The 72,089-nt window shown below is 44.2% G+C and overlaps 1 protein-coding gene across 5 annotated transcripts; it reads left to right on the top strand.

The window, feature by feature from the left end:
- Positions 1-17,194: 17,194 nt before the first annotated feature.
- On the top strand, positions 17,195-39,554 carry LOC100275064 (uncharacterized). Of its 5 annotated transcripts, none has more exons than XM_020546750.2 (20): positions 17,195-17,461; positions 17,564-17,666; positions 17,805-17,862; positions 18,277-18,372; positions 19,391-19,492; positions 28,346-28,429; positions 28,644-28,724; positions 28,895-29,038; positions 29,187-29,278; positions 31,552-31,633; positions 32,058-32,240; positions 32,438-32,553; positions 32,636-32,694; positions 33,265-33,365; positions 33,562-33,612; positions 33,761-33,910; positions 37,575-37,709; positions 37,832-37,906; positions 38,816-38,873; positions 38,963-39,554. In XM_020546750.2, the coding sequence occupies exons 2-20, from the start codon at positions 17,593-17,595 to the stop codon at positions 39,262-39,264; spliced, it is 2,043 nt and encodes a 680-aa protein (XP_020402339.1). In that variant the 5' UTR covers positions 17,195-17,461; positions 17,564-17,592; the 3' UTR covers positions 39,265-39,554. The 5 variants fall into 5 exon arrangements, with proteins under 5 accessions (XP_020402339.1, XP_020402338.1, XP_008664840.1 ...); XM_020546749.2 differs by having other exon boundaries at positions 33,731-33,910; NM_001367952.1 differs by lacking the exon at positions 19,391-19,492 and having other exon boundaries at positions 17,263-17,461; positions 33,731-33,910; positions 38,963-39,461.
- Positions 39,555-72,089: the final 32,535 nt, after the last annotated feature.

Genomic DNA, 72,089 nt, shown 5'->3' with positions numbered 1-72,089 from the left:
ATTAGGTTATGATTCTACAAAGGCGTATAGGGTCTTCAACAAATCATCGGGTTTGGTTGAAGTCTCTAGCGACGTTGTATTTGATGAGACTAATGGCTCTCCAAGAGAGCAAGTTGTTGATCTTGATGATGTAGATGAAGAAGATGTTCCAACGGCCGCGATACGCACCATGGCGATTGGAGATGTACGGCTTTAGGAACAATTGGAGCAAGATCAACCGTCTTCCTCAACTATGGTGCTTCCCCCAACCCAAGATGACGAACAGGTACCTCAAGTGGAGGCGCATGATCAAGGGGGAGCACAAGATGTTCAAGTTGAAGAGGAAGAAGCACCTCAGGCACCTCCAACCCAAGTTCGAGCGACGATTCAAAGGGATCATCCCGTCGACCAAATATTGAGTGATATTAGCAAGGGAGTAACTACTCATTCAAGATTAGTTAATTTTTGTGAGCATTACTCCTTTGTCTCTTCTATTGAGCCTTTCAGGGTAGAAGAGGCCTTGCTAGATCCGGACTGGGTGTTGGCCATGCAGGAGGAACTCAACAACTTCAAGCGCAATGAAGTTTGGACGCTGGTGCCTCGTCCCAAGCAAAATGTTGTGGGAACCAAGTGGGTATTCCGCAACAAACAGGACGAGCACGGGGTGGTGACAAGGAACAAGGCTCGACTTGTGGCAAAAGGTTATGCCCAAGTCGCAGGTTTGGACTTTGAGGAGACGTTCGCTCCTGTGGCTAGGCTAGAATCAATTCGCATTTTGCTAGCATATGTCGCTCACCATTCTTTCAGGTTGTATCAAATGGATGTGAAGAGCGCTTTCCTCAACGAGCCGATCAAAGAGGAGGTGTACGTGGAGCAACCCCCTGGTTTCGAGGATGAACGGTACCCCGACCACGTGTGTAAGCTCTCTAAGGCGCTCTATGGACTTAAGCAAGCCCCAAGAGCATGGTATGAATGCCTTAGAGACTTTTTAATTGCTAATGCTTTCAAGGTCGGGAAAGCCGATCCAACTCTTTTTACTAAGACTTGCGATGGTGATCTTTTTGTGTGCCAAATTTATGTCGATGACATAATATTTGGTTCTACTAATCAAAAGTCTTGTGAAGAGTTTAGCAGGGTAATGACGCAGAAATTCGAGATGTCGATGATGGGCGAGTTGAACTACTTCCTTGGGTTCCAAGTGAAGCAACTCAAGGACGGCACTTTCATCTCCCAAACGAAGTACACGCAAGACTTGCTAAAGCGGTTTGGGATGAAGGACGCCAAGCCCGCAAAGACGCCGATGGGAACTGACGGACACACCGACCTCAACAAAGGAGGTAAGTCCGTTGATCAAAAAGCATACCGGTCTATGATAGGGTCTTTACTTTATTTGTGTGCTAGTAGACCGGATATTATGCTTAGCGTATGCATGTGTGCTAGATTTCAATCCGATCCTAAGGAGTGTCACTTAGTGGCTGTGAAGCGAATTCTTCGATATTTAGTCGCTACGCCTTGCTTCGGGATCTGGTATCGAAAGGGGTCTAACTTTGACTTGATTGGATATTCAGATTCCGACTATGCTGGATGTAAGGTCGATAGGAAGAGTACATCGGGGACGTGCCAATTCTTAGGAAGGTCCCTGGTGTCGTGGAACTCTAAGAAACAAACCTCCGTTGCCCTATCCACCGCTGAGGCCGAGTACGTTGCCGCAGGACAGTGTTGCACGCAACTACTTTGGATGAGGCAAACCCTCCGGGACTTTGGCTACAATCTGAGCAAAGTCCCACTCCTATGTGACAATGAGAGTGCTATCCGAATAACGGAAAATCCTGTTGAGCACAGCCGCACAAAGCACATTGACATCCGGCATCACTTTTTGAGAGACCACCAGCAAAAGGGAGATATCGAAGTGTTTCATGTTAGCACCGAGAACCAGCTAGCCGATATCTTCACTAAGCCTTTAGATGAAAAGACCTTTTGCAGGCTGCGTAGTGAGCTAAATATCCTAGATTCGCGGAACTTGGATTGATTTATAGCATACATGTGTTTATGCCTTTGATCATGTTCCTTATGCATGTTGTTGCTCACTATGGTGCTCAAGTTGTACAATCACTTCCCGGACCTCACAAGTCCTTGTGCAAGTGATGCACATATATAGGGGGAGTTGTGCTACATCTTGACCCTTTGAGACTAACCGTTTGCTTGAGTTTGCTTGATTTAGTCTCAAAGGAGTTTTGAAAGGGAAAAGGTGGACTTGGACCATGAAAGACTTCCACTGCACTCCGATGAGAGGGTAACTAATTCCAAGTTCATCTCACGTCCTCTTATTGCCTTTGTGTTCTCATTTGAAGATTTTGGTGAGGCAATGGGGTTAATGGGCCAAGATTGATCCCGTTTTGGTGCTTGATGCCAAAGGGGGAGAAAATAAAGGCCAAAGCAATAAATGGATCAGCTACCACTTGAGAAATTTTGAAAATAGTAGATTAGAGCTTTTGGTTTGTCAAAACTCTTTTGTTGTCTCTTATGTCAAAAGTTGGCCTCTTGTGGGGAGAAATGTTGATTATGGGAAAAAAGGGGAGTTTTTGAATCTTGACTCAATTTCTCTTGGAATGACTCTCCTTATGTTTTAACTAGTGTGTTTGACTTAGAGATAGGAATTTGAGGTTGATTTGCAAAAATAAACCAAGTGGTGGCAAAGGATGATCCATATATGTCAAAATTGAATCAAAACAATTTTGGGTTCTCATTTGAATTGATTTTGCACTTGTTCTACTTGCTTTATGTTGTGTTGGCATAAATCACCAAAAAGGGGGAGATTGAAAGGGAAATGTGCTCTTGGGCCATTTCTAAGTATTTTGGTGATTTAGTGCCCAACACAAGTGCCTAAGTGTAAAATGGTGGACAAAGTACAAATCAAGGATAAAGGTATGTTTCTCAAACTTAGTACATTGTTTTATGGACTAATGTATTGTGTCTAAGTGTTGGAAATAGGAAAAATCCAATTGAAAATGCCTTGGCTCGAGCAGCCAAGTTTCTGCTCAGTCTGGGAGCACCAGACTGTCCGGTGGGCCGTTCACAGGCGAACTCGTCGCTCTCGGGAATTCATCGGCGACGTACGGCTATAATTCACCGGACTGTCCGGTGAGCCAACGGTCGGCCGGGCCAACGGTCGGTCGCGCAATCTGCGCGGGACACGTGGCCGAGCCAACGGCTAGAAGGGGGCACCGGACTGTCCGGTGTGCACCGGACATGTCCGGTGCGCCAACGGCTCTCGGGCTGCCAACGGTCGACTGCGCCATTTTTGGAAGGAAATCGGGCACCGGACTGTCCGGTGCACCAGTCGACAGAAGGCAAGATCAGCCTTCCTAGAATGCTCTCAACGGCTCCTAGCTGCCTTGGGGCTATAAAAGGGTCCCCTAGGCGCATGGAGGAAAATACCAAGCATTCCTACAACATTTCTAAGCACCAAGACCTCGATTCCGCGCATTTGTCTCATTGTGATAGCATATAGAGCTCTAGTGGAGTTGTGAACTCATTGAGTTGTGTTGCGAGCTCTTGTTGCAACTTGTGTGCGTGTTGACACTCTGATTCTTGTGTCTTGTGTGCGTTGCTAATCCTCCCTTGCTCTGTGCTTCTTTGAGAACTTCAAGTGTAAGGGCGAGAGGCTCCAAGTTGTGGAGATTCCTCGCAAACGGGATTGAGAAAAGCAAGCAAAACACTGTGGTATTCAAGTGGGTCTTTGAACCGCTTGAGAGGGGTTGGTTGCAACCCTCGTCCGTTGGGACGCCACAACGTGGAGTAGGCAGCGTTGGTCTTGGCCGAACCACAGGATAACCACCGTGCCATCTCTGTGATTGATTTCTTGTGGTTATTGTGTTTTGTTGAGACTCCTCTCTAGCCACTTGGCATTTACTGTGCTAACGCTTAACCAAGTTTTGTGGCTTAAGTTTTCAAGTTTTACAGGATCACCTATTCACCCCCCCTCTAGGTGCTCTCAGTAGTGGAGGTAACGAGTATGGCTGTGGTGGTGGATGGCGCAACTGGGGTGACGGGAGCAGGCAGAGTGGGTGGTGGAGTGGAAGCGGTGGTGTGAGTGGAGGAGCGAGGCCGGGAGGCGAGACGACGAACACGGCATGCGATCTGATCTGACGGAGTCTGCGACTGATCTCCAAGGTCGGCCTGCGCAGCGGCTGCTGCTGCTGCCGCTGCACGGGCTGCTATGTCCGAACGCCGCTTCTTGCGGCCTTCCTGCTGCTCCAAGTAGACTGTCTTGCCCTTGACCTGCCTGAAGGGGCGACGAGGATCCTCATCATCGCCTCCCCCTGGCGCCGACACATTCTTCGTGCGCGACATCCTGAACTGATGTCTGCAAATGAGAGAGAGTGACTAAGCACAGAGCGAAAATGTCCGATAGATGTAGCAAAGGATGAGATGACTACCTGGAAAGCTCACACGAGAGGTGACGATCCAGGCAGGGCAGGAGACGGCACACGGGCAATCAAGGTCACTGAAATGACAGAAGAGGTGAGCACGTATTAGTCACATAGTCATAAGTATATGAAATGTGAATAAATACATACACAGAGAGATATGTCACAGAAAACACAAGACGAGACGATCGATAGGTCAAACGGCGTGAAAACGACGTTTGAACGATAAATAGTGCCATAGGAGGTTTGGAATTTGAATTGAGGCACGAAACGACAGGGAATTGAGCCGATACTTCACGAATAGGTTTATATAGGTGAATATGAGTGAAGTGTGTGCTTGGTTTGAATTTAGGCGAAGAAAAAGAGATTTGGGCACTCGGCTCGGAAACGATCGCTCGAAACGGGGAATTGAGTGAAATTGAAGCCTGGAATCTCGGATTGGCGTGAAATTTGGCGAATATGTTACTGGAGGTGGTGTGAAAGTGCCTGAAAAATTTGGGTTCAATTGGAGCATTTTTGGCTGGTTTGGGCATTTCACCGAACACGTGACGTGTAGAGTTCTAGGGTTTGGGAGAAATGGCTATTTGAGGTGGGAAACCCTCCCGAAGGAGCTAGGAACCTGCAAGGACACTCAATGGCCACAAGGGAACACATTTCTCAACTTGGATTCACTGGGATTCACAGGATTTGGAAAATTGCACAAGGGGTGGAAATGGGTGCTTCACAGGAGACAGGAGCACATACAGAGAGAAAAAGTGAAAGAGAGAGAGAGGGATTCTCACCAGAGAGAGGGAAGGGGATGAGCAGGGGCAAGGTCGCCGGAGGATCGCCGGAGAGGAGGGAGGTCGCCGGCGACGGGGGAAAAACGCCAGAGACAGAGAGAAGATGCTGGCAGGGGAGAAGAAATGAGCCTGGGCTCGGGCTCGGGCAGAGAAGAGTTTTTTAAAAACCGAGTATGGGCGCACCGGACAGTCTACAGTGCCTGTCCGGTGCACACTGGACAGCGCATAGTAGCTGTCCGGTGAACCACCGGACAGCGCACAGGAAAAAGGATATTTAGCGCGCGGCTGCCGGTGTACCGGACATTGCACAGTGCAGTGTCCGGTGCACACCGGACTGTCCGGTGAGCCCAGACAGAGGGAAAATTTGAATTTTTTGAAGTTTTCTATCTAGTTCCCAACCAAACCAAATCCCAACTTATGATCACACAAAATAACACTTGTTGGGACAGGTATTGGCACCCTCATATACTTTTCAAAATATTTTGCCATAGGCTAGATAATTTTTAGAGAAAATAGGCAAATGGTGAAATTTGCATTTTGGTTTGCACTAGGGGTTTTCATGAGTGATTTGAGTTTTGAATACTCCCCCTAAGTGCAGTACCTCGTGCATATTTCAAGAACCAACAATTGCATAAAGAGTAAGAATTTAAGTGCTAAAAGCTTAAAACTAAGACTTGTCAAGTTTGACCCGAGTTAAGCTTTTTCACTCGCTTTGTTGGCGGTTATCTCAACTAGGTTAGACAAGCCCTAGATGCAATACAAGTAATTTAAACATGCAATGCAAGCTTGACAACACCATTTGACATTTTACATAAAATTTCTGAGATCAAGAATATTTAGTTCATTCCTCAACATGCAAAAGCGGGTCTTATCAAGTGGCTTAGTGAAAATATCCGCTAATTGATCTTCCGACCTCACTCCTTCTAAAATGATATCTCCTTTAGCAACATGATCTCTAAGGAAGTGATGACGGATATCAATGTGCTTGGTGCGAGAGTGTTGTACAGGATTATTAGCAATTTTAACAGCACTCTCATTATCACACAACAAAGGTACCTTTTCTAGAACTACGCCATAGTCTAGAAGAGTTTGTTTCATATATAAAATTTGTGTGCAACAAGCACCTGCGGCAATGTAGTCTGCTTCGGCAGTTGACAAGGCAACACTATTTTGCTTTTTGGATGTCCATGAAACTAGTGATCTACCAAGCAGATGGCATCCCCCAGAAGTACTTTTCCTATCAATTTTGCAACCGGCATAATCCGAATCAGAATAGCCAATTAAATCAAAAGTAGCTCCTTTGGGATACCACATACCAACGCTTGTGGTGTGCCTGAGATACCTAAGAATTCTCTTAACAACGCGAAGATGAGCTTTCTTAGGATTAGATTGAAATCTAGCACACATGCAGACACTAAACATAATATCGGGCCTAGATGCGGTAAGGTACAATAAACTACCAATCATGGAACGGTAGAGAGTTTGATTAACAGGGTTACCTCCCTCATCTAAGTCGAGATGTCCATTTGTAGGCATGGGGGTCTTGATTGGTTTGCACTTCTCCATGTTGAACCTTTTCAACAAGTCTTTGGTATACTTCTCTTGTGAGAGAAAGTTACCATCTTTCATTTGCTTGACTTGAAAGCCGAGGAAGTACGTTAGCTCACCAATCATTGACATCTCGAACTCCTTCGACATCAACTCACCAAATTCCTTGCAATGATAGTCATTTGTCGAGCCAAAGATTATATCATCAACATATACTTGACAAAAGAAAATATCACCGTTATGTTTCTTTGTGAAGAGAGTTGTGTCGACGGTCCCGATCTTGAAGCCCTTTTCGATTAGGAAGTCGCGAAGACGCTCATACCAAGCCCTTGGAGCTTGCTTTAGCCCATAAAGCGCCTTGGACAACCTGTAAGCATGGTTAGGATATCTAGGGTCTTCAAATCCATGTGGTTGCTCAACATATACAAGTTCATTTATGAAGCCATTTAAAAATGCACTTTTTACATCCATTTGATAAAGTTTTATATCATAGCATGATGCATATGCAAGTAGGATACGGATGGCTTCCAGTCGAGCAACCGGTGCAAAGGTCTCTCCAAAATCTAAGCCTTCAACTTGAGAGAATCCCTTTGCAACAAGTCTTGCCTTGTTTCTTACAATCACACCTTGATCATCTTATTTGTTTCTGAACACCCACTTTGTTCCAATGATTCTTGCATCTTGTGGGGGCTTCTCCAGGGTCCAAACTTTGTTATGGGTGAAGTTGTTAAGTTCTTCATGCATGACATTCACCCAGTCCGGATCCTGTAGCGCCTCATCTATACAAGTAGGCTCAACACAAGAAACAAAAGAGTGATGTTCAATAAAAGAAGCATGTCTATGTGATCGAGTAATAACCCCTTGTGAAGGACTCCCGATGATTTGGTTTTGAGGATGAGCTTGAAGTAGTGATGAGTTCCTCCTGTCAACCACTTGGGAAGAAGATCCTGGAGCATCAACATCTTCGGCTTGTACCCTTGCTTGTTCATGAGAGACAAATGTATCTTCATTTGCATGCCTCTCATCTTTTTCATCATCTTGTGGTACACTTGATGAAGAAGGCCTGTCAATTATTTGCACCTCTTCTTCATCTTCTTTTGGTTTGATAGCTCCAATAGGCATGTTCTTCATTGCTTCCCTAAGTGGCTCATCACCTACATCATCAAGATTTTCAAGTGCTCCTTGGGAGCCATTAGTCTCATCAAATTCCACATCATATGTTTCTTCTACCACGCCAGTGGTATGGTTGAATACTCGATATGCTTTGGATTTTAATGAATAACCCAAAAGAAAACCAATATCACAGCGTCTTTGAAACTTCCCTAGGTGATGGCGTTTCTTGTAGATGTAGCATTTGCACCCAAACGCCCGGAAGAAGGAGACGTCTGGCTTTTTCCCATTTAGCAGTTCATAGGGAGTCTTCGCAAGTAGCCGGTGAGGAAATAGCCTGTTTGATGCATAACAAGCAGTGTTGACAGCTTCGGCCCAAAACCTCTCCGGTGTGTTATACTCATCAATCATTGTTCTTGCAAGAGTGATCAAGGTCCTATTTTTCCTTTCAACAACTCCATTTTGTTGAGGTGTGTATGTGGCAGATACTTCATGCTTGATCCCAATTTCATCATAGTACTCATGAATGTTGGTGTTGTCAAATTCTTTGCCATTATCACTTCTAATCTTCTTGATCTTGCAATCAAATTCATTTTGTGCTTTCTTGGCAAACTTCTTGAATATAGATGCAACTTCAGATTTGTCATGGAGAAAGAACACCCAAGTGTATCTTGAGAAGTCATCAACAATCACTAGACAGTAGAGGTTGCCACCGGCACTTACATAATTTGTAGGTCCAAATAAATCCATATGAAGTAGTTCCAGTGGCCTTGATGTTGACATGAAAGCTTTAGTAGGATGTGTATTAGCAACTTGCTTTCCAGCTTGACATGCACTGCATGGCTTGTCTTTTTCAAACACCACATCCTTTAATCTTCTAACCATATCTTTCTTTAATACCTTCTTGAGTGTGCTCATCCCAACATGTGCAAGCCTCCTATGCCAGAGCCATCCAAGTGAAGCTTTGGTGAAGAGGCAAGTTCTTAAGTCTGCATCTTCTGAAGTGAAATCCACTAAGTAGAGGTTGTTGTACCTAAATCCTTTGAACACCATTGATTCATCATCCATTTTTGTTACAATAACCTCTGTTGGAGTGAATAAGCATTGAAGTCCAAGATCACAGAGTTGACCCACTGATAATAAATTGAAGCTCAAAGGTGCAACTAAGAGAACATTTGATATTGATAAATCATTTGAGATTGCCACCTTGCCAAGTCCTTGCACTTTTCCTTTTGAATTGTCTCCAAATGTGATTTTATCTTGCCCATCAACATTCTCATCAAGTGAGGTGAACATCCGTGGGTTGCCTGTCATATGTTGTGTGCATCCACTGTCAATAACCCAATGGCTCCCACCGGTCTTGTAGTTCACCTACATCCACAGATAATTCAAGCTTGAGTTTTGAGGGCCCTATATTGCATAGGACCAGTGACTCTCTCAATCAAGGACTTTGCAACCCAGATTTGTCTAGGTCTACTCTTGTTTGGTGGACCTAGGAATGTTACTTTGACCTTTCCATTTGCAACCTTTCTTAGAACATAATGAGCATTGAAAGCAAATGGTCTTGAGTGCTTAGGCAAGGGAGTTGGTGGTTTGGCTTTGCAGTTGTGGGCAAAATGACCTTCATTTCCACACTCAAAGCATTTGATAGGCCTGTGAGTCTGCTTTGGCTTGTATTGAGTGATAGCTTTCTTTTGCACAAAAGCATTGTATCCAATACCACTCTTGTTGTTTTTCATGACAGTGTTCATAAGAAGCTCATTTTGGAGGTATTGACCCTTGTTGAACTTTTGCACACTTGTTGCAAGATGTTCATTTTCACTTTTTAGTTTCTTGACCTTATTTTTAAGCCTTTGATTATCCACTGCCAACTCATTGTTGAAATAATTGTTCTCAATAGCAACCTTTCCTCTAGTAGTTGCATCAGTCAAGTAATTCTTCAATTTTTGGTTGTCTAAAGTCAGGACTTCAACTTTTTCAGTCAATTCAGCATGTAGACTAGTTTGCTCTTCTTGACTCAAATCATCACATGAGGTTGCTACATCAATCTTAACAACAGGGTTAATAGCCTCATGTGTTTTGCAAGATAAATGTTCATTTTCAACAAGAAGATTGTCATGATCAAATTTAATTTGAGTATAGTCTTCCTTGATTTTAACTAGTCTATTTTGCAACTCCCTATTAGCTTCATTTAATTTGTCACATTTATCCTTAGCATCTTTTAGGGAGTTTGTGAGCTCATTTACAGTTGATGACATAGTTTTATTTTCTTCTTTTATTTCATCACTAGCTTTTATAACTATGTCATATTTAGCATTCAAAGATTCATTTTCATTTTTCAACCTATCACATTTAGCTTTTGACTTTCTAATGATTTGAGTATATTCTTTAAGCAAGTCAGCTAGCTCATCATATGAAGGTGAAGCAAATTCCTCATCACTATCACTATCACTATCATCAACAATATTAATATCATTTTGTACCTTTCGTTCACCCCTAGCCATGAGGCATAGGTGAGAAGTCGATGATGGCGATGGTGGTGGTGAGGAGAAGTCCCCGACGATGGCGGCAACTTTTTCATCATTCTCTTCTTCACTTGAAGAAGACCCACTTGATGATTCGATGTCGGTGAGCCAGTCACCAACAATATATGCCTTTCCATTCTTCTTCTTGTGGAACCTTTTTTGCTTCCCATCCTTCCTCTTGAAGAATTTCTTTTCCTTCTTTTCATCATCGCTGTCATCTTCTTTCTTGCCCTTGAACTTATTCTTCTTGGGCTTGTTACATTGATGAGCAAGATGACCGAGCTCACCATAGTTGTAGCAGTCCATCTCAGAAATGGGCTTTCTTTTGCTGGAAAAGAATTTCTTCTTTCTTGAATCAAATTTGATGCCTTCTCTATTTAGCTTCTTCAACATCTTGGTGGTCTTCCTTACCATCAAGGCAATGTTTGCATCAAGGTCATCATCACTTGAGGATTCTTCCTCAACTTGTATTTTTGCTTTTCCTTTTCTCTCATGATTTGCTTTGAGAGCCAAATCCTTTCTTTTGGAAGATGATTCTTCTTTGTCGTTGATGTGCATGTACATCTCATGGGCATTGATCTTTCCCAAAATTTGTGTAGGTGTGGTAACTGAAAGATCCATTTGATGTAGCATAGTGACAATGTGTCCATATTTGTCTATTGGGAGGACACTGAGAATCTTCCTCACAACATCCGGTTGTGAGATTTGAGTAAGCCCCAATCCATTAACTTCCTCTACAAGAATATTGAGACGTGAGTACATAACATTTGAATTTTCATTAGCAAGCATTTCAAAAGAATTTAACTTTCGCATGGCTATGTGATATCTCTCCTCACGCTCACTTCTAGTTCCTTCGTGTAGAGCACAAATGTCCATCCACAAATCATGAGCATTTTTATGATTTCTTACTCTATTGAACACATCTTTGCAAAGGCCTCTAAAAAGGGTGTTTTTGGCCTTAGCATTCCATTTCTCATAATTGAACTCATCACCTACAAGATTTGTGTGATCTCTAGGTTCGGGGAATCCTTGTGTGGCGGCTTTATAGACACCAATGTCTATAGCCTCTAAGTATGCTTCCATACGAATTTTCCAATAAGGAAAATCGTCACCATCAAAAACGGGAGGAGGTCCATCCCCACCGGACATCGTAACTCTAGCAGTTAAGCTAATCTACGAGAAACAAGGCTTTGATACCAATTGAAAGGATCACGATGCCCAAGAGGGGGGGGGTGAATTGGGCTTTTCTAAAAATCAACACTAATTAAAACCTAAGCAAGAGCTAAGCAAGAGCCCAACTTCACCCCAACTACTAGCACTAAGAATATAATACTAGAAATGCAACAATGCTAAGACAATACTTCAAATACTTGCCAAACAAATACACAATGTAAAGTGTTTGAATTAAGTGCGGAATGTAAAGCAAGGTTTAGAAGACTCCTCCAATTTTTCCCGAGGTATCGAAGAGTCGGCACTCTCCACTAGTCCTCGTTGGAGCACCCGCACAAGGGTATCGCTCCCCCTTGGTCCTCGCAAGAACCAAGTGCTCACTACGAGATGATCCTTTGCCACTCCGGCGCGGTGGATCCCTCGAGACCGCTTACAAACTTGAGTCGGGTCACCAACAAGATCTTCACGGTGATCACCGAGCTCCCAACGCCACCAATCCGTCTAGGTGATGTCGATCACCAAGAGTAACAAGCCATAGACTTTCGCTTGACCAAGAGAAGCCTAATGCAAGTGGTGTGTGCTCTAGGTGGCTCTCGCTAGCGCTAATGAGGAACAAACGCGAATTAAGATTCTCTAATCTCCTCACTAGGCTTTTGGTGCTTGCAATGCTCTAGCAATGTGCTGGAATAAATGTGGAGTGCAAGACATTGAATATGGTGGGTGGAAGGGGTATAAATAGCCCTCACCCACCAACTAGCCATTACAGGCAACTTTCTGCGCACTGGCGCACCGGACAGTCCGGTGCGCCACCGGTGCGCCAACAGTCATTTCCAATGGCTAGTTCTGACAGCTAGCCGTTGGACTCATGGCACACCGGACAGTGAACAGTCACTGTCCAGTGCACACCGGACAGTCCGGTGCGATGTCCGGTGCGCTGTCCGGTGCACCACTAAAATTCATCTCCGAAACAGGTGCTCTCGGGTTTCTGCGAAGGGAATGCCTCTTCCCTGGACCAGCCAGGCCCCACCTGGCAGAGGGTGCACCGGACAGTCCGGTGCACACCGGACAGTCCGGTGCCCCAGGGCCAGAAACCCTAACTCTTGTTTTTCAGCTGATTTTCAAATCGGTTTTCGTTCTAACTTGTGAGTGAGTTCTAGAGTGACACCTAGCACTGTATGTGAGTGTGATTGTGCACCAACACTACACTAGAACTCTCTTGGTCAAACTACTCATCGACAACCCCTCTTTATAGTACGGCTAAAAGAGAATAAAAGACCTAACTAAATCACGAGTGTCCACATCTCCTTGACACTCGGACTCCATAGACCTTCGCCTTTTGTTTCGTCGTTTTAGCCGTCGCTTCGAGTTCTTATCTCCGGGTTTGTTTTCACCGTTGTAGTACTTCTACCTGTCATGCGACCTAACTTACCATTTGTCTCTGCAAAACATACGTTAGTCACATATAATACTACGTTGTCATTAATCACTAAAACCAACCAGGGGCCTAGATGCTTTCAATTTCGTCCGTAAGGAAACACTCTCAAGTCACGAGCCATGCCAGACGTAAAGAAGTCTTTGCCAGTCGCGCGGGGGATAGGAACGTTCTTGGGCCATCGACCCCCGGTAACCTCCAGCATCCGCGCCGAAGACTCCCGGAGCTCGGGCGAAGACATTCTTCCCCCGAGGGCCGCGCATGTCCCCATCAACTCCATAGCAAAGCTATCGGAGACCCCCAGTTCTCCCACCGTAGTACCTAGCTTCCTCTTTTTAGTGGCTGGGGCGGCCTCCGGCGCGGGGTCGTCTTCAGTCACAGCCGCTGGTTTTTTCCCGCGGCGGTCGACGACGTCTTCCCCAGGATAACCGCCATACGACAAACCATTCAACTCGAAGACCCTATTCAGGCGGTCGTTGGATCCACGTATATCCCAACTCCGCTGGGCCTCCATCTTCGGCACATAGCGCCCAACAATTCTCACCGCCCCATCCTCCACCTCACGCACAACCGCGACAGGATCCCGCCCTCGCACATCCAAAGCAAAAAGCGGACTTCGCACCTTCTGTCCACCCAGGGAGGGCATCTCGCGAGGGCATACTTCGCCCAGCGCCCATCCATGCGCCAAGGGCCACATCCCATACCCTATGAATTCCTCAACTAGATCGCGCCCACTACTCATGCGGGCAGCGATCCGAAGGGCCCTTTCATTTTCATCATCCTCCGCCACTTCAAATGGCGGGTACGCCACATAATAATGAGAACACATAATGGCGGTAGGGAGCCCTGAGTGATCTTCGACTTCAGCCTCCGAAACATAGAACCAGTAGTCCCACCAGTTGCCCCACTTATTTCGGGCACAGGGGACCAGCTCCACAACTTCCATCGAAGTCTTCCCAGACTTCGGCGTGAAAGTGCACGATCCGAATTGCACAATCTTATGTCCAATTTTTCTCTTCTGCTAGTGCAGACAATATTGCTTGGCGAATACCTCCACCGAAGGCTGACCGCCATACGACGTCGTTGCCCAGACATACTTCGCCAACGCCACCACGGCGTTCGGTGTCAGCTGATGAACCTGGACTTCGAACTTCTGCAGAACCTCCGACACAAAACGATGCGCGGGCAGACGAAGGCCGGCGATGAAAAATGCCTAAAAAACAACCAATTCGCCCTCGGGCTCGGGAACTTCCTCTGCCCCCGGGACGCGCCCAACCCCGCCGCCAAAATACCCCAACCGTTGCATATCTTGCACGCGGACCAACGACATCCGCGAAACATCGAATTCCACCGTATCACCTGGTCGTAATTCCGCCGCCGCCACAGTGCCCGAGAGATCCTCGGAAGACGCCTCGGCCGTCGGCGTGGTCGCAGCAGACGAGGAGGAAGACGACATGGCTACGTACCGTCGGCGGCGGCGCGCGGACTGCTTCACGCGGGCCAGTTCTCCGACGAACAGGAGCAAGGAGGGCAGACGAGCAAGCGAGCAATTTGAAAAAGGGAGGTTAGGGTTTTCGCGGCGCGCATAAAGGTAAATTTCAATCCGCGCCGCCCCCACCCCCTTTTTATACACAGGGCGCGACGCTTCGGGAAGCCCGCAATCCAACAGTGCGGCGTTAATCAACGGTCATGCCAGAAACCCCCGCGGAACCACTTCGAGCGAGGGCAGCGTCTCCACCATCTAGCGATGCCTTCGGCACCAGATGACTTAGTCGAACTGGTCCCTCGGAGGGCAAATGTTGGGGCGAAGGCGAAGACGCCACCCTTCGCTCGATGCCTTCGCCAGACTCGCTGCACAGACGGAGACAAGACGATTGGCAGATTCTACCCTTCGTCCCACACGTCGCAGGGTGAAGGCCTATGACGAGGTCGTCCCATCCCGCGGCCTCGTCCAACATGGAGGCCCACGCGTGATCTGGCCCATTATGGTAGGCCCTGCGTGGCCGCTACGCATTACGGGCCTAATTTGTAAAGGCTTCCCTATAATTACAGTCTGTAACCCTGCTTTATCGGAATATTCCGGGGATAACCTGGACGCCTGAGAGCACATGCGTCCTTAACTCAAGACGCTGGGCACTCAGGCACCTATAAATACCCCCTGCACAATGCCCTTGAGAGGCTAGATTAACAGAGCTATTGCCGCCTCGAGTTAAAACCTTGTTTACGTTGCTTTCACTCCCCCGTTGGATCAACTTGCCCAGGAGAGCAAGTTCCAACACCTCGGTGCCGCTCAGCAGGAGCAGGCGAGCGACGGGCACCACCCACGCTGTTGGGGGAGGTGCCCGCCATGCCACTGGGGGAGGTGTTCATCGTGCAACCGTCCTTGCGCATCGCCGACAGAGAGGCATCCCTCACCCCACCCTCATTGCCTTGCCATCCATCTGGATCGCGACAGAGAACAGAGACAAGAGCAAGAGGATGGGGGAGAGAGTGGCGGGGGTGCGTGAGGGCGCAAGTGGGAGCGTGCGTGAGGGGGGATGATTCGAACGTCCTTGGTCGTGAGGTGTGAGTGAGAGAAAGAATAAGATAGAAAAGATCTAGATAGTTAACGTGATGGAGCAGGATTTCTTGTGTGCACAAAAAACGGGGTGCACAAAGAAAACATATCTCAATGGGGGTCATTTTTTAGGTAGATCTCGATTAATTTGAACTGGTGCTTTATTTATATGTATAGAATAATTGTCATTCTTCGAATGACAACCCAGATCTAAGATCTAGAGTTTGATGAATATCCTAAAAGGGTGTTATGACGACATGTGTTTCAGTGTTATACTTTTTTCTCGAATACACAAGAGAGCTATGTATCATTATATTAATAAGAGAAGAAAAGAAACTAAAGCCTAGACATACAAGAAAGAAAAATACACCCAAAACACACACACAACACGCCTAGATCACTCGACTGACACAACACATTAATAAACTAACCCCTAATCAACCATGGTTGAAAAGAGTTCACAAATTCTTGGCACCTGTCAGAGACCATAGCTCCTCCTCTTTGAACCCCTCCTCCAAGAAAGCAAGGCAAGGCCGAGCTCCATCGAAAACACACTTATGTCTATGTTTCGAGAGGCTCCAAGGATAACAACACTGTTGAACCCCTTTCTCTTGCCTTTCAGAATTTTAGATGAAGCATTTCTGCACCAGTCAACAAAGCAAACATCTCTTCTCTTAGGAACCACAACAGTAAGACCAATTAGGGAGAGTATAGCATGCCAAAACTGCCTTCCAAATACACATTTAGAGAGGATGTCACATGGTTCCTTCTTCTTGATCATAGAGAACACAACTCTCAGGAAAGTCAAACTCTCTTTTTTGTAGTCTGTCTGCTATCCAACACCTATTATTTATAGCAAGCCATATAAAGATCTTACATTAAGAAACCGCCTAGCTCTTCTAAATCCTATTCCAAGGCCCAAAGGCTGTTGCACCAGTGAAAAAACTCTGTAGGCAGACTTAGAATTGAACAACCCACTACCGATAAACCTCCAAACATGCTTGTCAAACATATCTTGAAGCTGAAGGTCTTCAAGAACATCCCATACCTATAAAAATTCTTCTATAGTAGTACGAGTTTTATAACATTGTTTTAATGTACTCAGTCATGACTTTTCTACCTACGTATATGTGCATGATGCTTGTCACTTGTAGTACGAGTTGTTTTAATGTTTTGAGAGATATGTTTTAAGTCTTTATAGATTTTTGAAAATTTATATATTAGTACTAATTTTTATGTGTATATACGGTTTGTGTGATTTTTAAGTTAGTTATATATATATATTGTGATTTTTACTGATCTTATTTTAAATTTCAACCATGATTGGTTTTTTTATATTAAACTTTGGTTTTTGATGTTTTAGAATTATCGATATCGTTTTTATGTTCAAAGCTATAGTTTTCGGTTTCGTTTATAAGAAGAGAACATATCTAATGCACATGGAAGATTGGTGCATATGATGCACATATTAAATCATCACCACTCATTTTAGATCTAACGTCTCTAGTTGTTTGGTATATTTTACTGAGAACACCCTCCAATGTGGTGGTGTGTAGTGGTGGAAGATGTTATTTGTAAATTGAATGATCAATTAGAGACGTTAGATCTAAAATGAGTGGTAATTATTTAATATGTGTACCATGTGCACAAATCTTCTATGTGCACTGGATATGTCCCCTTATAAGAAATATGAAAACGAAATTAGTTCTCGTGTTTTCGGCCGTGCGCTCGCTGGCGCAAGCCGCGCGAATCGGATCGCTGTCCGCCTCTCCATTTCCCCTCGTCCGCACACCCGAGCCTCGCTTCCGCCTCCCACTTCCCACCAGGCCACCACCCCGTCCGGCGATCCCGATCGCGAGACGAGGGTAGCGAGATCGAGAGGATTGTCGCGGCTGCCGGGCGGCGCTCCAGTTCCAAGTCGAGGCGAGGTACCTCCCCTGGCGCGTCCATATATTCCTGCTTCGCAGTACGTATTCAACTAGTTTACGACAAATGCAATCTATCTCATATTTTTTAACGGTCTGTTACAGGAACTACACGTGTGATATCTGCAACTCATATGGCTGGGACCCACAAGAAGCGAATGGAAGACCGTTTTGGTAGTTTTTTCTCATTTGATGAAGATTCTGAAAGGTATTGTAGTCTCAGTTGCATTATTATAATTCTAAATGTGCCAGGATTTCTATTTTTGTCACTGTTTCACCATAATCTGCTTTTCACTGAACGATTTATTACCACTCGATTATATTATATTCTGGATTATTCTAACAGTGAGGACATATCGCTGGATGAGTTGGAGGAGGAACTTAAAGAGCACAAGAACTGTGATGTCAGTCAATGGAATTGATACTTCTCATTCTCCATTTTATATGACTATTGATTCCTATGTTGTTTGGTATTTGCTTCTATGTGAGCCAGATAAACTGCATAGTTAGCATTTTAACATACTGGGCCATGTACATATTATTCTATATTTCTATTTGTCATCCACACATTGAGGACGCATTTTTGGCTACTAAATTCAAAAAATCGCCCTCTCCAGATGGTGTTGGCATTTCCAAAAGAATCAAATAAAATAGCGCCTTTCACTTATGTACTACTTGAAGTAAATATGACTTTGAGCTATCTCCCCCTTTGCTTACACCCAACCCCAACATACCTCACCCAACTTCTTAGAAGCTTGAGCTATCTTTGGTCATACCAGTCATATCGAAGTTTACATGTTTCTCTCTGTTGTTCTCAGGTACTAGTAACTATTTTAACCAATGGTGAAAAACAGCGAGGCATGGCAACATTGGTTGAGGGCGACCTAGGCCATACTGAAGAAGCTCTTATTCAAGTATGAGTTGCTGAAAGCTCTAGCTATGCCACTTCTAAAATCACAATGGAAATGGCAGCACATCTGTTTTTTCTTTTCAGAATTGGTGGCTATCATACTATTTTATGGTACTGTTGATGGGTTTTTGAATGGGATAAACTTTGGTGGATGTATAATATCCTTTCTGAAACTCTATTTGCTGCAAAGAGAAATGGTGATTATGTCAGAAAACTCCGAATAAATGACAAAATTTCCGTTCCTTATCTATCATTATTATTTGTTTGTTCCCAGTAAACCTAAATGCTAAATATAGACCTTGATGCAAAACCTTATTGTCTAGCAAATTATTTGGAACCCTCAAGTACTGTAATGCTGTCTTATATGCTCAAAAAGGTTTTTGAATCTTGGTTAGCATGGATGCTTTTTATTAGACACTCGGTTCTTGATGAATCAGTGTACCATGTTGTTTAACTGCTAAATACAAGAAACTATCAAATATATGTGGACCTTGTAAAAGTCAAATCAAAATTATTCATTGTTTCATTTGATTGACCTAGTGCTTAAAATTGCATGTCCTGACACCCTTTTTTTGGGCCAAAATAATATTTAATTTGGTGCCTTATGTTCTATACTTTTGTGTGTAACTTATTTACATGTTAGTTTATTCAATAGCATTGTATGACTTATGGCTGACCCTTGGGGACCCAGACAGAGCTTTGTTCCCCCCAATTCTAATGCTTGAAATCACATATCGTGACACCCTTTTTTTTTGGTCAAAAACAATATTTTATTTGGTGCCTTATATTTTATACCTTTGTGTGTAACTTATTTACAGGTTTGTTTATTCAACAGCATTGTAGGACTTATGGAACAGCTCCGTATATTTTTCATAGGCAGCTATATCGTGTAGTATATTTTATCAACCAAATAAACATGCTCTGCTATTCTGAAAAATTTTCATCTATGTATTCTGAATTTTTCTGTGGAAATATTGAATCTAAACACCTGTATCTTAGAGAATGTTTGTTTATATCCTCAGGATTATATTGAGGATAATGACAGCCTTGTTCTGTTGCACGATCAGATTCATGACTGTGACGTTATTTTGTCACAAATAGGATTAATTCTTAGTGGGTTTCAGGTATATGCTCAACCAGTATATGCAACACTTTTTTTTGCATTAACATGTTTTAGGTCAAATTCCTATGACTGCTGTAGCTAAATAGATTGTAGATCTATTGTTCTGCACAAACGCGAAACAACTGCTGGACTGGTGGTGCAGTTAGTTAATGTGGATATACAAAACATGGGTGTGTTTGTATTTGTAGTTTGCAATAGTTTTTTATCTTCTTCAAAGATCATGTGGATAGCAAATTGCGTTTGCCTATGAAACTTGATGCTATTTTTTCTTGAGGGAGAAAGGTTGTAGGGTAAACCCCTACAGCGCGGTTTTATTTAATCTTAAAAGAATAACAGAGGGAGACATGGATAAAAAAGAAATGAAAGAGAGAGATAAACAATGAAAGAAAAGGAAAACTATCGAGAGTTTAGTCATGAAACTATTCTAGACTTAAGAGAGGCATTAAATCTCAGCATTTGCAGCTTCAGCATATTGTTAAAGCAGCTTTGCCAAGAAGAAAAAGTAGCCTTATTCCTGAAGATGAAATCATTCCTCTGCTTCCATATGGACCAAACCACCAGGGCCAAAATATCCATGAAGAAACTGTGTCCAAAAGCACCCTTAGCAGCCTCAATCATCAGGAAGAAGTCAAGATCATGATTCCACTGTATACCCACATAATTCCAACATTCTGAGCTAAAGGGACAGTGGAACAACAGGTGATAAGTTGTCTCTTCACAATTCAGATCACAGAGAATGCAGTCAAGGTTACTCCCAGTTGCCAGGAACCCTTTCTTCTGAGGATGTTCTTTGAGTTAATTCTGTCTTTGAAAACCAGCCAGACAAAAACTTGAGCTTCTTACAGACCTTGGACTGCCATATCCAATTGAAAGCTAGTGGTGGTTGGATTGACTGGAAAGTTAGATTATAGAACTTGGAAGAGTTGAAGTTAGAGTTGCCCCAGGGATAGAACCATCTGTTATTGTCAGCTCTAGAATTCTGAAGATGACCAACAAGCTCATGGAAAGCTTGATATTCTTGAGCAGCCTGAGGAGAGAGCAGAGTATGAAAATTATGCTCTAGGCTCATGTTGTCTAGAAAATCCAAAATAGAACAATCTTTTTTTCCCGGCAAAAGAAAAAAGGCAGGGGAAAGAAAACTTGATGCTTGCTATTTTCATGTTCTTAAATTGGGGTTTCAATCCTCTCTTGTCCTGATAAATTGGTTGGCTCTGTAAGACTGTATCTTCCTCTCTAAATGTAATGGGCCTAGAGCCCAGCCCATGTAACTTTACATATATATATGGCAGATTTATTCATCACCTAGGGTGATTGACCCAATGGTCCATCACCTGGACCCGACCGGTAAGCCCATCTTTTTATGACGGAAAACAAAAAAATGACAATGTTTTCTGTAAAAATGACTTAATATTTACTAGAATGACTTAATGTTGATTGGAATGATTTAACTTGTCTGAATGACTTTGCTTGGACTCTGAAATAACTTATTGTTGTCTGGACGCAAGAATGACTTAATATTGCCTAGAATGACTGAACCAATAATAAGGAATGTTTGAGATACATAAATGAATGACTTAATGTATGATGAAATGTCTGAAACAGAAGGGAAATGACTTAATAGGCGTGCGCCTGGGGCCAACACGTGGCGCAGAGCGAGCCACGCGTGGGGGAAGGAGCCACGCGTGGCTAGAAAACGAGTCACGTGGGGCACTGTCGGGCGGCCGTGGGGTGGGCGCGCCAGGTGGTCCAGGTGATGGAACTTTGGGTCCATCACCCTAGGTGATGAATACACACACACACTCAGCCCACTCAAAGGTTAGGGTTTCTACACCACTCAAATGGCTCCTTCACATGGTCATACAAGAGGCACACATTCATATATAATCTCATTCATATACAATCTTTTTGTAATTATTGTAATCTTATAATTCCATGGACTTTGGCCTAGAATATAACAAATCACCAACCTAGTTGTTACTAAAATATTAAAATATTTTGACATCATATAGACCAAATTACTATTTTTGTCTGACCAAGAGAAAAACTGCTCGTGTTCCTTTTTTGTTAAAAGGAATTTCATTACTAATCGATTTCCCCTTCGCACTCATGTGGATGGCTCCACGCCTACCCCCACCCCTTCCGCCCCTCCTTGCCCCTCTCCTCCCGGTGCCTTAGCCCCCCACAGCCCCACGCCGACGTCTACCCTGGACCCGGCGTCCACATCTCTTTCCCTCCAGGCACCGGTTGATTCTCCTGCTTCCATCCCTGCTGGTCGGTCCAAGTCGCAGCGATGGAGTGAAGACGATGGTTATTCCTCTGATGTTCCCCAGAGGTCTTTGAAGCCGTATGTTTCGTACAAGGACGTGCTGTTATCTTCCAAGACCTCTGCCCACTCTTCTTCTGCTCGGGATGATGTTGATGGCTGGGTGCCGGTTCTTGGCCGTCGTGCTCGTCGTCATGCTCGTCGGCGGGACTCATCCCATTCTAAACTCCCCCCTCATTCGATGCTCTTTGATCTGAGGGGAAAGTGTTTTAATTGCCTCTCGCCTTCTCATCGTGTTGCCGCTTGTCATCAGCAAGTACGGTGTTTCTGTTGCCGGCTGCCTGGGCACCGTGCTCACGTGTGCCCGCGCCGGAGGACAGCGACGCTTCGTCCTCGTCGTGTTCAAGTGTGGCGTCCAGTCTCCCAGGGGACACCTTCTTTGGAGGTCATTGGGCGCAGAATGGAAGATTCTGCGCGTCTCGTCGATGGAATTCCTGGCGGCAGCGGTAGAAGGCGTACTCGTCGTGGGCAGAGAAGGAGGAGTTCTCGAAGTGGCGGTGGTCATGATGATCGGGAGGCATGTGCTGCTCCTCCCACCACTCCCTCTTCACCGACTGTCCCTGCTCCTGCCGATGTCTCTGGCCGGCAGGTGTGTTTCATCAAGCGTTCAAGGAACATTTCTCAGGCTGAAGAAGAGCTTAGACATGCTTTGCTGGTCTCGGTTGTTGCTATGGAGGGATCTTTCTGTGCTGCGGATGTCTTGGATGCGCTTATCTCAAGATTCAACCTTGAGGCTAATGTGCTCAACTTACGCATGGTGGCGTCAAACAACTTCATTGTTCAATTTTCCAATGTTGAGCTGGTTGATCGTGTGCTTTCTGCTGGGCAGTCTCTGTTTGTACCCCCCCTCCGATTGAACATCAAGCGCTGGTCTCGTCAAGCTTTGGCCTCGGGGGGTGGAGCCTTACCCCAGCTTATGGATTTAGAGCTCCGTGGAATTCCTGCTCATCTTTGGAAGATCGAAACAGTAGAGAGCATTCTATTTGGTCTATGTTTGATTCAAGATATCCATCCAAGTTCTTTTGATGACAGCAACAGGGCCGTTTTCAAGCTTCGTGCATGGTGCCCTGTTCCGGCAATCCTGCCTTCTTTTGTGGATCTGCACGTTGAAGAACCGCCGGTTGTTTTTGAGGTGGATTCGTCGTATCCCCGATCACTGATTTACCCTATTGCTGTTTTGGCATCATGCGTGGATGTTCGACCGGGGATTGAGACAAATCTTTCCTCTCCAACATTGTCGGATCATTCTGATGATGATCGTGATATTGTTCAGCGAAAGAGACGACACGCTAACCGAGACTTGACTGGTCGCGCTTCGGTTAAGTCTCGCCTTGGTCCGCGAGTTTCTTTTAATGTTGGTAAGGGTGGCCCAGTTGATAGCCTCGCTCTCCCAGCTTTGGATGCTGAGCTGACGGCGCCTGGGATGAGACTCTTGTTAGCTGCTTCATTAATGGATGACTCCTCGTGTTCTGATGCTTTGGCGCCACCCCATGCATGCTTAAATGAGGACGTTTCGTTTGGGGCGTCAGTTAATGCCCTCCGGTTCATTAATAAGGGCGACCCAGTTGATTGCCTCGCTCTCCCGTGTGCTTCGGATGTTGAGCTGACGGCGCCTGGGTTAAGACCCTTGTTCTCAGATTCATTAATGGTTGGCTCCTTGGGTTCTGTCAGATTGCCGGCTGCTTTGGCGCCCCCCCGCGCATGCTTCTCTGCGGCTGATTCTTTTGGGGCGACAGTTAATGCCCTGGCCCGCATGATTACTGAAGCTGGGCTCTTAATGACTTCAGATTTAACTCAAATGACGCCTAGGGTGGTGAGTCTCCGGCACTCATCTATTATATGGGATGTTTCTACTTCTGGCTCCTCGGTTTCTGCGGTGGTACCTACTGAGTTGGCGCCACCTCTTGCAAATTCAAATGTGGCTGACCGGTTGGAGCCGTCAGATATTGGTGATGCTCATGGCCCTTCGTCTTCTGTTCGTATGGTGTCTGGACTTGCTCGGGAGTCTACATCCACGTCTTCTGCATTGATTCAGTTGGGTTGCAAGCCGGACAGTCGGGCAGTTATGACCACTGGAATTTCATTACCCCTTCCGGAAGTTGTTTCTCTGCAGGATGGTGAGCCTTGTCCTGCCCTGGTCCAGCAGCCTTGTAAGGCCTTGCAAGTCTATTCTAGACGAAAACATCTCAAGCAAAGTTGTATAGCTTCTGAGGAGGAGGGGGTGGCCTTGGAATTCTTTAACAAGATCGTTAAACCCCTCTCAAATGTGTTGCCGGTTCCTTCATCTCCAAAGCTAAAAGCCAGGAAGTCTATCCCACCCAACTTTGTGCCAAGAAGATCCAGACGTGTAGCCAAACTTCCTCCCCTTGCTGGGAACTCTGCGGCTCACACTATCTGTCTAAAACTGGGATTGAAAAATGGGCAGGCTCCTGTTTCTGCGGATGATCTGGAACGCTGCGCTAGAGAATTCAATAAACCTCTTTCCGTCAGTCAGGTAAAGGCTTTAGCTACCTTGTTCCGATGGGAAATCCCTGAGGAGGAATTACTCGTTCGCCCAGCTGATGGTCTGCTGCAAGTTTCGTAGAGTGGTTTATCCCACAGGGTCGTATTTTATCTCACAATGAATAATTTTGATATACTGGTTTGGAATGTGAGGGGTCTGAATGACCCTCATCGTAGGGATTCTCTTCGATCATTAATAAACTGTATGATGCCTACTATTGTGTGTATTCAAGAAACCAAGCTGAATTCTATTTCTCACTGGGATGTTGCTTCCTGTCTTGGTTCAGAGTTTGGGGATTTTGTTTACTTGCCTTCTAGTGGTACTAGAGGAGGTATCTTGATAGCCTGGCGTAGAGGGCTCATTACTGCTATAGACTCCAAAATTCTTAATCATTCAGTGTCAGTCTGTTTTATGAAAGAAAACAACACTGCTTGGTGGTTTTCGGGTGTCTACGGACCCCATAGAGATGAGGAGAAATTGGCTTTTCTAGAAGAACTCTCTATGGTCAGAACCAGTTGTCCTGGCCCCTGGGTGATTGCAGGGGACTTCAATATGATCCGATGTGCTGAAGACAAGAGTAATTCAAATATTAATAGAACCCTCATGAATAGCTTAAATACTTGGATTAATAATCTCTCCCTCAAGGAGTTGCCTCTAACTAGAAGAAGATTCACCTGGTCAAATCAAAGAGATGTTCCTACTTTAGTCAAGCTGGACAGAGTGTTCTACACTTCTGATTGGGAGGATTTATTTCCTGATTGTTCTCTGCAGAGTTCTGCCTCTAATATTTCTGATCACTGCCCTCTGATCCTCAGGCTTAATGTGACCTTTAAGGGAAAGAAGCGTTTTCATTTTGAGAGTTTTTGGCCAAAGATGCAAGGCTTTCAGGAGGTAGTTGCTAATTCCTGGAATGCCTCTATCTTGGCTGCTTGTCCCATGGAGAGATTATCTATTAAATTTAAGAGACTTGCTAAGGATCTGCATTCCTGGAGTCATAAGTCTGTGGGTAATGTTTCTACTCAGCTTGCATTGGCCAAGATGACCCTACATCTTTTGGAAATTGCTCAAGACAGCAGATCCTTGTGGTCGGCTGAAGAGTGGTTGAGGAAAAAACTAAAATTATTATGTCTTCATCTTTCTTCTTTGGAAAGAACCATTGCTAGATTAAGGTCTAGAGTGAACTTTATCAAAACAGGAGATGCAAATATGGCTTTCTTTCATGCGCAAGCCAGGTTCAGGAAAAAGTAGAACTTTATTCATAAACTGATGGTTGACGAGAACATTGTTTCTTCTCAAGAGGATAAACAGCAGGTTATGTTTCAGTTTTACAAGGATCTGATTGGTAAAGTGTTTGAGCGAAATTTTAGTCTTAACCTTGCTAATTTTCATAAAGGCAATTTGGAGCTCTCGCATTTTGATAATCCCATATCTTTGGAGGAAATTAATTCTGTTATTTTAAGTCTTCCTAGTGATAAAGCCCCTGGACCTGACGGTTTCACAGGGCGCTTTTATAAATGCTGTTGGGATATAATCAAATGGGACCTACTGGCTGCAATCTTATTTATACAACAAGGATACCCTGAAAGGCTTGATTTGTTGAATTCAGCATATATTACTCTTATTCCAAAACATGTTGAGGCTATTCTTCCGGGAGATTTTAGACCAATCAGCCTAGTTCACAGTTTTGCTAAACTTATCACAAAAATCTTGGCTAACAGGTTAGCTCCTGAACTGGATAAAATGGTTAGCACAAATCAAAGTGCCTTCATTCGGGGTAGATGTATTCATGATAACTTTATTATGGTCAGTCAAACTGTCAAGATGCTGCACCATAAGAAAATCCCTGCTATTTTCTTGAAGCTGGACATTAAAAAGGCCTTTGACTCAGTGCATTGGGCATTTCTTCTGGAAATTCTTTGACATTTGGGTTTTGGACAGGTTTGGTGCAATCTGATTTTGAACTTACTATGGACTTCATCCACTCAAGTTCTTGTTAATGGAGTGCCTGGACAGCCTATAAAACTCAAGCGTGGGTTGAGACAAGGCGATCCTCTGTCTCCCCTTTTATTCATCTTAGTTATGGATGTTCTTAATAGTCTATTCATCAGGGCAAATGAGTGTGGATTATTACACCCCCTTGCTGACAGAAGCATTAGCCAAAGGGTTTCAATGTTCGCAGATGATGTTGCTGTTTTTGTAAAACCAGTTTCTGGGGACTTAGTGGTGGTCAGAGAAATTTTGAGGTGTTTTGGTGTTGCCTCAGGTCTTCAAACTAACTTGCAAAAAAGTTTCTCCTACCCAATACAGTGCAATTTTGAGAGAACTACATTGGCTGTCCAGACCTTGGGGTGTGCCTCAAAAAACTTTCCCACAACCTATCTTGGTCTCCCTCTGAGCAGCAAAAAACTTAGTGCTGGAGACCTCACTCACTGGATAGAGAAAATTGCTGCCAAGCTTCCAGGATGGAAGGCTGACCTTTTAAATCTTGCGGGGAGAATCACTCTTATTAAAGCTGTACTCTCTGCCATCCCAGTTTACTTATTTACTGCTCTTAATGCTCCAAAATGGGTTATAAAAGCCATTGAAAAAATTCAACGGAACTTCTTATGGAAAGGAAGAAAGGAGGCTAGAGGAGGTAACTGCCTTGTATCTTGGGATAAAATCACTCGGCCTATTGATTTGGGGGGCCTCGGAATTCCTAATCTCCAAAAGGTGAATTGGGCCCTTCAATTGCGATGGCTTTGGTTACAAAAAACTGCTCCTTCTAAGCCTTGGAGTGGCCTGGATCTTAAAATATCATCCCAAGCCCGTGCTTTATTTCAGGTTGCAGTGTCTACCACTATTGGTAATGGTATTTCAACTTTCTTTTGGAAGGATAAGTGGATTCATGGATATTCTATTATGGATATAGCTCCCCTTATCGCTGCTGCAGTTCCGAAGAAAATTAAAGATGTAAGGACTGTGCAGCAGGCCCTTACCTCTCACTTCTGGGTTCATGATATCCAGATGAATCTCTCTCTGGCTGAGATTGAGCAATATTTACAATTATGGGAGGTAATTGATTCTTTTCAGCTTCAAAATTCAAATGATCAACATGTGTGGAATTTTAGCAGCAATGGACTGTATACCTCCAAATCTGCCTATAGAGCTTTTTTCATTGGAGCGGAATCTTTTGAGCCCTGGAAAAGAATTTGGAAGAGCTGGGCAGCCCCTAAGTGTAAGGTCTTTGTTTGGCTGGCTATAAACAATAAATGTTGGACAGCGGACAAACTCAAAAAAAGAGGGCTTGATCATCCTGAAAATTGTGTTTTATGTGACCAAGAGGATGAAACTGTGCAGCATATTTTATCTAATTGCGTCTTCACAAGACAGTTTTGGCATAGTATCTTAACTCCAATTGGTCTCACTTCTGTGGGTCCTAAAAGAAGAGATTCAGACTTTGCTGAATGGTGGAGAAAGGCTTCATCCAGGATTCCTAAGAGCAAAAGAAAGGGATTTAATAGTATGGTAATACTTGGGGCTTGGAATATTTGGAAGCAGTGAAACAGGTGTGTTTTTGATGGTGCTCGACCCTGCCTTTCAACCTTAGAAGACGGATTTAAGGACGAGATGAGATTGTGGGTTGCTGCTGGAGCCAGGAACCTGCACTCTCTTTTCAACCCTGGATAAAGGAGAGTCTTGAAGCCTATTGAAAGACTGGGGTGTTAGTGGGTTGTATGTGTCTGTATTGTGTGTGTTTTGTGGGTGTGAGTGTGTGTTTTTGTTTTGTGTGTGTTCTGTTTGTCCTGGGCCTCAGGCCGTTTTTCCTCTATTTTAATTCAATGATACGCAGCTCTCCTGCGTATTCGAAAAAAAAAAAATTACTAATCGATTTCAAAGATGGTAGTGTTGCTTTACAAGTTCATGATGTTTTTTTCCTTTTACTAAATTCGCACAGAGATGTTGTATAGCAGCTTCTACTCAAATTAGATTTTGATTATAACCAAATCACTGAAAATTAATTTTAATGATTCACATTCACCTGGCAGACCCATATATGTTCGATAAGCTCGGAAATCAGAAGCCTCCAGGAGAAATCCTGGGATATAAGCTTGAAATTGAAGAACCGCAAGGTCAGGACAAGCCTGCATAGTGCATACCATATGTTAACATCAATAATTTCCTGTATTTTCACAAATTAGCTTACAGGTAACATTAATTTTCATAGCAATTTGATTGATTTTTCCTCTACTATATTGCAAGTGTAACATACAGTGCACAATACACTTATTTATTTTAGCTTTGTTATAATTAAATGCGCTGACATGAAAGCTTAAACATGCTCAGTTGGTTGAGACAAAGCTTGCTGGGTTTGTTGAAGAGATAGTTGCTCCTCCTGGTTTGGTAAATATTCTTGTTAATGGAGAGGTAATTGTCATAAAAAACTCAGATATTTAGTGCTATTGTTTTGGATTTTGATTATTCACTTCTTGTTTTATCTTGTACACTGCAAATTGTCGTTTTTCAGGTGCTATAGCTTGCTATTCGTTTTTTTCCATATAGTTCATATGAGTTGCTATTCCAGTTTCTTTTGTTAGGTAAATGAAGGTTATGCCAGAAGTCTGGAGATCCTTAGCAGAAAGTTGAAATTTGTTCAAGTGGATCCGTTGATTAATGCATCAAAAGCTCTGAATGATATTAAGCAAGAATTGGAAAGGCTTCGACAAAAGGCACTATCCAAGGTCACATCATCTGGGTTATTCACTGTTTTTTGTCCTAGCGAACCGACTATATGCTTGTTTCCTCTTAATTTCTGCTTATGTTAGTTTGGTAGTTAATATGCGCGGACTGATGTTTCATGCCCATCTTTTGCTGCATTTACCATTTCAGATTTCCAGCCATATTATGGAGATTTTCTTTGCTATGAGAAACCCTGGGACTAATATACAGATATTGCAACAAAATTTGCTTCAGAAGCACAGGTATATGCCGTGCAAAACTAAATTCCACACATGAATTATATTTTTCTCTCCTTACAACTATTATCCTCAGGTGTTAACTTCCAATGAGCATGTTCATGAGGAAAATCTTATTCACACTCTTCTCATCCTTTGACTCGTATCTGCTATACTCATGATAGTGTGATGTATAATTGTCTTCATTCTTCCTTTTTATTTTGCTCATCTCACCTGCCTCATTTTCTTGCAAAAGGTTATACTGCCATGCACCAAACCTCTATTGCATTTGTTGGAATCAGTTTCTTGCTGAGTAATGCTTCAAATTTAAACTATATGGGTAGTGAATAAACTATTTCAGTTTATTATATTATTATTGTTATTTTGGGTTGAGAATAATTTGACTAATGAATTCAGAATTTTGTATTAGAAGAGTGTAAATAGATGGGTAGGAATAGGATTGATTGGAGAAGTGCTACAATATATAGGCTAACCAGCCTAGGGTTACAACTCACTAGTAGCAGGCCACATAGGTGGGCTCTAGGCCCATACACACAAACAACACATAACAGTCTAAGGGTGTGTTTGGTTTGACTTTTGCCCCCTAAAAGCCAAAAGCCAAACCAAATGGCTGAATCCAGGAAGCAGCTTTTTCTAAAAGCCAACTTTCTTGCAGTGCAAAAGTGAAAGCACCCCTGGACCTGCTTTTAGTGGCTTTTGGATGGAACTGTGAAAACATATATCGAAGAACTTTTAACGATTTTTAGTGGTTTCGACCAAACGGTTTTTAGCTTTTTAATAGCTCACAACCCACAGTAGCTTTTCCCACAGCTCACAGCTCACTAGCTTTTTTCACAGCCACAACCCAACCAAACAGACCCTAACACATCCGCATTAGGAACTCTAGCCACGATAAATGTTGAGATTGGATCGAAACACCATAAACACCGAGGAGGGCAGGTCCTTGATGAAGATGTCGATGAACTGCATGGCCGTCGGGACGTAGAGGACGCGAACATCCCAGATAGCAACCCACTCACGGACGAGTGGAGGTCAATCTCAACATGTTTTGTGCATTGGTGTTGAAACGAGTTGATAGAGAGATAGACGACGCTGAAGTTGTCGCAGTAAATGAGGGTGCTGAGGGTTCTGATGCTCTCGGGGGAGTTGTGGGAACCATGACGCCACACCATTGGCCATGGTGCAGTACTTGGCTTTGGCGCTCTAGCACGAAACCACGGGATGGCGCTTCAACGACTAGGAGACAAGGTTGCCCCAAGGAATATGACATATCTGGAGGTGGATCGATGTGCGTCCAGGGCTCTAGGCACTTTGCCCAGTCGGTGTAGGTGTAGACGATAAGCACGCTCAAAAAATAACGTCAAGGTAGAAACCCATAGTCAAGAGTTTCGTGAAGGCACTGGAGAATCCGCTTCACGGTGGCCAGGTGTGGCTCCTGTGAACCATGCATGTGGAGACACACCTGCTGAACAACATAGGATATGTTCGGACTAGTGAATGTGAGATATTGGAGCGCATCTGCTGGACCCCGATAGGCGGTTGGGCCAGTGAATGGGACACCATCACGTGAGGGGACCTTCGCCTATGTATCCATTGGAGTAGCACACGAATTATAGTCGATCATGCCACCATGCTCCAGGATATCTATATTGTACTTGCACTGCTGAAGGAACAATCCATCAGGACAAGGCTCGATAGCAATGCCCATAAAGTGAAATGGACCTAAATCCTTCATCACAAACTATTAGATGGCCGACGACGGCGGCAGCGCTTGGGAGGACAGCTGGCAGCGATGGTGGCCAGGAGAGGGGCTGGCAGCCAGGTTAGGCCTTGTTCGGTTTGAGGTGGATTGAGGGGGATAAATCCCCTCCAATCCCCCTCAATCCACCCCTAACCGAACAAACCCTTAGGGTTCGCTGGCTGATAACATGTTTGAAGAGTGTAAATGAATAGCTCGGTATATAGGATAACCAGTCTAGGGTTACAACCTACGAGCAGGCCACATGGATCAGACTCTAGGCCCATACACATAAACAGCACATAACGGTCTAAGAATTAGAATATGAAAGAGTGTTCTTTCTGTTCTAATTGTATCTAGTACACGTCCAACACCATATTTGTTAGTCATATGCTGCATTAACTGATACTTGTATGAAAATAGCATGCTTGCTTTCATTATTTGTGTCGAGATTCATTCCACTGTTGCTAATGCAATAAAATGCAGACCGCTTTCTATTAATTTGCTGCATGAAATAATTGTAGCTTACATGGTTTCTTAGGTATCTCGTTCTGTTTCTTAAAGAGCATGGTTCCGAGACATATGGTGATTTGTGTGCATCATATGTTGATACAATGAACAAGGTATGATGTTCTAGTTAGTTTTTCCATGACTAAATTTGTATGAACTGTTGAGGAATCTGAACAGAGTTTCCAAGAATGTGCGGAGGTATAAGCCTCAATATCTGGAAGTGATTTAACTAGATGGAGGAGACTTTGCTTTTGATGTCTGATCCTTTTAGAGCATCCAGTTGTGTACATGCTACGTATTAGTGGTTTGGTTCACAAATTGTAGGTCTCCAAGTTCCTATTTATGAATAAAGCTTTTGAATTTATAAAATGATAGAATACAGTTTCTTTTAGTAAATTTGTCTGTGTATCTGCTTTTATGGTGCCCATAGCCATAGGGTCATAGTGATCTTCCGCTATGAACATAGTAGTTGTGCTGGATAGTTATGTTCCTGGTAACCTTGACTTAGTTTGTTCTGACCTTCCCTTTTGCAAACAGGTGCTGAGTACATACTTTCATGTGTATGTAGAAGCATTGGAGAAGTTGAAGCTAGAAATTGGTGTACCCAGTGATTTTAATGGACATGATACCAGTATCATCGATATTATAATAAGAGGAAGGGAGCATTTGAGAAATCATGGTTTCATGTTTTCGTTAGGTGAACGTGCAAATATTCTGAAGGTACATGATTGAACACAGATAAAGAGGTGCTTTTGCTCTGAACATCTTTTCCTGTTCAGAGCAACATGGAAACCTTGACTTCAAATGTAAAATGTTGCATGTTTTTTGGACCCTAGTTCTCCGAGGTGCAACATTCAGCAAATGCTGCTTTAATAAGTATTGTTCTATTAAATAATCCTGTTGACCTTACTTTTCAGGAGATTCATCAACCTGGCTTGGTTCCACATATATCTCAAGGCAACTCTCGTACATACCCATATGAAGTTATTTTCAGGAGCCTTCAGAAGCTTCTGATGGACACTGCTAGCTCTGAGTATCTATCAATTTGATCTACAGTCAAGTATCATAAGTGCATATGATAACATTATTAATACATTATTTATTTTACTTTTAAGGTATCTTTTCATGGAATCATTCTTTGGAGAAGAGTCACTGTTTTATCAAGTTTTTGAAGGTACATTCTTTTGTTTTTTATGATTCATTTGTTTTCTCTCACTGTCTTCAGGGGACAAACTCTATTTCATTAGGGAAAAGATTTGATGCCATTATGTCAAAACATCTAATCTGTCTCATTAGGGAAAATAGATTGGGCAACAACAATCATTTTTTCATGGCCATAGATTGAGTGAAACGTTAACAGTATGTTTAAAAAAAGTGAAAACATTAACAGGTCAAGCAAATGGAGTGAATGTGACTGGGATTAAGCAAATGAGATTTAAAATTTGTTATGGGTCTTGTTATGCCATGGCCATTGCAGGACTAGTCGGGTTCTTGCTACAAGCATGTTTCTGCTTAGTGTTTTTGGCAAAAAAAAAACCCTGAGACAATACACCCAAAGTGGGAAATCCTGAGAGCACAAATAAAAAATTGACAAATCATATGTATTTCATTACCGCGGTGGAAAATCCTGAGAGGGCAATCCTCAGCGTGGCAAAAATCATGATGTTCCCCGAAGTATCATATATGATATGGCACGAGCTTCAAATGTTGCAACAAAATCTCATATTCTCACCATTACTTTCAGGACCTTTTGCTGTTATTGATCAACATTTGGATATTACTCTTCCAAATTGTCATGATGCTGTATGCCTCATGCTCATAATCTGCATAACTAGGAAGCACCAGGTAAGAAGGTATAAACACAATGTATTAATTGTGTAATCAACAAAAGAAAATGTGTTATTGCTGATCACACAAACTGTAATTACTTCAAAGTTAATTTCTTAAACCACAAGATTATGGATCATTTCTAAACTATTTTTCTTTCTATTATAGCACATTTTGCTTGTTAGTTCACCATATTGTCCTTTTTTTGTTTCAGTTGGTTATGTGCAACAGACAGCTTTCTTGTCTTGATAACTATTTTGATAAGGTTCGTTACGAGCTACAATTTTGTATGCGTGAAAAATCACTCTGCCGTCAACTTCCACTTGTTCTGTTTTTTAGTTTCTTATCTTGATTGTGAGTTGTGACACTCATATCTGCTTTAGGCTCTGATGTATCTCTGGCCACGTTTCAAGGTAGTGTTTGACATGTATATTCAAAGCTTATATCAGTGTGATGCGAAAACATTATGGATAGATGGTACCCATCCACACCATATTGCAAGGTGCTACGTGGAGTTCACAGCATCCCTTGTTCAACTTAATGCTGAATGCGGAGATGGTCAGGTTTGTTGAATTATATAATTCCATTGTATTTGTAATATTACAAGCAGCTGTATATATATATATATATATATATATATATATATATATATATATATATATATATATATATATATATATATATATATATATATATACTAAGCTTATATTGATAGAAACAATATTTTTTATATGGTTACTTAAATATGATCTTGATGACCTACTTAAATATATCTCACTTCTGAAGTTGTCCACTTAGTCAACGTTATGCAAGTAAATTGCCCATCTGCTCTCATCAGATTTCAAATAGGACCGCTACACAGGGTTTCCATAAAAAAATCATATAAGTTGACTACAACTGGAAATCTGTATTCAGGAATAGGAATTATAGTACCTCATATGCTACTCAATAAAATCAGATTTGTATAATGCAAGTTTGGTGAAAAATACAAACATGAGTGTTGATATCTACATTTGGAAAGCAAGAGCTGAGAAGAAGTGCAAATTGTTTCCATGGATTCTCATTCAGAATAAGCTGCTCACTGCCGACAATCTTAACTGTCGTGAATGACCACACCAAACATCTTGCTTGCTCAGCCAGGGACCTATAGAACCTGGAATCCACCTCTGCTTGCAATGCCCTTTCGCTCTCGATGACTGGAACCAGATCCTCTCCTGGGAAGGGCTGGTCTTACCGCAACAAGTAGACCCATCAAATTTCGATAGCATTAGCGAGTGGTGGGTTTCGACAGTCTCTCTCATCACAAAAGTCCGAAGAGGAGACTTCAACGGAATCGCGATCTACACCATGTGGAACATTTGGAAAGAGCGCAATAGAAGGATTTTTTCGCATAGCTCGCTGTCGGCGTTGCAGGTGGCGAGAAAAATAAAAGTCTTTCGCTTTTCAAGAGTGTTGTTATTCTCTAGGAGCCTCACCCTTTGTTTTTGATTTTATATTAGTTTCCCATGTGGGTCTCTTCATGCAGGAGGTGTGCTCCTAGTGTGTGTGACCTGTGATCCTTGTTCTATAACTCTTTCCTCTCTTAATTGAAAGGCAGAGCTCCTGCCATTTGCTTTTAAAAAAAGATATCTATCACTCAATGTGCCATTTCCCAATTTATACATCTCTGCAATAACCAATACTACCTCCAATTTTTCTATACACGATGTTGGTTACTTCGATAAAAAATGGTGAACTAACCGATGTCTTACATATACAACTTTTTTATAAGTAAACACCAACCTGGCTGGGCGGACTGCGTTGGTGAAGTTTGTTCTATCGGCCATTCCGACTTATCTTCTTATTGCAATCAATGTCCCTCAGTGGGTTATTAAATCAATTGATAAAATTCGGCGAGGATTTCTTTGGAGAGGAAGAAAGGAAGTTAATGGTGGTATCTGCTCTTGTTCCATGGGAAGTTGTCATGAGGCCTCTGAAGCTTGGTGGGCTTGGGATCCCTAACCTTAAGCTCAAAAGCTGGGCATTGCAGGCAAAATGGTTATGGTTGGAAAAGACGGATCTGAGCAGATCTTGGCGTGGGCTGTCCCTCCCAGTGCAACGTCAGGTTAGACAGTTCTTTGATTTGTCGGTTGTTACCATTTTAGGGAATGGGGCTACTACTCTCTTCTGGTCGGATAGATGGATTCATGGGAGTAATATCCAGGACATTGCCCCTGAGGTGGTGGGTATGGTTGGCCGCAAGGCGTATTCTTCCAGAACGGTGGCACAGGCTCTGGATAATTGGCATTGGGTCAGTGATATTCGTGGTGCTCTTTCCTTGAGTGGGTTGCAGCAATATCTGTTGTTATGGGATACTTTGGGGGAAGTTAGGCTTTCTCATGATGCTGACAGACATGTTTGGATGCACTCTTCCTCTGGGATGTTCTCCTCAAAGTCTTGCTATAAGGCTTTTTTCATGGGTTCAATTTCGTTTGAGCCATGAAAACGTTTGTGGAAATCCTGGGCTCCCCCAAAATGCAAGTTCTTTCTCTGGCTGGCGATAAGGAATAAGTGTTGGACTGCTGATAGATTAAGGAGGAGAGGGCTGCAACACCCGGTTGTTTGTGTTCTTTGTGACCAAGAGCAGGAAACAGTGCAACATCTTCTGTGTACTTGCAGTCAGTGTTCTTACGGCGCCTAGGCGAGCAAGTGCACCAGCCAACCGCCTTAGCACCTAGGCGGCGCCTAGGCGACGCCTAGGCGGGTATGGCGAGCAAGGCGGCCAGTTTTGCCCGGGCGCCTGGACGCTTAGGCGTCGCCTAGGCGACGCCTAGGCGACGCCTTAAGAACACTGCTTGCAGTTTTGCCAGGCAATTTTGGCATGCTATTCTTGTTCCCTTGTGTCTTGGGGATCTCATTCCTGCTGTTCATGAAATCTCATTTGCTGATTGGTGGAGGAATGTGCTTAAGAAGGTGCCCAAAAACAGAAAGAAAGGTTTCAACAGTCTCATTATCTTGGGGTCTTGGTGCCTATGACTGACTAGAAACAAAGCTGTTTTTGATGGTGTAAACCCTTCCCTGTGTTTTGTTAAAAGCTTATTTCTGAATGAGTTAAGTTGTTGGGAGAGGGCTGGGGCTAAGCAGCTAGCAAGTTTTGGTCTTCCTGCTATTATGAGTAGGGTCTAGATTGTGGTCAAGTGTTCTGTTTGCCCTACGGGCATTGTACTTTGGTCCTCTTGGACCTTTTTCCTCTCTTAATATAATGACGTGCAGTCCTCCTGCGCGTTCGAGAAAAAAAAATTCTGTAGACCAAGGATTAGCTAATCAGCCTTACAAAATACAAGAAAAAGTAAAAGTTAGATAAGAAAATCTCCACTTTTTTACAAGAAAACATCAAATTTCTGTCAACCATGGATTTTTGGGAAGTTTAGGAAAGGACCAGCCATTTTTGTTTGAATTCAAATTGAAAATGTTCAAGAGGAAATATATGACTTGGCTGAACATGGGCTTGAATCGTGAAGCCACGCCTTGGATCCTGAACTTCATGGAATCATGCAAGAGGTGTGTATGTTTGTCTCCAAATCTAGCTAGAGAGTTTATGCTAATGAGGATCTCCATTTTTGGAGTTTAGACGTGGTTAAAGGCATTCCATTTCTCCTTTCCCTTATGTCATTGTTCAGTTGAGTTATTTTAGGTTAATGTCATTACCACGGGTAAAGGTGCTAGTGTTGTATGTTGCTCTCGGTCTCTCACCCTTTTTCCTCTCTCTTATTATAATGACACAAAGCTCTTCTGCATGTTTGAGAATAAAAACCACGCATTCTCAATTGAGAAACCGTTGTCTGGTCACTGTGTCCCAATGCTCATCTGCTAGTCTATCTTTAATATACCTCCGTATAGTATCAAACTCAAATACAAAAGAGTTTTTGGCTGGGAGCCTGGTGCATGTGCTCCCGCTTGCGCAGGTCTGGGAAAGGTGACGTATTTGGGTCTATAGTATACAACCTTTTCCTGCATTTGCAAGAGGCTATTTACACGACTTGAACCCTTGACCTCCTGGTCACAAGGCAGTAGTTTTACCACTGCGCCAAGGCCCCCCTTCCTAAAAAAATGTGGGACAGTGATTGGAAATTCCAGTTCCAGATTCATTCCAAAACTGTGATATTGTTCGACCATTCATCTTTTGGTTCTGTGACACGCTAATTAGGTTGCCAGTTTATATGATAGTATGATTCATGATTTATGCAGCTTGATATGAACTTGGAACGCTTGCAGTCAGCTATCGAATTCCTACTTGTTAGGCTTGCCCAAACTTTTACAACTACCAAGCTGCAGCACCTTTTTCTTCTAAATAATTATGACATGGCCATCTCTGTCCTGAAGGTATGTTTCCTGCTTCAGTTTATAATTTCACATCTTAACCGTATCCCCGTATCAGGGCAACATAGCATCTTATACTCATTTACAATTCATTCAAAGGTTTACTGTAGCTTTTCTTTTCCCAGGAAACTGGCGATGAAGCCAAAAAACTGCAAAAATATTTTGAAGAGAAGTTAGAAAGTAACATGATGGCTTTTGTGGTAAAGCAATCCTCTTGTCTTCAGTATCTGGCTATGTACTATTATTGAGCCATGGAAACTAACATGCTGGCTGTAGCTTGTGGGTTGTCCTGTTTGTATTGTTTCTAGTAGGGATCTAGTAATTTATTAAACTTATGCTAGGTTGAAACCGAATCTCCACTAGAACGAAGCTGCAATAGGGGATCAGTTTTATACTGCAAATGGGTGATTTGGACCCTTTACAATAATTCTGATATGTTGACACAATGCAAATTCATAACTCTAAAATATTTGGTATAGAAAAAATAAGTATATATAGTCACTAATCGCATTGTTTATTGTTGGTAACTGGCGGGTCACTGCCCATTTATTAAACTTTGGGGATGAGTAAAGATATGCAACATTACACGTTGAAATATAATTTCTTAAATCTTAATTATTCTAATTAACATTTTCTGATAACATCCCATATGGAAAATGGATGAGAACATTAAGAAATGGTTAGAAGAGAATATTTACAATCATTTGTTTGGATTTACAAGTGTTGTGAGATTTTTTCAAGCTCTTCTACCTTTTCTTTTTATTTTAACCTCATGGGTGTTCGAGAAAAGAAGTCCTATAAGGCTATCTCCAGCAGTTTACCCATTACCATCCCCGTATTTAAACTCCACTCTACGAACAGTGCAGTTCACAATGCAAAACAGTGTTTTGAGTAATCATATGAGTGAACTGCTGGACACAGTCTAACCAGATGCCCATGAATCAAAACCAGGTGGCAGGGAGGTTAAATAGCCTCCCCACCACAAGAACACTGGCCTATTCCCACTTTACTGTCAAGATAAACTTAAACATTGTAGCCTATTTTTTTCTGAAATTTCGTTGTATCTTCTCAAACAAAGTTTTTCATGTCATGTTTTTGTTGGAGTACAGGATGATTTGCTGATGGAACATTTCAGTGACTTACTTCGGTTTGTGAGGAGTCATGTCTGTAAGTTGCAGAAAACTACATGCCAGTTGTTGTGAATGCTATCACCCATAGGAATATGCAAAGAATGATTATCCTTATCCTCTTTTTAGCGGAAGACCTGGTATCTTACACCGAGAACACCAATATTGCCGACGTTGAGCCAGTTGTGAAGAACTTTGCCATGAAGTGGAGAATTGCTCTAGAGCTCATGCACAACGAAGTCATAACTTCTTGTACTAACCTTTTGTCTGGGATGGCAATTCTAAAAGCAGCTATGACTCAGTTGCTTAATGACTATAACAGGCTCTCAGAGTGCGTCAAAAAAATCACAGGGGGTTCAACTTTGAACAGACATATGGTTTCCATCACATCTATTTCATATGAAATCAGGAAATACTCAAGAACACTCTAGCTGCTTATAATGGTGTCAAAGAAATTCTGATAAAAAGGTTAAACAAAAATATCACCATCGAGATTTTTTTGAACATTCCAACCAGGCAAATGCTGGTTGCATTTTTAGTTTGATTTTTGAAATTAGGTATTGTAAATGGGACAGCTCGAACATGTTTTAATTTTTGTTTGTGACTATTATTGCTCATTTTTATATGCTACAAGGCTTTGTTGTTGTTGTCGTTGTTGTTGGTCAGTCAGACTATACTCGACAACAGTAATATGCATTATTTTGAAAAGTTAATTGAATCACCTGAAGCTGAATATTATGTGTGAACTGCCGTAATATGGAGCCCCAATAAAGTGCAACTCTATGTTAGCTTCGTCCTATAAGCTATAGCTATGCTGGGGACTGTATTTTATAGCAAGCTTCGACCTGACATTTTGGTAGATTGGTTTCGGCTTGCATATCGTTGTCAGCTGCTGACGGTAAGTATGCTTTAAATACGTTTTCCCGTTTTTTCCTACGGCAAATGATACCTTTTTTAATCTTGGATGTAGATAGAGTTCTCAACAGGAAAAGCTGTTTTCGTGAAATTAGTGTACTTGAAACTGGCCCAGCTGAAAAAAAACTCTATTTGCTTTAACTTGTAAGTGCTCCAAATTGGTTTGGTATTTTTATTGAATGTAATGCAACCAAGAATCTGAGGATTTCCCTTGTCAGTTTGCAGATTTGCATAATCCGCTATTGTTCCTCGTGATGGAATAAGTCATGTGGTCTTCGTGTGGAGGACAGTCCGCACAGCATCTCTGCTGTAGGACAGCAGCAACAACAGTTTTTGACTGCAACGACTGCGGCAGACAGCATAGCAGCAGTCTTTTAACTGCAAGGACAGCGTGCTGCAGGCATCTACTTTTCATTTTCTAGCTTTTGGAGGACAACAGCTTGCTGCAGTTTCTTTTGACTAGAGTACAACAACACCTAGTGGTTAGTGCAGTTTGTAGGACAACATATTCGCAACTCTAGTAAGCATATGTTGCAGCCCCTTGGGCTATAAATATGAATCCCAACCCTTAGACGAGTATGACATTGTGTAGTGTTTGAGAAAATAAACAGAAAATTGCCCCAACTTATACTGTTATCCTCTTGATGAGAGTTAGAGTCCCTCTACTTACAATTGGTATCGGAGCCAAACTATCCTGCAGCCTAAACATCTCTTGCTCATCTCCTTCCCGCACCTCTCCCCACACTCAATCGGAAGCAAGAGCTCCAAATGTTCCTTCCTCTCTTGCTCAGATGAGCAGCCTTTCGTCTGAGACAACCTCTTCCACACGCAGCGACCTCTCACTAGCCCACCATGTCCCTACGCTCGGTCACTTCGAGTGCGCGGCGCCAGCAGGAAGCCGAGGTCGCCGCGGCATAAGAACGCGAGCGAGCGGCTACAGCGACAGCGGCGAGGGCAGCACGGCTGGCGGCAGCGGAACTGGCAGCAGCGAGAGCGGAAGTAGAAGCAGCAGAGGCGGCGGATGCTGCACGTGCGGCGGCAGCAGAGCTCGAGGTTCTGCGCGGCAGTAGAGCTGGCAGCTCTGCTTCTGTCGACGACAACACCGACGAAGAGCTCAGGCTGGCGAGGGAAGCAGCGCGAGAGCAGGCGGCATAGTGGGCAGCCGCGCATCCCCATGGGGGCGCGCGTGTCGGCAGCCCAGATAGACGCCGACGCGCTGACGGCGCTCCGGGCGAGGGCGCACGCGGCGGCAACCCAGACGGGCGTAGACGCGCCGGTGGTGCTCTCGGCGGTGGCGACCGAGTCGATGGAGATCGCGGCCTCTACAGGCGGCGCGACTCTCCCTCCCCGGATCGGTACCATGGTCGCTGCATGGCCCAGGCCATTGTCAGGGACATCGGTCCCGGCGGTGGGTGGCCTACCCTCACCAAGACCAACTACGTCGAGTGGGTCGCGGTGATGAGGGTACGGCTCCAGGTTCGCCACATGTGGGAAGCAGTTCGGTACGGCGACGTTGACTACTACGAGGATCGGCGGGCGCTAGATGCCCTCATTGCTGCAGTGCCGTCAGAGATGCAGTTTTCGCTTTCCCAGAAGCGGACTGCCAAGGAGGCCTGGGACGTCATCGCTGCGACCCGCATCGGCAGCGACCGTGCCCGCAAGACCACATTGCAGGCACTTTGCAAGGACTGGGAGAACCTGGCCTTCAAGCCAGGTGAGGATGTTGATGACTTTGCTCTCTGCCTCAACACTCTGTTGCAGAAGATGGTGCAGTTCGGCGACGACACCTACGATGAGGAGAGAGCTGTTGAGAAGCTTTTCCGTTGCATCCCCGAGAAGTACAAGCAGATTGCTCGCTCGATCGAGTCTCTGCTAGACCTCTCCACGATGACAATCGAAGAGGCGATAGGTCGTCTCAAGGTGGTCGACGACAACGAACCACAGGCTCCCTCTGGGCCTATCACTATCGGCGGGAAGCTACATCTCACTCAGGAGCAGTGGGAGGCCTGCTAGGGTGACAAGAAGAAGGGTAGTCCTCGACACGAGGCCGCAAACGCGGCAAGCCACGCAAGGCGCGTGGAGGCGCCTAGGCCGGGGCGCGAGGACATGCTGAGGGTGGTGCTCGTGGAGGTGCCCAAGGCGGCGCCGTCGGCAACAAGAAGCCGGCACGAGACGACGGCTGTCACAACTGCGGCAAGCTTGGCCACTAGGCCAGGGACTGTCGACAGCCATGACGTGGCCAGGCCAACGTCGCACAGGCGGAGGCGGAGGCGGAGGAGGAGGCCCTGCTCCTGGCACATGCAAGCATCGAGCCATCTCCAACGGCACCGGCCGCAGCGGCACTCCTCCACCTTGATGAGTCGAAAGCACGCGTTTTCCTCGGTGACGGCTCCAACAAGGACATGATCGAAGGATGGTGCCTCGACACCGGCGCCACTCATCACATGACCGGCCGATGGGAGTTCTTCACCGAGCTTGACTCTAGCGTCCGAGGCTCCGTCAAGTTTGGGGACGCCTTCGGCGTAGAGATCAAGGGCGTCGGCTCAGTCGTCTTCACCACCACGTCTGGTGAGCACAGGCTGCTCACCGGAGTCTACTACATCCCCGCGTTGAGGAACTCTATCATCAGCTTGGGACAGCTAGATGAGAACGGTTCGCGCGTGGAGGTCGAGCATGGAGTCATGAGGATCTGGGATCCCTCTCGTCGCCTTCTTGCCAAGGTACGCAGGAGTCCAAATCGGCTTTACATCCTCAATGTGAAGGTGGCACAACCTTGCTGCCTTGCTGCTCGTCGAGACGACGGGGCATGGCAGTGGCACGAGCGCTTCGGGCACCTTAACTTCGAGACCCTGAAGCGGCTCAGCGCCAAGGAGATGGTACGAGGCCTGCCGTGCCTTGACCATGTGGAGCAATTCTACGATGTCTGCGTGTTGACAAAGGAGAGACGGCTCCCCTTTCCCCAGCAGTCGAGCTTCCGAGCCAAGGAGAGGCTCGAGCTCGTGCATGGGGACTTGTGTGGCCCGGTGACACCAGCCACACCAGGAGGACGACGCTACTTCTTGTTGCTCATCGACGATCTCTCCCGCTATATGTGGGTGATGATCCTTGGCAGCAAGGGAGAGGCTGCGAACGCCATCAGGTGTGTGCAGGTCGCTGCGGAGGCGGAGTGCGGCCGCAAGCTGTGCGTGCTGCGCACCGACAATGGCGGCGAATTCACGGCGGCTGAGTTCGTGTCGTACTACGCGGATGAGGGCGTTCAGCGCCACTACTCCGCGCCGCACAGCCCGCAGCAGAACAGCGTCGTCGAGCGGCGCAACCAGACGGTTGTGGGGATGGCACGGGCTCTCCTCAAGTAGAGAGGAATGCCGGCTGTCTTTTGGGGAGATGTAACACCCGGTTTTAAGGGACAAAGCCGGGTGCATCTCATACATGCGCCAAAGAAGACAACATATATAATCACAGAGTGTATAGAGATAAATGTCACAATAATCAGAGTACTTATTACATAGCGGAAGTCTTACAAAATAAATGATAAATATAGCAGGATCTAAAATCCATCCTTGGCGCCAGAAAGTCAACTGGGAGACGCCACCTAGATCGATCGAACTCCTCGATGTGTGGCTCCACTTGAACCACCTGTTCTTCTCCTGTGGGGGGGGGTGTGAGACAACAAGAGTGAGCTCACATACGTTCATCGCTCAACAAGTCGTGGGGAATAATGTGCATGAACTCGCCAAAGGTGAGAGCTCATGAAGTGTAAGGCTTATCAAAGAAAATGGTTAAAGCTGAGCATTGCTTTTAATGTTGGTCAAACTTTTATTAGCAATTACTAGGTGTAAGTAAATACCAAACCTTAATAAAAGTAATAGAACAAAATTAATAAATAATCCCATGCAAATGCAAATGACAAATTGAATTTAGGTTCCATAAATTAATCATGTGAGGGTCCGAGCTGCTCATGACCGTGAGCACGGCTAGTATACCAGTTTTACACTCTGCAGAGGTTGCGCATCTTTACCCACAAGTCATGTTACCCATCTGCCAAGGGATCGCGACTTCCCATACACCTCTACCGAGGAGGCGAGGCAGGGTAACACTACGAGGCCTTTACAAAGTTCCACTAGCTTCAGAAAACCCGCTACAGTTTATAGGAAGCTCCAATGCAGGAATCCCTTGCAGGACCGCCATCGCAGCAAAATCCTCCCGAGGGCCTCCCTACACTGACCACTCCCCTACTGCCCTTGCCCCTTTCGGGTAAGGTAGTCCTCCACTAGCTTTCCTAATTAATCAGCCAAGGGCGTCCCATTATACCCTTGTGGTAGCACTGTTTTCCCGGGTGGTCGCTCCATGTTCCAATTAACATAATGATCTTATCATGAACGATAAATAACAACGGATAACAAAAGTATAATCATGAGTAATGTATCTTCATACCCAAAACCACATAAAGCACTAGCAAGTACTACCCAAAAAGTTCAGTGGTAACAAGGTATAAAGATAATCAAACTAGGGTAACCTATTGGGTCCCATCAAAATTAACCTATGCAGATCATTATGATTAATCAGAACATGGCTGGGTAAAAAGAAGTGATCAAGGGCACAACTTGCCTGGCACTTGAGATTCCAGTTACCAGGGTGATTCTTCAAATCCTCGTAACCACTCTGCTAGTCGTAGCAATACAAGCAGACATGATATAGACAAAATTAACATCACACCAAACATAAGAACATACTGCATAATAATGATCTACGCGAAGCTACGAGATCGTGGGCTCGGGAATCACTACAATCGGAGTCATGGTCATCAAGTTATGAGGTGACTAAATAATTAACACTAGGTTCCATGTTTATTTTATAATTCCAAAGAAAAGATAACCTAAAATAGTAATTAATTCAACTTTAATCTAAATTATAAATTGACCAAATATTTTAGTAGATTATAATGATAAGTAGATTAACAAGACTAAGCAACATAAATAAAGACCTAATTATAAAAGAATAAGACATGGTCTAATAAATATTTTTACTGCGTAGTAAATATTTATACGAGACTAACGCAACTTGAACGGATCAAATCGAAGTTAAACCGAATTAGTTATGATTTTCCGAAGGTTTTATGTGTTTGATATGAGATTAATTGGGAGATCAATTTTATTATTGTTTTCATGTCAAAACAAAGACACTATATGATAGAGAACATTATTACAAAATTTTAGAAACTGGAATGGAGTGATTTGGACTATGAATGAATTTCCTATGGATTAAATAAGTTCTAGGAATTGTTTTTATATTAAAAATCTATTTCTGAATTTATTTATTTGATTTTCATGATCTTTGGACTGGGCGCACGAATTTCAGAAAGCTCAGGGGCTCCGGGGTAAAAATCTCCAGACTCAGAGAACAGCGCCCGAGGACTGCGGGTTGATAACTAAAATTTCCAGGGGCTCTTATGTGAATTGGTCTGGCCGAAGGGGTATGTTTCGACCAAAGCCGCACGATCCCACATCTACGGCTAGGATTAGATTCGCGCTTTATGAACTCCCGCTCAGATCTGGGCCACACGATCCTAAACTAACCGCCCGAATTTTATGAAGCCCGCGATGAATCTCAAGCGCTCGCTCAGAGATGGACGGACCAGATCGAAAAGCTGTGAACGGGAACGACGCATCCAATCAGGACCGTACGTTATCAGATCAACGGTACCCGAGCCCACTGCGCCTGCTTCTAATCCTGACCGAACACGCCCGATCTAACGGTCCAGGGGCCATCACCTACCCCCGTTCTTCCCAGGGCGGCGGCGCACACACCGCGCGGCACAAGGCACTCCGGTGAACTCTCACCGGCGATTTCGTGCGCCAATCGTCAATCCGGGCCTCGCAGGACGCATGGTAGAGCATAACGAACATGGGAGAGGGTCACATACCGATACGGCGGCAACACAGCCACCGGCTCACGCGCTCGAGCGGCTCCTCCGCGGGGTCGTCGCTCCGGCGAGCAATTCACGCCGCGCAAAGGACTCTCGGGCGCCAATCCCCCCTCCAACTGGATCCACGCACCTGGCCGAAGGTCACCGAGCACCCTAGGCCCCACCCCGAGGTTGTATTCCCGGCGTCGCGATGGGAGACCCCACGGCGGCACCCGCTTTCTCTCCCCTTCCCTCTCTGGTCGCACGACGTCTGGATAGCTATAGGGAAAAGGTGAGGGGACGATGTCCTTTATACCCCGCGACGGTTGAACAGGTCGTGCGCGAGGATTCCGCGGCGGCGGCGAGCTCGACGCCATTTTCGCGAAGCCGGTGAGCACGGTCTGTTGCGCCGGGCCCACCATCAGTGAAACGCACGCGAGGAAAACGCGACTGTCAAGGCGGACACCCATGTCAGTGGCACGAGCGAGGGGGAAGCGGCTGAGCGGTGGGCCAGAGGCGTCGGCGCACCTGGGAATGGAGGTGGGCCGCCCGAAAGAAATGGCATGGTGGGCCGAAATCTGGTACAGTCGGCCCAGGTAGTCTTTTATCTTTTTCTATTTTATTCTCTATCCCATTTTCTCTATTTCCAAGTTTAAATTTGAACTTCGAATTTGAATTCGAACCTGTGATAAATTTATTCTTAATCATATTGTAAAATTAAGTAGCATCAACTCTGAAAATATAGTTTCTCTTTGTATTATATACTCTCCTTTTCTCCTCTTTTCTTCCCATTTTCAACAACTCTAGGTTTAATTTAGGGCTTAATTCAACTTCTAGTAATTATTATCCTATTACCATTAACATTATTATTTTATTTAATGCACAAACATATAAACTCCAACATGATGCATTCTTTTTTTTAAACATTTGTTTGAATTATACTCCAAATTTTGTGTATGCTCTTTCTATGAGGCACATCAAATAAGGAAAACACTATATATTCCTTGAACACAATTTTGAGTATTACAGGAGAGGCGGTGGTGACAGCGGTTTACATCCTCAACCGCTCGCCCACCAAGGCTCTCAACAGGATGACACCGTACGAGGCTTGGCATGGGCGCAAGCCGGCGGTCTCTCATCTACGGGTCTTCGGCTGCCTCGCGTTCACCAAGGAGCTTGGCCACATTAGCAAGCTCGACGATAAGAGCACCCCGGGGGTGTTCATTGGCTACGCGGAGGGCTCGAAGGCCTATCGCATCCTTGACCCAAGAACACAGCGTGTGCGCACGACGTGCGACGTAGTGTTCGACGAAGGGCGAGGATGGGCGTGGGACAAGGCGATGGACGACGACACGACTCCGACGTACGACGACTTCACCATCGAGTACGTCCACTTTGAGGGAGCTGGGGGAGTAGGCAACTCTTCTCTGAGCAGGTCTACCCTAGCCCCCAAGTCTCCACCGACTCCAGCGCCACGCTCTCCAGCTCCGGCTACAACGAGCTCTTCACCACCACGCACTCCAGCCACGACTCCGGCTACAACGAGCTCTTCGCCACCACGTACTCCAGCACCGACGGTACCCTCTCTGGGAACGTCCTCTCCGACACCAGCTGGTGTCGAGCATGACCCAATGGAGCTCGTGACCTCGCTCTCCCACGACGAGGAGCACATCGACGTGTGCTACGACGGCGAGCCGTTGCGGTATCGAAGGGTGGAGGGCCTTCTCATCGACCCGTCGGTGCCGGGCCCGGCGTCTCGCATTTTGGCAGGAGAGTTGCATCTTGCATGCGACGATGGTGAGTCTCGGTCTTTCGTGGAGGCCGCGATACATGCGGCTTGGCGTGCCGCGATGCAGTCGGAGATGGACGCGGTTGAGACGAACCACACTTGGGAGCTCGCTGATCTCCCTCATGGTCATCGCGCGATCACCCTTAAGTGGGTGTTCAAACTGAAGAGGGATGAAGCCGGCGCCATCGTCAAGCATAAGGCTCGCTTGGTGGCACACGATTTCTTATAGCAGGAGGGGATCAACTTCAACGATGCTTTCGCCCCCGTGGCACGGATGGAATCCGTGCGACTCCTCCTTGCGCTGTCAGCCCAGGAGGGCTGGCACATTCATCACATGGACGTCAAGTCGACGTTTCTTAACGGCGACTTAAAGGAAGAAGTCTACGTACACCAACCGCCAGGTTTTGCGATCCATGGCAAGGAAGGCAAGGTGTTGCGCCCGCGCAAGGCCCTCTACGGCTTGCTGAAAGTAGCCTAGAGGGGGGGGTGAATAGACAAATCTGAAATTTATAAAGTTTAAGCACAACTACAAGCCGGGGTTAGCGTTAGAAATATAATCGAGTCCGAAACAGAGGAAAAACAAATCAACAAAGAAATAAAGCGGATGAACACGATGATTTGTTTTACCGAGGTTCGGTTTTTGCAAACCTACTCCCCGTTGAGGTGGTCACAAAGACCGGGTCTCTTTCAACCCTTTCCCTCTCTCAAACGGTCACTTAGACCGAGTGAGCCTTTCTCTTCAATCAAATGGGACACTAAGTCCACTACAAGTACCACCACAACTTGGTGTCTCTTGTTTTGATTACAAGTGAGTTGAACACAAGAATAGAGGAAGAAGAAAAGCAATCCAAGCACAAGAGCTCAAAAGAACACAAAAGTCTCTCTCTCTAGTCACTAATTTGTTTGGAGTGATTCCAGACTTGTGAGAGGATTTGATCTCTTTGTTTGTGTCTTGGAATGAAGTCTAGAGCTATTGTATGAGGTTTGAAGCCTGAAAACTTGGATGCATTGAAGTGTGGTGGTTGGGGGGTATTTATAACCCAACCACCAAAAGAACCGTTGGTGAGGGCTTCTGTCGTATGGCGCACCGGACAGTCCGATGCGCCATCGGACACTGTCCGGTGCGCCAGCCACGCCACCAGGCCGTTGGGTTTTGACCGTTGGAGCTTCTGACAACGGGGCCACCGGACAGTCCGGTGGTGCACCGGACAGTCACTGTTCACTGTCTGGTGCGCCTTCTGGCGCCTGCTCTGACTCTGCGCGCGCAGGCGCGCACTGTTGTGTTTCACTGTTCCTTTGCAGACGACCGTTGGCGCTGTATAGCCGTTACTCCGCTGGCACACCGGACAGTCCGATGCTACACCGGACAGCCCGGTGAATTATAGCGGAGCGGCCTCCCGAATTCCCGAAGGTGGCAAGTTGGAGAGAATCCACCCTGGTGCACCAGACACTGTCCGATGGCACACCGGACAGTCCGGTGCGCCAGACCAAGGCAGCCTTCGGTTGCTTTGCTCCTTTCTTTTTGAACCCTTTCTTTGAACTTTGTATTGGTTTATTGTGAACCTTTGGCACCTGTAGAACTTATAATCTACAGCAAACTAGTTAGTCCAATTATTTGTGTTGGGCAATTCAACCACCAAAATCATTTAGGAAAAGGTGTAAGCCTATTTCCCTTTCAATCTCCCCCTTTTTGGTGATTGATGCCAACACAAACCAAAGCAAATAAATAAGTGCAGAATTGAACATGTTTGCATAATGTAAGTGCAAAGGTTACTTGGAATTAAACCAATATTACATTTCATAAGATATGCATGGATGCTTTCTTCATATTTAACATTTTGGACCACGCTTGCACCACTTGTTTTGTTTTTGCAAATTATTTTGGAAATTCTTTTTAAAGTCTTTTTGCAAATAGTCAAAGGTAAATGAGTAAGATTTTGAGAAGCATTTTGAAGATTTGAAATTTTCTCCTCCTGTTTCAAATGCTTTTCCTTTGACTAAACAAAACTCCCCCTCAATAAAATTATCCTCTTAGTGTTCAAGAGGGTTTTAGATATTAATTTTGAAAGGGGTTATACCAATTTGAAATTATATCAAGAATAAAATACCAATTGAAAACCCTTATTTTAATATAAATTTGAAAGACTTCATTTTTTAAAATTGGTGGTGGTGTGGTCCTTTTGCTTTGGGCTAATACTTTCTCCCCCTTTGGCATGAATCGCCAAAAACGGATACTAGTGAGTGAAATATAAGCCCTTTGGTAAACTTTCTCCCCCTTGGTAAATAATATATGAGTGAAGATTATACCAATTTGGAGAGCGGTGCAGAGTGACGGCGAAGGGTGAGTAATTCGATGGAGTGGAGTGGAAGCCTTGTCTTCGCCGAAGAACTCTATTTCCCTTTCAATCTATGACTTATTATGAAATACACTTGAAAACCATATTAGTCATAGCACATGAAAGAGATGATCAAAGGTATATAAATGTGCTATGTGTGCAAAATATCAATCAAAATTTCTAGAATCAAGAATATTTAGCTCATGCCTAAGTTTGGTAAAAGTTTTCTCATCTAGTGGTTTGGTAAAGATATCGGCTAATTGTTCTTTGGTGTTAATATAAGCAATCTCGATATCCCCCTTTTGTTGGTGATCCCTCAAAAAGTGATACAGAATGGCTATGTGTTTAGTGCGGCTGTGCTCAACGGGATTATCCGTCATGCGGATTGCACTCTCATTATCACATAGAAGAGGAACTTTGGTTAATTTGTAACCATAGTCCCTAAGGGTTTGCCTCATCCAAAGTAATTGCGCGCAACAATGGCCTGCGACAATATACTCGGCTTCGGCGGTAGAAAAAGCTACAGAATTTTGTTTCTTAGAAGCCCAAGACACCAGAGATCTTCCCAAGAACTGGCAAGTCCCTGATGTACTCTTTCTATCAATTTTACACCCTGCCCAATCAGCATCTGAATATCCAATTAAATCAAAAGTGGATCCCTTGGGGTACCAAAGGCCAAACTTAGGAGTATAAACTAAATATCTCAAGATTCGTTTTACGGCCCTAAGGTGAACTTCCTTAGGATCGGCTTGGAATCTTGCACACATGCACACGAAAAGCATTATATCCGGTCGAGATGCACATAAATAGAGTAAAGATCCTATCATCGACCAGTATACCTTTTGATCTACGGATTTACCTCCCGTGTCGAGGTCGAGATGCACATTAGTTCCCATGGGTGTCTTGATGGGCTTGGCATCCTTCATCCCAAACTTGGTGAGTATGTCTTGAATGTACTTCGTTTGGCTGATGAAGGTGACCTCTTGGAGTTGCTTGACTTGAAATCCTAGAAAATACTTCAACTCTCCCATCATAGACATCTCGAATTTTTGAATCATGATTCTACTAAATTCTTCACAAGTAGATTTGTTAGTGGACCGAAATATGATATCATCAACATAAATTTGGCATACAAACAAATCATTTGCAATTGTTTTAGTAAAGAGAGTAGAATCGGCTTTTCCGACTTTGAAGTCATTAGAAATAAGAAAATCTCTTAGGCATTCATACCATGCTCTTGGGGCTTGCTTGAGCCCATAAAGCGCCTTAGAGAGTTTATAGACATGGTTAGGGTACTCACTATCTTCAAAGCCGGGAGGTTGCTCAACATAGACCTCCTCCTTGATTGGTCCATTGAGGAAGACACTTTTCACGTCCATTTGATAAAGCTTAAAGCCATGGTAAGTAGCATAGGCAAGTAATATACGAATTGACTCAAGCCTAGCTACAGGTGCATAGGTTTCACCAAAATCCAAACCTTCGACTTGTGAATATCCCTTGGCTACAAGTCAGGCTTTGTTCCTTGTCACCACACCATGCTCATCTTGCTTGTTGCGGAAAACCCACTTGGTTCCTACAATATTTTGGTTAGGACGTGGAACTAAATGCCATACCTCATTCCTCGTGAAGTTGTTGAGTTCCTCTTGCATCGCCAACACCCAATCTGAATCCCTTAATGCATCTTCTACCCTGTATGGCTCAATAGAAGACACAAAGGAGTAATGTTCACAAAAATGAGCAACACAAGATCGAGTGGTTACCCCCTTATGAATATCGCCGAGGATGGAGTTTACGGAGTGATCTCGTTGTATTGCTTGGTGGACTCTTGGGTGTGGCGGTCTTGGACCCTCGTCATCTTCCTTGTCTTGATCATGAGCATCTCCCCCTTGATCATTGTCCTCCTCTTGAGGTGGCTCATCTTCTTGATCCTCATTTTCATCATCTTGAGCTTGATCCTCATCTTGGGTTGGTGGAGATGCTTGATTTAAAGATGATGGTTGATCTTGTGCTTGTGGAGGCTCTTCGGATTCCTTAGGACACACATCCCCAATGGACATGTTCCTTAGCGCGACGCATGGAGCCTCTTCATCATCTAGCTCATCAAGATCAACTTGCTCTACTTGAGAGCCGTTAGTCTCATCAAACACAATGTCACAAGAAACTTCAACTAGTCTAGTGGACTTGTTAAAGACTCTATATGCCCTTGTGTTTGAATCATATCCTAGTAAAAAGCCTTCTACAGCCTTAGGAGCAAATTTAGATTTTCTACCTCTTTTAACAAGAATAAAACATTTGCTACCAAAGACTCTAAAATATGAAACATTAGGCTTCTTACCGGTTAGGAGTTCATACGATGTCTTCTTGAGGATTCAGTGAAGGTAGAGGCGGTTGATGGCGTAGCAAGCGGTGTTGATTGCTTCCGCCCAAAACTGATCCGAAGTTTTGTACTCATCAAGCACGGTTCTCGCCATGTCAAGTAGAGTTCTATTCTTCCTCTCCACTACACCATTTTGTTGTGGCGTGTAGGGAGAAGAGAACTCATGCTTGATGTCCTCATCCTCAAGGAAGCCTTCAATTTGAGAGTTCTTGAACTCCGTCCCGTTGTCGCTTCTAATCTTTTTGATCCTTAAGCCAAACTCATTTTGAGCCCGTCTCAAGAATCCCTTTAAGGTCTCTTGGGTTTGAGATTTTTCCTGCAAAAAGAACACCCAAGTGAAGCGAGAATAATCATCCACCATAACTAAACAGTACTTACTCCCGCCGATGCTTATGTAAGCTATCGGGCCGAATAGGTCCATGTGGAGTAGCTCAAGCGGCCTGTCAGTCGTCATGATGTTCTTGTGTGGATGATGAACACCAACTTGCTTTCCTGCTTGGCATGCGCTACAAAACTTGTCTTTCTCAAAATGAACATTGGTTAGTCCCAAAATGTGCTCTCCCTTTAGAAGCTTATGAAGATTCTTCATCCCAACATGGGCTAGTCGGCGGTGCCAGAGCCAACCCATGTTAGTCTTAGCAATTAAGCAAGTGTCGAGTTCAGCTCTATTAAAATCAACTAAGTATAGCTGACCCTCTAACACTCCCTTAAATGCTACTGAATCATCACTTCTTCTAAAGACAATAACACCTAATTCTTTAAAAAGACAGTTGTAGCCCATTTTACATAATTGAGAAACAGAAAGCAAATTGTAATCTAAAGAATCTACAAGAAAAACATTTGAAATAGAATGGTCAGAAGATATAGCAATTTTACCAAGTCCTTTGACCAAACCTTGATTTCCATCCCCGAATGTGATAGCTCTTTGGGGATCATTGTTTTTCTCATAGGAGGAGAACATCCTTTTCTCCCCAGTCATGTGGTTTGTGCACCCGCTATCAATGATCCAACTTGAGCCCCCGGATGCATAAACCTACAAAACAAGTTTAGGCCTTGTTCTTAGGTACCCAAACGGTCTTGGGTCCTTTGACATTAGAAACAAGCACCTTGGGTACCCAAACACAAGTCTTTGACCCCTTGTGTTTGCCCCCAACATATTTGACAACTACTTTGCCTGATTTGTTAGTTAAAACATATGATGCATCAAAAGTCTTAAATGAAACATTGGGTTCATTTGATGCGATAGGAGTTTTCTTCTTAGGCAATTTAGCATGAGTGGATTGCCTAGAACTAGATGCCTCACTCTTATACATGAAAGCATGATGAGAGCCAGAGTGAGACTTCCTAGAGTGAATTCTCCTAATTTTGTGTTCGGGATAACCGGCAGGGTATAAAATGTAACCCTCGTTATCCTGAATCATGGGAGCCTTGCCCTTAACAAAGTTGGACAATTTCTTAGGGGCATTGAGTTTGACATTGCCTCCCTGTTGAAAGCCAATGCCATCCTTAATGCTAGGACGTCTCCCACTATAGAGCATGCTTCTAGCAAATTTAAATTTTTCATTTTCTAAGTCATGCTCATTAATTTTGGCACTAAGTTGAGCTATGTGATCATTTTGTTGTTTAATTAAAGCTAGGTGATCATGAATAGCATCAACATTAAAGTCTCTACATCTAGTGCAAATAGTAACATGCTCAATGGTAGATGTAGAGGGTTTGCAAGTATTTAATTCAACAATCTTAGCATGTAAAATATCATTCTCATCTCTAAGATTGGAAATAGAAGCATTGCAAACATTTAAATATTTGGCCTTAGCAATTAATTTTTAATTCTCAATTTTAAGGCTGGAGAGAGATGCATTCAACTTATCAATCTTAGCAATCAAATTAGCATTATCATTTTTAAGGTTGATAAGAGAATCATCACTAACATTTAATTTCTCAACCTTAGCAATCAATTTATCATTTTCAAATCTAAGGTTAGAAATAGTGTCATGGCAAGTGCTAAGCTCACTAGTTAATTTTTCATTTTTCTCTACCTCCTGAGCATAAGCATTTTTAGTCTTAACATGCTTTTTGTTTTCCTTAATAAGGAAATCCTCTTGGCTATTCAAGAGTTCATCCTTCTCATGAATAGCACTAATTAATTCATTTAATTTTTCCTTTTGTTGCATGTTAAGATTGGCAAAAAGAGTAAGCAAGTTGTCCTCATCATCACTAGAATTATCCTCATCACTAGAAGTTGCATACTTAGTGGAGGATCTTGATTTTACCTTCTTCTTCTTGTCGTCTTTTGCCATGAGGCACTTATGGCCGACGTTGGGGAAGAGAAGTCCTTTGTTGACGGCGATGTTGGCGGCGTCCTCGTCGTCGGAGGAGTCGGTGGAGCTCTCGTCCGAGTCCCACTCTCGACAAACATGGGCATCGCCGCCCTTCTTCTTGTAGTACCTCTTCTTCTCCTTCTTATTCCCCCTCTTGTCGTTATCCCTGTCACTATCACTAGACAAAGGGCATTTAGCGATAAAATGATCGGGCTTACCACATTTGTAGCATACTTTCTTGGAACGAGGCTTGTAATCTCTCCCCTTCCTTTGCTTGAGGATTTGGCGAAAGCTTTTGATGATTAAAGCCATCTCCTCATTGTCGAGCTTGGAGGCATCGATGGGAAGCCTACTTGGTGTAGACTCTTCCTTCTTCTCCTCCGTCGCTTTGAAGGCGACGGGTTGCACCTCGGGTGTGGAGGTGGCGCCTCGCTCAATGATTTGTTTGGAGCCTTTGATCATGAGTTCAAAGCTCACAAACTTCCCTATCACTTCCTCGGGAGACATTAGTTTATATCTTGGATCACCACGAATTAATTGAACTTGAGTAGGATTAAGAAAAACGAGTGATCTAAGAATAACCTTGACCATTCCATGGTCATCCCATTTGGTGCTCCCAAGGTTGCGCACTTGGTTCACCAAGGTTTTGAGCCGGTTGTACATGGCTTGTGGCTCCTCTCCTTGGTGAAGCATGAAGCGACCGAGCTCTCCCTCGATCGTTTCCCGCTTGGTGATCTTGGTCACCTCATCTCCTTCGTGCGCGGTCTTGAGCACGTCCCAAATCTCTTTGTCACTCTTCAACCCTTGCACCTTATTATACTCCTCTCGACTTAGAGAGGCGAGGAGTATAGTTGTGGCTTGGGAGTTGAAGTGTTGGATTTGTTCGACCTCCTCTGAATCATAATCCTTGTCCCCCCTTTTTGGTACCTGCGCTCCATACTCAACAATATCCCATATGCTTTTGTGGAGTGAGGTTAGGTGATGCCTCATTTTATCACTCCACATAGAATAATCTTCATCATCAAACATAGGTGGTTTTCCTAATGGAACGGAAAGTAATGGAGTGCGTTTTAAAATACGAGGATAGCGAAGGGGCATCTTACTATACTTCTTGCGCTCATGGCGCTTAGAAGTGGCGGATGCCGATTCCGAGCCGGAGGTGGAGGGTGACGAAGAGTCGGTCTCGTAGTAGACCACCTTCATCTTCTTCTTTTTGTCACCCTTCCATTGGGACTTGATGGAGGAAGAGGATTCCTCCTTGTGCTTGTGGGCGGACTCCCTCGAATGTGTTCTCCCCAAGCTTGCGGACTTTTCGCCGGCCCCGATCTCCCTCATGGCGGATGCTCCCGACATCACTTCGAGCGGTTAGGCTCTAGTGAAGCACCGGGCTCCGATACCAATTGAAAGTCGCCTAGAGGGGGGGTGAATAGGCAAATCTGAAATTTATAAAGTTTAAGCACAACTACAAGACGGGGTTAGCATTAGAAATATAATCGAGTCTGAAAGAGAGGAAAAACAAATCAACAAAGAAATAAAGCGGATGAACACGGTGATTTGTTTTACTGAGGTTCGGTTCTTGCAAACCTACTCCCCGTTGAGGTGGTCACAAAGACCGGGTCTCTTTCAACCCTTTCCCTCTCTCAAACGGTCACTTAGACCGAGTGAGCCTTTCTCTTCAATCAAATGGGACACTAAGTCCACTACAAGGACCACCACAACTTGGTGTCTCTTAATTTAAATTTTTCATTTTCTAAGTCATGCTCATTAATTTTGGCACTAAGTTGAGCTATGTGATCATTTTGTTGTTTAATTAAAGCTAGGTGATCATGAATAGCATCAACATTAAAGTCTCTACATCTAGTGCAAATAGTAACATGCTCAATGGTAGATGTAGAGGGTTTGCAAGTATTTAATTCAACAATCTTAGCATGTAAAATATCATTCTCATCTCTAAGATTGGAAATAGAAGCATTGCAAACATTTAAATATTTGGCCTTAGCAATTAATTTTTAATTCTCAATTTTAAGGCTGGAGAGAGATGCATTCAACTTATCAATCTTAGCAATCAAATTAGCATTATCATTTTTAAGGTTGATAAGAGAATCATCACTAACATTTAATTTCTCAACCTTAGCAATCAATTTATCATTTTCAAATCTAAGGTTAGAAATAGTGTCATGGCAAGTGCTAAGCTCACTAGTTAATTTTTCATTTTTCTCTACCTCCTGAGCATAAGCATTTTTAGTCTTAACATGCTTTTTGTTTTCCTTAATAAGGAAATCCTCTTGGCTATTCAAGAGTTCATCCTTCTCATGAATAGCACTAATTAATTCATTTAATTTTTCCTTTTGTTGCATGTTAAGATTGGCAAAAAGAGTAAGCAAGTTGTCCTCATCATCACTAGAATTATCCTCATCACTAGAAGTTGCATACTTAGTGGAGGATCTTGATTTTACCTTCTTCTTCTTGTCGTCTTTTGCCATGAGGCACTTATGGCCGACGTTGGGGAAGAGAAGTCCTTTGTTGACGGAGATGTTGGCGGCGTCCTCGTCGTCGGAGGAGTCGGTGGAGCTCTCGTCCGAGTCCCACTCTCGACAAACATGGGCATCGCCGCCCTTCTTCTTGTAGTACCTCTTCTTCTCCTTCTTATTCCCCCTCTTGTCGTTATCCCTGTCACTATCACTAGACAAAGGGCATTTAGCGATAAAATGATCGGGCTTACCACATTTGTAGCATACTTTCTTGGAACGAGGCTTGTAATCTCTCCCCTTCCTTTGCTTGAGGATTTGGCGAAAGCTTTTGATGATTAAAGCCATCTCCTCATTGTCGAGCTTGGAGGCATCGATGGGAAGCCTACTTGGTGTAGACTCTTCCTTCTTCTCCTCCGTCGCTTTGAAGGCGACGGGTTGCACCTCGGGTGTGGAGGTGGCGCCTCGCTCAATGATTTGTTTGGAGCCTTTGATCATGAGTTCAAAGCTCACAAACTTCCCTATCACTTCCTCGGGAGACATTAGTTTATATCTTGGATCACCACGAATTAATTGAACTTGAGTAGGATTAAGAAAAACGAGTGATCTAAGAATAACCTTGACCATTCCATGGCCATCCCATTTGGTGCTCCCAAGGTTGCGCACTTGGTTCACCAAGGTTTTGAGCCGGTTGTACATGGCTTGTGGCTCCTCTCCTTGGTGAAGCATGAAGCGACCGAGCTCTCCCTCGATCGTTTCCCGCTTGGTGATCTTGGTCACCTCATCTCCTTCGTGTGCGGTCTTGAGCACGTCCCAAATCTCTTTGTCACTCTTCAACCCTTGCACCTTATTATACTCCTCTCGACTTAGAGAGGCGAGGAGTATAGTTGTGGCTTGGGAGTTGAAGTGTTGGATTTGTTCGACCTCCTCTGAATCATAATCCTTGTCCCCCCTTTTTGGTACCTGCGCTCCATACTCAACAATATCCCATATGCTTTTGTGGAGTGAGGTTAGGTGATGCCTCATTTTATCACTCCACATAGAATAATCTTCATCATCAAACATAGGTGGTTTTCCTAATGGGACGGAAAGTAATGGAGTGCGTTTTAAAATACGAGGATAGCGAAGGGGCATCTTACTATACTTCTTGCGCTCATGGCGCTTAGAAGTGGCGGATGCCGATTCCGAGCCGGAGGTGGAGGGTGACGAAGAGTCGGTCTCGTAGTAGACCACCTTCATCTTCTTCTTTTTGTCACCCTTCCATTGGGACTTGATGGAGGAAGAGGATTCCTCCTTGTGCTTGTGGGCGGACTCCCTCGAATGTGTTCTCCCCAAGCTTGCGGACTTTTCGCCGGCCCCGATCTCCCTCATGGCGGATGCTCCCGACATCACTTCGAGCGGTTAGGCTCTAGTGAAGCACCGGGCTCCGATACCAATTGAAAGTCGCCTAGAGGGGGGGTGAATAGGCAAATCTGAAATTTATAAAGTTTAAGCACAACTACAAGACGGGGTTAGCATTAGAAATATAATCGAGTCTGAAAGAGAGGAAAAACAAATCAACAAAGAAATAAAGCGGATGAACACGGTGATTTGTTTTACTGAGGTTCGGTTCTTGCAAACCTACTCCCCGTTGAGGTGGTCACAAAGACCGGGTCTCTTTCAACCCTTTCCCTCTCTCAAACGGTCACTTAGACCGAGTGAGCCTTTCTCTTCAATCAAATGGGACACTAAGTCCACTACAAGGACCACCACAACTTGGTGTCTCTTGTTTTGATTACAAGTGAGTTGAACACAAGAATAGAGGAAGAAGAAAAGCAATCCAAGCGCAAGAGCTCAAAAGAACACAAAAGTCTCTCTCTCTAGTCACTAATTTGTTTGGAGTGATTCCGGACTTGGAAGAGGATTTGATCTCTTTGTTTGTGTCTTGGAATGAAGTCTAGAGCTCTTGTATGAGGTTTGAAGGCTAAAAACTTGGATGCATTGAAGTGTGGTGGTTGGGGGGTATTTATAGCCCCAACCACCAAAAGAACCGTTGGTGAGGGCTTCTGTCGTATGGCGCACCGGACAGTCCGGTGCGCCACTGGACACTGTCCGGTGCGCCAGCCACGTCACCAGGCCGTTGGGTTCTGACAATTGGAGCTTCTGACAACGGGGCCACCGGACAGTCCGGTGGTGCACCGAACAGTCACTGTTCACTGTCCGGTGCGCCTTCTGGCACCTGCTCTGACTTCTGCACGCGCAGGCGTGCACTGTAGCATTTCACTGTTCCTTTGCAGATGACCGTTGGCGCTGTATAGCCGTTACTCCGCTGGCACACCGGACAGTTCGGTGTTACACCGGACAGTCCGGTGAATTATAGCGGAGCGGCCTCCCGAATTCCCGAAGGTGGCAAGTTGGAGAGAATCCACCCTGGTGCACCGGACACTGTCTGGTGGTGGACCGGACACTGTCCTGTGGCACACCGGACAGTCCGGTGCGCCAGACCAGGGCAGCCTTCGGTTGCTTTGCTCCTTTCTTTTTGAACCCTTTCTTTGAACTTTGTATTGGTTTATTGTGAACCTTTGTCACCTGTAGAACTTATAATCTAGAGCAAACTAGTTAGTCCAATTATTTGTGTTGGGCAATTCAACCACCAAAATCATTTAGGAAAAGGTGTTGTTGTGGACTTGTTCTCAAATGCTATGAGTTAAGAACAAGGCAACATAGAAAATGTTAATCGTTAAAGTCCTTCGTCCTTCGAAGCATTATTTCCCTTAGGATATAATGGTTTTTTGGACGAAGGTTATGAAAGGGCGTACCTTCATAAATTCATTATACAGTGACGAAGGATAAAATGTATGGAATACAAAAGACAACATAAACAATTATATATTATCATGTATAAACAGAAATATCGTTGAATTATAAATGTACCTTCAACTTGAAAGAGATGATAGTACAAGCGTGACGCAAAAAGCGAATGCCAAGTCAGCCTCCCCAGTACGGGGGTACTGTTCATCTATTTATAGGCATGGGACACAACCCATACAAAATTACATTCATGCCCTTTACACTTGATAATAATTCTATAGTAATCTATCGGGGTCTAAATAGCCTTTTCATCTTTAAGTCGGTTTCACTTTTTGCTGCCACGCCGAAGCTTTCCTGCTCACACCTTCGGCGCTGTATCAACCTTCGTATTATTCTGGTCTACTGTGATGCCGACTTGAGTCCGAAGATACCTGTTCACACATTATACTCCAGAAATACTGTTAAATCCTGTTTTTGAGGACCTTCGGAAGCCGAAGGTCCCCAACAGTAGCCCCTCGCAATATTAATTTGTTTTAAAATAATAAATTTAGATTGCGACATGGACGAAGGTTTTACGCCGAAGGTCCGAAAAAACACCTTCCCTTTGCTAGAATAGCAACATTCACTGACAAGCGGGGTCTTTCAATTTTCAACGCACTTGGCGTATAAATACGGTCATACCGCAAGCTCATTTGACACGCTCTCTGGCCAACTGCTCCCGCTCACTCAATTTTTAGCTCTTGTGCACTAAGATTTGCTAAGCTTTTAGTTTTGAAGCTTCGGCTTTGAAAATAGTTTTTCAGTGTCTCCGAAGATGTCTGAAGATAAGAAGACTGCTGCTGAGATGAAGCTGAGCCTCGACGAAGAGAAAAACTTGGGGTTTCTTATAGCGATGTCAAAAACCAATACAGAAAAAATCACCAAGGAAATTCTGGAGGGTTTGTCTGAAGATACTGGTGACAGTGACAGTTATGATGTGGACAGTGGTGGTGAAGACTCCGAAGATCGTCCCTGGCGACCAAGCCATTCAGTTTATGGTAAATCAACTATCAAAGAGAATCATCTTGTGAACATGAGAGGAAGGTATTTCCGGGATTTGTCCATTGTGAGGGCCGACGAAGGGGAAAAAACTTGTCCACACCCTGAAGAAAATGAAGTCGTAGTGTACCGAAGCTTTTTGAAAGCTGGACTGCGATTTCCCTTAAGCAGCTTTCGTTGTGGAGGTGCTGAAAATCTTCGAAGTCTATCTTCACCAACTTACCCCTGAGGCAATCATAAGGCTGAATATCTTCGTGTGGGCCGTAAGAAGCCAAGGTCTGAAGCCTGATGCAAAAAGCTTCTGCAATATACACGAATTATCATACGAACAAAACCTTGGGGTAAGGAACAGTATCATAATAATTTTGGCTGCTACAGTTTCGTTTCTCGGTCCGGGTCAAGCTGTCCCGTGCCAACCTTTCGGAAGAGATGGCCCGGAGACTGGATGACAGAATGGTTTTATGTGAAGAATGACCTGTCAGTACGAGAAGATATCAAAGGTGTAATTATGCGCCCTATTTGGCAAAGCTTCGACCTTCGGAGGCCGAAGGTTGAAATGAATGAAGCTGCCGAAGAATGCCAGAGGGCCTTCGACGTTATCTGTTCTTTTATTGGAACAAGAGATTTAGTACAAGAGCATATTGCCTTCAGGGTATGGCCGCTCGCGGAGAAATGGGAAATGCCACAAGAAACCATAAAGGAGGCTGACGAAGGTGGACTTATCAGGCTGAAGTACACTTTTAAGTTCGGAGATAAATTCGTTGAGCCAGATGATGACTGGTTAAAAAGTATTGAAAATTTAAGTGATGAACTGCTTGGGGCTTATTCGAAGGCCGAAGATACTGCAATGTCAGCAGCCTTCGGAGGCCGAAAAAAGAAGAGGCTGAATCGGGTATTTGATGCAATTGGGTTCGTCTACCCTGACTATTGCTATCCCATTCGAAGGCAGAAGAGAAAAAACACAACCTCTGCAAAAGAAGAAGCTGCAACTGCTCCTAGCGAGCCAGAACCGAAAAGAAAGAAGATTAAGGTCCTCACACATCGGCCACGCTATATTGAACCAGCTTCGGTGCCTGAGTTTACCGGAGAAACTTCTTCGGCCACCGAGGCTAAAAAGCCAACCAAACCAACCTTGCTGCCAGAAGTTGCAGAAATGGCCGAAACGCCAAAGAGGATAGAATTGGAAGAACCGAAGATTTCGCTACTAGAAACCGAAGAAATGGCCGAAGCGCCATCCACAGAAAAAATGGAAAAAGTGAAAAAACCAACTGAAGAAAAAACATCAGAAGTTGTGAGTCCTGCAGCAAATGTTGAGACAGTAAAAAATCAAAAAGTGCCAGCAGTAACTCCGAAAAGAAAGAGAATGGCTAATGTGCTAGATGTACTGGAAACAATCAAATCTTCAAGCACACCTCCGAAGAAGGCTGCTGTCATTCCTGAAACAACAACTGAAATTTCTGATACTAAAACTCCAAAGCAAGAACCTGAAGCCGAAGCTGGTTCCTCAGAGCCCGCAAAGGTAAAATCCTTGGAAAGTGAGGCAGAAAAAATAACAAAGCCACCTTTTGTTGAAGAAATCGGTGTCATTGCCCCCGAAGCATCCCCCAAAGTTCGCGATTATATTGTTCGTCATGCTTCGGGGAAAAAACTATCAGAAAAAGAAGAGCAAGAGGCCCAGCGCTACGCCCAAAAACTGAAGTATCCAAAGGGGGCGTTAATATTTAATGGCAGTGGAGAAGAAGACTTTTTGTATTGTCTCCCTGACAGCAAAGAAATTTCTGTCTGCCGGGAGATGAGCAAGAGCTTCGGATTCCCAACACTGGAAGACGGGCTCTCAGTGTTATCGAAAAATGATTTGGCCGACAGCCTAGCATATAATAGCTTAAAGGTACAACAAATGGGATCTTTGTAATTTCTTGCTGGGACCAAAATTTTTCCTTTAGTTAAATCTATTGATACACACATATTTCTCTTTGCAGGGCTTGATACTTAGCAATGCCCTCAGGGCACAGAAAGATGCTGAAGACGAAGGGTGTACTATAGCCCTGAGCAACCTTCGTTCCGAAGTAATTGAACTGAGGAACGAAGGTCTCGAAAAAGATAAGATATTACATTCATTGATAAATAAAATAAAAGAAGACGAAGCTGCTTTTAAAAGTCAAGCTGAAGCTCAGAAGCGCGAAATTGAATATCTTCGGAAACAACTGGCCAGAGCCAAGGAAGAACGCATACTTGAAGAAACAAAGCGAGAACTCAGCGACCAATGGGCAGATCACTTAGAAGGAACTGTTGAAGAGCTTCGGTCATCCAAGAAGAGATGCTATAACAAATCTATAGAGTGTGTTAAGAAGTTAAAGGCTAGCTTCGCCAGGGTCGGCGCCTTCTCAAGCGAAGAAAACTTTACAAGAGGCAATCCCGAAGGTCCCATCGAATGGATCGACCACGAAGCTGAGGCCTTCGAAGAAATTTTAAATAGCCGTGGAGACATATGTGCTTTCTCTGGTGCCAGAGGAATTGCCACCATTTTAGAGAAGAAGGGTTGCGAACATGTAAAAGTTTTAGCACAATCCGAAGCTGCTTTGTCCTTTGAAGATGCAAGAGATCCTTCGACCGAAGCTAGCATGATCGGTGGAAAATTTTTCACCGATATCTGGGATAATGGTGGCCGAGAAATGGCCGGAGAAATTATTCAAAAAAGTGAAAAGGGCATTCACGATGCTAGAGAAGTGGCTGAGGCTGCTGAAAAGAGCGCAGAGCCCGAAGGTCAATTAGGTATTAACTAATAGTTTATTGTGTTGTAATTTTAGGTTTTAAAATTCGTTTGCAATTTGTAATAGCAATGTAGCCGTATCCTGTCCTACTTCAGATTCTGCTAAAGCGTCTTCGGGCCCTCAGCCGAAAGGAGATGACGAAATAAAAAAGATGGCTGAAGCTATTATGGACGAAGTCGTCAATCGGCTCCTGAACGAGGCTGCATAAGTCGTTTTGAGAGAGGATTAAGTATTTTTGTAAAAACTTCTGAAATGTAATATATTGTAACATTTTGTAACCCTGAATGTAATATACCTGTTTTTATTGCACAATTCTTTACGATGCATGAAACTTTATGCGTACCGCTTTTGAGTCTTTGACGAAAAAACACCTTCCCTTCTTTTCATGCTTCGTGAAGAAGAATTTTTCTTTGTCACAACAATGTCCAGTGTTCTGATGAATAATATCCAGGCTTCGTGAAGATATTTTCCGAAGCTACACCTCCGAAGATCAATAATGTATCTCTTTGTGACATTATGATTTTCCCTTTTTTCAAAACGTTTCCCCTTTCTTCAAAACGTTCTTCTGTAGATTAATATTGTGTCCATCTCTTGTGCCATATGCAACATGATGTATGATGCTTATGCTATGCGAAATGATGCGATGATGTTATGTTATGTGAGGTGATGTTTATTCCGAAGATGTACGCACATCCCTGCAATAAAACACAATCTTTTATAAGCCTCCCTTAGGAGCTTCTTCGCCTTTTACTTCAGCGGAATCAACGTTTATTTTTCGCTGTAAGCCTCCCTTAGGAGCTTCTTCGCCTTTTACTTTCAGCGGTATCCGCGTTGACTTTTCGCGCTTCGCCTTTTACTTAGGCGGTATCAGCGTTGACTTTTCGCTGTATGCTCTGCATTCCCTTTGGAACGACTTTGGAGCAGAAAACTTACACTGCGCTCCCTTTGGAGCGACTTTTTGTGACTTCGGCAAACTTACTCTGCGTTCCTTAGAACGACTTTTTGTTGCTTCAAAGAATTTTCGATAATCCGAAGGTCCTCTTTGTTATCATAAACCTTTAAACTTCAACAACTTAGGCCTGTGAAGAGAATATATTTTCCTTTTGGCAAACAACGAAACTATATTCATGAAATCTAAACAATGTCCTTTATTACACAGAAAAGAAGACTGAATAAGAAAGACTGCTATTTAGGTAGGATATTTGTCAATATATGTGCTTTGACTCTGGCACAGTGTTGTTGACTGTACGAGCTTCGGACTGCTCTCTGAAGTCCCTTTGGTGTGGAGCATACTGGCTCCCTTCTGGCTGCTGGCCTTGTTGCAGCGGAGGTGGAGGCGGAGGCTGTTGCCAGGAAGCTTGAGGTTGACTCGCCGAAGCAACAGAAACTGCAGGGTGGTTGCCCACATATTCTGGGATGTAAGGTGAATGATACGAAGCAGTATGCATGACCTGCTTCGGCTGAGCTTGCTGTGCTGCGGCTTCGGCTATTTCCTTTTGCTTCTGGATGGTAACATGGCACATCCTGGTGGTATGGCCTTTGTTCTCACCGCAAAACAAGCAAAAAATTCTTCTTAGCTGATCCCCGAATCTTCCACCGAAGCCCCTGGCGCCTCTGCCTCTTGGGGCTGGTGGTCGGAAGGGCCCTTGCTGTTGCCCCGAAGCCTGTGAGGAACACTGTGGCCTTTGCTGTTGGCTCCCTCGATCATCATTTTGGGCAGAGTTGTGGATTGATCTAACATGCCTCGGATAAAACCTTCCTCCGAAGCCCCTGGTCATCTCAGAAAACCTAAAAGCCTCCTCCCTTCTTTGGCGGAAATCATTATCGGCCCGAATGTACTCGTCCATCTTCTGGAGCAGCTTCTCCAAAGTTTGAGGGGGCTTCCTAGCGAAGTACTGAGCTGACGGTCCTGGCCGAAGCCCCTTGATCATGGCCTCAATGACAATTTCATTGGGCACCGTTGGCGCTTGTGCCCTCAAACGCAGGAACCTCCAGACGTACGCCTGAAGGTATTCTTCGTGATCCTGGGTGCACTGGAAAAGAGCTTGAGCAGTGACCGGTGAAAGTCGCCTAGAGGGGGGGGGTGAATAGGGCGAAACTGAATTTTACAAATATAAACACAACTACAAGCCGGGTTAGCGTTAGAAATATAAACGAGTCCGCGAGAGAGGGCGCAAAACAAATCGCGAGCGAATAAGTAAGTGAGACGCGCGGATTTGTTTTACCGAGGTTCGGTTCTCGCAAACCTACTCCCCGTTGAGGAGGCCACAAAGGCCGGGTCTCTTTCAACCCTTCCCTCTCTCAAACGGTCCCTCGGACCGAGTGAGCTTTCTCTTCTTAATCACTTGGAACACAAGGTTCCCACAAGGACCACCACAAGTTTGGTGTCTCTTGCCTCAATTACAAGTGAATTTGATCGCAATGAAAGAATCAAGAAAGCACGATTTTAAAGAAGCCAAGCGACAAGAGCGACAAACAACACACGGATCCCTTTCTCTCTCAAGCCACTAATCACTAATGATCTCTTTTCTCAATTGTGAAACTTGGAGAGATGGAGGCTTTGAATGTGTCTTGGAATGGATTGCTAGCTCTTGTATTGAATGTTGAAGGTTGGAATGCTTGGATGGGGTGAATGGAGGTGGTTGGGGTTGTATTTATAGCCACCAACCACTTCCTAGCCGTTGGGCCTTTCTGCCGAGCGCGGACGGTCCGCCCTCCTGGTGCGGACGGTCCGCCCCTGTAGATCAACGGCTGAAAATGCAACGGTCAGCAGTAACGGCTATATCAACGGCTATATTGCATTTAATGCGTCGTCAGATGTCAGACAGAGCCAGTCGCGGACGGTCCGCCCGCCTGGTCCGGACGGTCCGCGAGGCCGCTATAATTCATTTCTCCGAACCCGTTACCTTCGGGTTTTTCGGTTTCTCACCTACCGGACGGTCCGCGCCAGAGGCCGGACGGTCCGCGCAAGGGCTCGGACGGTCTTTGCTTTTCCTCCGGACAGTCCATAGCACAGACTTGGATTTTTGCATTGGTTCTGGCCGAGTGACATCCTCGTGTCGCGGACGGTCCGCCGCAAGGGCCCGGACGGTCCGCGCTTGGCCTGTTTTTCCAAAAAGCTTCTCCTGTCCGGAATAATCTACGGTATTCCGGACAGTCGATTTAGTATAGATATAGATGAACCTTTGGCACCTGTAGAACATATAATCTAGAGCAAACTAGTTAGTCCAATTGTTTGTGTTGGGCGATTCAACCACCAAAATTAATTAGGGACTAGGTGTAAGCCTAATTCCCTTTCAATCTCCCCCTTTTTGGTGATTGATGCCAACACAAACCAAAGCAAATATAGAAGTGCATAATTGAACTAGTTTGCATAATATAAGTGCAAAGGTTGCTTGGAATTGGGCCAATGTAAATACTTGCAAGATATGCATGAATTGTTTCTTTCTTATATAACATTTTGGACCACGCTTGCACCACATGTTTTGTTTTTGCAAACTCTTTTGTAAATCCTTTTCAAAGTTCTTTTGCAAATAGTCAAAGGCAAATGAATAAGATTTTGAGAAGCATTTTCAAGATTTGAAATTTTCTCCCCCTGTTTCAAATGCTTTTCCTTTAACTAAACAAAACTCCCCCTAAATGAGATCCTCCTCTTAGTGTTCAAGAGGGTTTTTTGATATGTCATTTTGAAATACTACTTTCTCCCCCTTTTGAACACAATAGGATTATCAATTGAAAAATATTCAACACTTAAGTTTTTGAAATTGGTGGTGGTGCGGTCCTTTTGCTTTGGGCTCTTATTTTCTCCCCCTTTGGCATGAATCGCCAAAAACGGAAGCATTAGAGCCCTCGAAGTGCAATCTTCCCTTTTGGTCATAAAGAAGTGAGTTAAGATTATACCAAAGACGAAGTCCTGTTGCGTTTGAGCTATTACTCTCTCCCCCAAGGATGAAGTCCTTTTCCTTGATGCTCATTTCTCCCCCAAAGAAGAGAGAGTTGCTTGGAGTGGTGGCGAAGTATGAGTTACGGAGTGGAAGCCTTTATCTTCGCCGAAGACTCCAATTCCCTTTCAATATACCTATGACTTGGTTTGAAATAAACTTGAAAACACATTAGTCATAGCATATAAAGAGATATGATCAACGGTATTCAAAAGAGCTATGTGTGCAAGCTTAGCAAAAGAAATTTCTAGAATCAAGAATATTGAGCTCATGCCTAAGTCTGGTAAAAGATTGTTCATCAAGTGGCTTGGTAAAGATATCGGCTAATTGATCTTTAGTATTAATGTAAGAAATCTCGATATCCCCCTTTTGTTGGTGATCTCTAAGAAAATGATACCGAATGGCTATGTGCTTAGTGCGGCTATGCTCGACGGGATTGTCGGCCATTTTAATTGCACTCTCATTATCACATAGCAAAGGGACTTTGGTTAATTTGTAACCATAGTCCCGCAGGGTTTGCCTCATCCAAAGCAATTGCGCGCAACAATGTCCTGCGGCAATGTACTCGGCTTCGGCGGTGGAAAGAGCGACCGAATTTTGCTTCTTTGAAGCCCAAGACACCAAGGATCTTCCCAAGAACTGGCAAGTCCCTGATGTGCTCTTCCTATTAATTTTGCACCCCGCCCAATCGGCATCCGAATAACCAATTAAATCAAATGTGGATCCCCGAGGGTACCAAAGCCCAAACTTAGGAGTATAAGCCAAATATCTCAAGATTCGTTTTACGGCCGTAAGGTGGGATTCCTTAGGGTCGGATTGGAATCTTGCACACATGCAAACGGAAAGCATAATGTCCGGTCGAGATGCACATAAATAAAGCAATGAACCAATCATCGACCGGTATACCTTTTGATCCACGGACTTACCTCCCGTGTCGAGGTCGAGATGCCCATTAGTTCCCATGGGTGTCTTGATGGGTTTGGCATCCTTCATCCCAAACTTAGCAAGAATGTCTTGAGTGTACTTCGTTTGGCTGATGAAGGTGCCCTCTTGGAGTTGCTTTACTTGAAATCCTAGAAAATACTTCAACTCCCCCATCATTGACATCTCGAATTTCTGTGTCATGATCCTACTAAACTCTTCACATGTAGACTCGTTAGTAGACCCAAATATAATATCATCAACATAAATTTGGCATACAAACAAGTCATTTTCAAGAGTTTTAGTAAATAGTGTAGGATCGGCCTTTCCGACTTTGAATCCATTTGCAATAAGAAAATCTCTAAGGCATTCATACCATGCTCTTGGGGCTTGCTTGAGCCCATAAAGCGCCTTAGAGAGCTTATAGACATGGTTAGGATACTCACTGTCTTCAAAGCCGGGGGGTTGCTCAACATAGACCTCTTCCTTGATTGGTCCATTGAGGAAGGCACTTTTCACGTCCATTTGATAGAGCTTAAAGCCATGGTAAGTAGCATAGGCCAATAATATGCGAATTGACTCAAGCCTAGCTACGGGTGCATAGGTTTCACCAAAATCTAAACCTTCGACTTGTGAATACCCTTTGGCCACGAGTCGAGCTTTGTTCCTAGTCACCACACCATGCTCATCTTGCTTGTTGCGGAAGACCCATTTGGTTCCTACAACATTTTGATTAGGACGTGGAACTAAATGCCATACCTCGTTCCTCGTGAAATTGTTGAGCTCCTCTTGCATCGCCACCACCCAATCCGAATCTTGGAGAGCTTCCTCTACCCTGTGTGGCTCAATAGAGGAAACAAAAGAGTAATGTTCACAAAAATGAGCAACCCGAGATCGAGTAGTTACCCCCTTATGAATGTCGCCGAGGATGGTGTCGACGGGGTGATCTCGTTGGATTGCTTGGTGGACTCTTGGGTGTGGCGGTCTTGGTTCTTCCTCATCCTCCTTTTCTTGGTCAATTGCATCTCCCCCTTGATCATTGCCATCATCTTGAGGGGGCTCATCTTCTTGATTTTGTCCTTCATCAACTTGAGCTTCATCCTCATTTTGAGTTGGTGGAGATGCTTGCGTGGAGGAGGATGGTTGATCTTGTGCATGTGGAGGCTCTTCGGATTCCTTAGGACACACATCCCCAATGGACATGTTCCTTAGCGCTATGCATGGAGCCTGTTCTTCACCTATCTCATCAAGATCAACTTGCTCTACTTGAGAGCCGTTAGTTTCATCAAACACAACGTCACACGAGACTTCAACTAGTCCAGTGGACTTGTTAAAGACCCTATATGCCCTTGTGTTTGAGTCATAACCAAGTAAAAAGCCTTCTACAGTTTTAGGAGCAAATTTTGATTTTCTACCTCTTTTAATAAGAATGAAGCATTTGCTACCAAAAACTCTAAAATATGAAATATTGGGCTTTTTACCGGTTAGGAGTTCATATGATGTCTTCTTGAGGATTCGGTGAAGATATAACCGGTTGATGGCGTAGCAGGCGGTGTTGACCGCTTCGGCCCAAAACCGGTCCGGTGTCTTGTACTCATCAAGCATGGTTCTTGCCATGTCCAATAGAGTTCGATTCTTCCTCTCCACTACACCATTTTGTTGTGGCGTGTAGGGAGAAGAGAACTCATGCTTGATGCCCTCCTCCTCAAGGAAGCTTTCAATTTGAGAGTTCTTGAACTCCGTCCCATTGTCGCTTCTTATTTTCTTGATCCTTAAGCCGAACTCATTTTGAGCTCGTCTCAAGAATCCCTTTAAGGTCTCTTGGGTTTGAGATTTTTCCTGTAAAAAGAATACCCAAGTGAAGCGAGAATAATCATCCACAATTACGAGACAATACTTACTACCGCCGATGCTTATGTAAGCGATCGGGCCGAACAAATCCATGTGTAGGAGCTCCAGTGGCCTGTCGGTAGTCATTATGTTCTTGTGTGGATGATGAGTGCCAACTTGCTTCCCTGCTTGACATGCGCTACAAATCCTGTCTTTCTCAAAATGAACATGTGTTAGTCCTAAAATATGTTCTCCCTTTAAAAGCTTGTGAAGACTCTTCATTCCAACATGGGCTAGTCGGCGGTGCCAAAGCCAACCCAAGTTAGTCTTAGCAACTAAGCAAGTGTCGAGTTCAGCTCTTTCAAAATCTACCAAGTATAGCTGACCCTCTAACACTCCCTTAAAAGCTATTGAATCGTCACTTCTTCTAAAGACAGTAACACCAGTATCAGTAAAAAGACAGTTGTAGCCCATTTTACATAATTGGGATACGGAAAGCAAATTGTAATCTAAAGAATCTACAAGAAAAACATTGGAAATAGTATGGTCAGGTGATATAGCAATTTTACCCAAACCTTTGACCAAACCTTGATTTCCATCCCCGAATGTGATAGCTCGTTGGGGATCTTGGTTTTTCTCATATGAGGAGAACATCTTTTTCTCCCCTGTCATATGGTTTGTGCACCCACTGTCGAGTATCCAACTTGAGCCCCCGGATGCATAAACCTACAAAACAAGTTTAGTTCTTTGTTTTAGGTACCCAAACGGTTTTGGGTCCTTTGGCATTAGATACAAGAACTTTGGGTACCCAAACACAAGTCTTGGAACCCTTGTGCTTGCCCCCAACAAATTTGGCAACTACCTTGCCGGATTTGCTAGTAAGCACATAAGATGCATCAAAAGTTTTAAATGAAATGGCATGATCATTTGATGCATTAGGAGTTTTCTTTCTAGGCAACTTGGCACGGGTTGGTTGCCTAGAGCTAGATGTCTCACCCTTATACATAAAAGCATGGTTAGGGCCAGAGTGAGACTTCCTAGAGTGAATTCTCCTAATTTTGCTTTCGGGATAACCGGCAGGGTACAAAATGTAACCCTCGTTATCCTGAGGCATGGGAGCCTTGCCCTTAACAAAGTTAGACAAATTTTTAGGTGGGGCATTAATTTTGACATTGTCTCCCCTTTGAAAGCCAATGCCGTCCTTAATGCCCGGGCGTCTCCCATTATAGAGCATGCTTCTAGCCAATTTAAATTTTTCATTTTCTAAGTCATGCTCTCTAATTTTAGCATTAAGTTGTGCTATGTGATCATTTTGTTTTTTAATTAAGGCAAGGTGATCATGGATAGCATCAACATTAATATCTCTACATCTAGTGCAAATGGACACATGCTCAATAGTAGATGTAGAGGGTTTGCAAGACTTTAATTCAATAACCTTAGCATGCAACAAATCATTCTTAGTTCTAAGGTCAGAAATAGTAGTATTGCAAACATCAAAATCCTTAGCCTTAGCAATTAATTTCTCATTCTCATTTCTAAGGCTAGCGATGGAAGCATTCAATTCATCAATCCTAGCAAGCAAGTCAACATCATCATTTCTAGGATCAATGCAAACATGAGAATCAACCTTAGCCAACAAATTAGCATTTTCATTTCTAAGGTTGTCTAAAATCTCATGGCAAGTGCTTAGCTCACTAGATAATTTTTCACATTTTTCTCTTTCTAGAGCATAAGCACTTTTAACCTTAACATGTTTCTTGTTTTCCTTGATTAGGAAGTCCTCTTGGGAGTCCAAGAGATCATCCTTTTCATGGATAGCACTAATTAGCTCATTTAATTTTTCTTTTTGTTCCA

Source organism: Zea mays, chromosome 1, assembly GCF_902167145.1.
Source record: "Zea mays cultivar B73 chromosome 1, Zm-B73-REFERENCE-NAM-5.0, whole genome shotgun sequence".
NCBI lineage: Eukaryota > Viridiplantae > Streptophyta > Magnoliopsida > Poales > Poaceae > Zea > Zea mays.
Note: the sequence above shows the minus strand (reverse complement) of the source record. Positions and strands in the feature narration are given on the sequence as shown.

Excerpts from the sequence above, each read along its gene's own strand:
- LOC100275064 (XM_020546749.2), top strand. The coding sequence starts at position 17,593 with ATGGCTGGGACCCACAAGAAGCGAATGGAAGACCGTTTTGGTAGTTTT. Across the intron at positions 29,279-31,551 it reads AATTTGCTTCAGAAGCACAG|GTATCTCGTTCTGTTTCTTA; the intron begins GTATATGCCGTG and ends ATGGTTTCTTAG. Across the intron at positions 38,874-38,962 it reads GTTTGTGAGGAGTCATGTCT|CGGAAGACCTGGTATCTTAC; the intron begins GTAAGTTGCAGA and ends TCCTCTTTTTAG.